Raw genomic sequence first — 72,089 nt, 5'->3', positions numbered from 1 at the left:
GCAGGAATGCTGCTTCTGCTGCTTTATTCATGACTGAACCCCCAAAAGCTTGGTCGGTTAGCCAAAGACGGGTAAGACTCCCCACGGGGAGAACGACCTAAGCCAGGCACGATCACTTTGGGAGGCCCCCCCCAAAAAGAAGGACTTGGGGGGGGGGCTGCAGCAAAAGGGGGGTGATGGACCCTCGCTCCTCGGCTTTGACATAGCCTGAGTTCTCAGCGTCTGGGAGAAAAATCTCCTTATCTCTTGGTTACCTAGTTCCCTTGCTCCACCTAAGCCTAAAACAATGACAGGGTGGTGCAGCTCGGTACTGAGAAGTGCGGATTCCCTGGGTGATCAGGCCTAAGAAAGAATATGTAAATTACTGTGAAACCTTCTTTGTTTAGAATGCTCTCAGTTGAATGAGAAGGGTCTTAGGAGGAAGTTAGTTTGTTCCTCAGTCTTACAGCTCTTTGACCCCCCAACTCAATAGACCGGCAGAGTTCTTTGTTTTCTATAGTTCCTTACTTCCCCTAATGAGTACTGTATTTTACCTGAATTATTATGCAAAATGAGCCTAATAAAAGCAGGTATGGACGGTAAATCAGCGCGCTCCCCACTGGGGGGGTGGCCATTCTGTCCCTACTTTCCCACAGAAACTAGTCTGTCTCTGTGCATGTGTTGTTATTTCTCGCGTGTTTATCGTCGAGCCATCCACAGCGTTCCGTGGTCACTGCTGGCCGGTGACCCACGCGCAACAGGCCCTGGCTGGCGTAGCTCCGTGGATTGAGTATGGGCTGTGAACTAAAGTGTCACAGGTTCAATTCCCAGTCAGGGTACATGCCTGGGTTGCAGACCATGACCCCCAGCAACTGCACATTGATGTCTCTCTCTCTCTCTCTCTCTCTCTCTCTCTCTCTCGATCTCTCTCTCTCTCTCCCTCCCTTCCCTCTCTAAAAATAAATAAATAAAATCTTAAAAAAAAAAGATTTTATTTAGAGAGAGAGGAGAAGGGAGGTTGAAAGAAAGGGAGAGAAATATGTGTGTGTTTGCCTCTTGCGTGTCCCCAACTGGGGACCTGGCCTGCAACCCAGGCATATGTCCTGACTGGTAATTGAACAAGCAACCCTTTGGTTTACAAGCCAACACTCAGTCCACTGAACCACACCAGCCAACCAGCCACACACACGGCTGGTTTCTTGAATTGAAAGGATGACAAACTCAAGAGACACTCAAGAAATGCTTCCAGTTTATTTCAAAAGCAGAAGAGAACATGATGCTGGTCTTTGAAGAACTTTTATTGTCTGCAGAAAAACAGTAGGATGTTATATGTCCAGTTCTTACTGTGTGCTAAGCACTTTGCATGTGTTTTCTCATTTAATCCTCATGGCATCTCTATAACACACATTCTATCATGAAGTTCATTTTATAGTTTCAGATACACACACACCAAGAAATTAACTTACCTAAGGTCAAAATCCACTAAGTGGCAGAGCTGATCTTCAGAACTCTTCCCACCATGAGCCAGGTTTACACACTTGCCACCTTTTTATGACTCTCAGGATTGCTTTGCAGCTGACCACCTTGAGAAATGAAGCAACATCTCTCCCTGAACAAGGGGCAGATTGGCTTAGTGTTTGCTATGAAAGCGGCAGATCCTTCAAGTTCAGAGTTGCTTATAATGCAGCCTCACTGAGTGAGCAGCACCCATTTGGGCCACATGTGTTTCTCTGGTAAGAGGTAACATATACTGTTTGCTATGCTGTCATTAATAGTCCTTTTTCTCTGATGCAACAGTCTTGTGCCTTCTGCCAGCATCTGGGAAAGGTAATGGGCTAACTTATTACCTTGTCTATATGGTAAAAATCAAACCCCAAACCAGCAGGATACAGGAGCAAAAACTGAATTAAAAAGTAAAAGTGGTCTGGTGTTTGAAAAAATCTCAGATGGAGCTCAGGTGAGTGCATGCACACATATGCTCACACTTCATTTACTTAATATAAACTCTCAAAAACAAATGGATTGCAAATAGCATCCTCCCCTCCATGGTATTGTTTGAACCACTATTATTTTACAAGTGTCTATGTGCATTTACAAAAAGCAAATCATGAGGTTTTGCTATATACCTGTCTATTCACATATATTTCCTATGTTGACTCTCTGTGTAAGTTGATTTCATGCCCCTAAATAAATACCCCAATTGCCAATGCATTGTGGAAATTCCACTATTAGTAATTCAGTCCTGGTGAGCAGCTGTATTGTAGGCACAGGGCCCTGGGAGCCAAAGGAGTCTGAAGAAGCTGAAGAGGAAAAACTGGAAACAGATCCGGCTGGTCAGTGGCCTGACAAGGCAGGAAAAGGAAAAGGAAATGGAAATGGAAGGAGGTAATAAAGCACAAATTTGGATGGAGAAAATACAAAAACTGTGAAAAGGAACAGGCTAGTGAAGTTAGGGAAGACACCAAATCAGAAGACAAGGAGGCTGACGAGAATAAGAAAGTCACCAATACTTGTAAAGAGAGAGAAAGTCATATGGGGAAGAAAAAAGTAGAACATGTCTTTCTGAAGGAAGTGGAGCCACAGCTGCACCAGCTGCTCTAGCCTCAACTGCAACCAAAACCTAGCACCTGCCTGCGCGGGGAAGAGAAAGAGCAAGTCTCTGGTCACTCTCCTGGTTGAGGCACAAATAAAGGAACTGGAAATCAAACTTTGACACTGTGAGGAGCTGGAAACTATGATGGAGAGAGACAGAGGCTTTAGAACAATTGAGGCAGTAGTTGCTTGCTGAACTCCAGAACTTCACATGGAACAGGTGAAATCCCTCAATGGTGAACCTCACAGCAAATGAATGGGAACAGCATGGGTAGAGCCCTTGCTAGGCACACCAGTACCTGGCATGGTGCCTCATCAGCAGACCCTCCCTACCCTCTGACGAGCCATGAGGGACTCCACCCCAGCCAGGCCCAGGCTCCGTGATGCCTGGACAGCCCATACCAGGCCGCATGACTCCCACCATTGCAGCCATTCTCCACCTTCTGGGAGTGGCCCTGCCTCTCCTGGCATGCTTCTAATTCCAGAAAACATCTCAGGACTCAAAGTAGCCCTCAAGGCATCTAACAGCATTACAGCTGACCTAGTCTCAGAGCCATGGAGCCTCCCAGGATTGTCCAACTTGTCAGCAGCTGCCTTGAGTGAAGCTCATTGGCCCTGGTGGATGAGGCTAATGAACAAGAAGTTACTGATCATCTGTTTTGTGCTCAGCTAGGCTAGGCTGTGAGAGAGAGGAAAAAAGACACAGAACTTGCTCAGGAAGGATCTTATTATTTAACTTAAAAAATAATAATAAAATTAATAAAGAGAACTATTATAATGCAAGAAAGTCAAAATATAATTCCTGAGAAAATTGAAAAGGTAAAAAGCAAATGTAACCTGGAGCTGGGTATACATTGAACCATATCAGTCATATGCCCTGGTGGGAGTTTGTAGGAGACTGAGCGGCATACCTGTGGTCCCCAGATAACTAGGGCATTAGGAAACCAACAGCCAGGCCAAAGTCGGCAGGGACTAAACCTGCTAAACCTTAAGGTCTGAAGCTGGCCTTCGGGAAGCAGCACTCGTATAAGATTCTCTTTCCAGGTCTACTGATGGACTGTAGTCTCCCTTACAAATTATGTGTTAGCTGCAGATTCCCTAGGCAGCTTCCCTCAGATCCCTGTATCTCTATACCATCCCAAAAGTTTCACTTTGCACAGAAACAGAGATGATGGCATCATTCAGAACACTCCTCTATAAGGGCCCTTATGATTGTGTTTCTCTGAAGTCCCCTGAGGAAGAGCAAAAATTTATCATTGTTTTATGTCTCCATGGCATCTCACTAATCTGTATTAAATCTTTTACTGCTTGACTAATGCAACAGATGTTTTTGGTACCCTGCCTACCATACCTGTGATGCTCTTCCTTAGTAGTATTTTTCTGGCCACAGTAGCCGTAAGCAGAACAAGCCAGAGATGATAAAAATTGAATGGTCCCAAAATTAGCCCTCCAGCAATGGCAGACGGAGTTGGGAAGCAAGTAACTCAACTTCCTTGGCTTTCCTTTGGAGTAACTCAGAACAGTGTCTCCTAGGGCTTCCCAACAGGATTAAGCTCCTGTCCCCCACTTCCACTTACATCTTTACCTCTGGGTATGCATCTGGGGGTATCTATTTCTTTTTTATATAAGATTTTATTTATTTATTTTTAGAGACATAAGGGGGGGAGAGAGAGAGAGAGAGAAAGAGAGAGAAAGAGAGAGAGAGGGAGAGAGACATCAATGTGCAGTTGCTGGGGGTCATGGCCTGCAACCTAGGCATGTGGCCTGACTGGGAATTGAACCTGTGATGCCTGGTTCACAGCCCACACTCAATCCACTGAGCTACACCAGCCAGGGCAAGGGGGTATCTAAATATACACAATTACTAAAATTAAATCCTAATACAATGCGAGGTGAACACTAGGAGACCTTAACTATACAAATCTATTATCAGGATTGAGTCTAACATGTTAGGTGTTTCTGCAGACATTTGTATTTTGGGGGTAGGGGGGCCAGGGAAGAATGAAAATTGTTTAAAACCAGGGGAAAAAGAATTATTAAACATAGTATATATAAAGCTTCTGCCTTTCTTCTGTATTCTCCCAACTTATCATGGTATTTTTAAAAATTTTGTTCCTTACTGTCATTCTAAGTAAAGAAAAAATAAAATTTTTAACTATTAACATGAATTTTACCATTCATCTTTATATTACTCAATGTCAGTTTTAAATGCAAATATAAAAGCATGTAACTCATGTACAGAGTTACTGAAATTACATAATTCATATTTTTTAGCTCCTGCATGCATATGTATTTTGTTCAGAACAGTGGGAATGATGAGCAAAACTCACTCAGCTGTTTTTATTCACTTCTTGATATAAGCACATTCTACCAATGGTCTCTACCTTTGGCTACTAATGAGTAAGGAAGGACTGCCCTATTTTTCTCCTTTCTCGTGTCTTCATTTTTAGCATAAATGTTTGGTGAACACAGAGATATAATAGGAGTAAGAAAAGACATGATAGGGATCCTTGGTCATCTATGTCTCTTAGAAAACCATTGCCTTTTTTCTGCATTCACAGCAAGCTCTGGTTCAAATGGAAAGTTGCCCTCCTGGGACTCAGTGCCCCTCCTCCCCCATCCACTTTACTTGGTCATAGGCAGGCTTACCTTGCTTTGAGTCTTCCTGGACTCCAATGCCTCGTGGGTTGTCTGGAATTCTGTGCTCATGGGGCGTCTGGAACACTACACGCAAATGGACATCCATATTGTGTGTAACTAAATATTCAGCTCATACACATGTGCCACTGTTCCGACAGACTTCAATTATAAAACACAAGTTCAAAGATAACATTAAGGATTTCAAGATGGCAATAGCACAGTGTTAAATCAGGTGTGAGTCCCTTCTGAGAGCAGGGTCCGTGCAACTGCGCAGGTCACCGCCCCTGACACTGGCCCTCATTACCAGGCCCAGGGAGAGGGGCACCGGCATGCTGAACCCCCTGAAATGGGAATCAGGACTCTGCATTATAACTGTGCTTTACCCCTTGGGATGACCAGGGGCAGGGCATGGAGCTCTTTGGTCATCAGAGTCCTTATGCAATGATTCTCTTGTATATAATATTTACAAGGCCTTGTTTCTAAAATTGTGCCATTCTACCAGAGTGAGAGTGCTCTTTAGAGTTCCTTATCATGTTCAAGTGGGTCTTATTTAAGTCCTAGAATGAATTTAAAGAACACACCTGCACCTTTCTCTGGGGTCTCCCTGCTTTCACTGGTGTCACTGAGAAGGAAAAAAAAAATGCCTAATAGCTTTAGGACTTTAGAACTTATTTGGCAAGGACAAAATTCTTTCTGGATGTTAAAATGAATTTCATGGTTATTTTTCTCTTAAGCACTGAGAGAGAGCTTTACAGGCTTTCCATTGGGTAGTTTTTAAGTCTGAGTGTACTCACAGACACATACACACAGATGCGCGCATGTCCTTGGCTTTGTCTCAGTGCCCACGTCCGCCTGGCTGATCACGAAGGCTGCTGGCCTGTGGACATGACGTTTGTTGTGTTCTCTGGTTTCCAGCTGTGTTTCCTGCACCTGTCTTCACCTCTGTTCTGTACATTGCTGGAATGTCTGCTAGTGTTCCGTATCAGGCCTGTGGAGCAACACAAACATTTCATTTTTTCTGAACAAGACTTCCAGTGTGTGTGTGTGTGTGTGTGTGTGTGTGTGTGTGTGTGTGTATCTAACTTCCTAGAAACCAGGGCTGTTTTCTCTTGCCAGGCGCCACAGCGGACAGCGGACCTTCCTGTGCAAGAGATCATTTCAATAAGGACTCAGAGCTTAGTAAGTGAAGAAAAGAAGGTCATTCTCAGACAGGATGTTGGGAAGACGCCTTGAATGAGCCTTGCTGGGCAAGAGACGCCAACAGGACCAAGAATGTGGGCCAGTCCCCCAGGAAGTTATTCATGAGCCTGCACTGTATGATAAACAGGCAACCAAAGCCTTTTCTATACAATGAAAATCACAATGTTTCAAATTCCAGAAAGTCCTTAAACAATGACTGGACATTCCTAATACCCCATTTGCTTATTTGTGTACCAAGTACTTTCAAAGAAATGAGAGACTGGACTTCTGACTTGGTTTTCTGAGCAGGAAAACAATGTACAAACATGTACAAATGAAAACATGTACAAACTGATGCGTTGTGATGGCTGTGCTCCCCAATGCCATTCTTTCTCCAAGGGCAGCATGAGCCTCCTCTCGCTGTGTCCTGAGTCCCTTTTGCTCTGGATAGCAGCATTGCGTGGAAGGCCAGCATGAAGTAGCTTTAAGCATGATCAGTAGGACAGAGTCAAAAGGCAAGAAGACACTTCTGTGGTTCATGTTACTAAGAGATGTAAACCGGTCAAATTAGAATGTTCTTCCGAGTAAACAAAAAGGTTATTTGGGGAACTTAGAAATTATCTTTATGTCTACCTGACTTAACAGGTATCTAAGCTCTTTTAGGGCACATATTATTCTTAAATTATGTTATATATTATTATGTCTATATATGCATACATATATAATGTATATATAATTATAAAATAATATTCTGAACATTGTTTTATAAATAAATATAAATGTCTGAAGACTATAAAGTTTAATTCTGCAGATAGTGGTATGTGTCTCACTATCCCAATACTTGTTTCTTGGTGAGATCAATTAAGAAGGAATAGAAATTCACATTTTCCAGTTTTCTCACTTGTTCAATAAAGTTGCACTTGAAAAATTTATTACAATTTTCCCTTCCCCACTCTACCTGCACACCAAAATTCTTCTTTCCCTACTCAATTTTTCTATAGCAATTTTAATGTCTAATGTGTCACGTATTTTATTGACTATTTAGTATTTATCATCTCTCACACTCCTCCTGCTCCCTTACAACATGAGTTTTCAAAGCAGCAATTGTTTGTCATTCCTTTATATATCCCAGTACACAGAGCAGTGACTGACATGCACTACACACTCAAAATTAATTTTTGAATAAGTGAATGAATGAATGAATGAATGAAGGTGTCTACCTCATTTCCAAAATTCAGAAGGGCCAGCTATTTACATGGCATCAATGACCCATCTGGTCACTGTGCATCTAAATGGAAGGCTAGGTTGGTATCGAGGGTGGGGGCTACTTTCTGGAGAAGAGACGCTCAAACTCAAAAACCCATAATTAAGATTTGACAGAAGAGGTGTCAGGGTGGGTGTGGAACAAATAGGACAGATTTCAATAGGGCCAATGGAAGAACCTAGCCCACCTGGAACGAAACACAGATGAGCCCCTGAGGACACCTCTGGGTGGTCTCCACTCTCAGACATCTTTAAAGCTAGTTATCTGGAGGAAACAGTTTCCATTTGCCCATTTGTAGGACACAGGCCACACAGAAAGACTCTTTTCAAGCTTCCCAGGCTCTCTTCCAAAGAGATTCTGTGAATTTCTCAGTCCATTTTGTGGAGCAGGAATTCACCCCACATCAAACCTCCTGACAATGCAAGCAGCACTGGCTGGCGTGAAAAGGGCTCTTTGGATTGAGGAGAGATGGCAAGGGTGAGGTGGAGGTCAAAAACCAAGCTTCACGGCCTGGGCAAAAGGGCTGGAGTGGGGTGGGCTGGCTCTGCTCTGCTCACTTGCACTGGTTTCTACCAAATGCACTTTAATTCTTGAAGAGCTGTAGCACCTTTTCCTGGCAACATTCGGATTATTTCTCAAATCAGCACAGCTCATTTTGTAGCTTTTTCTGTGGACTGTGATATAGGGATGAAGACCTTTGTGGAGCCACGACACACAAGAGCTGGAGCCAGGCTATGAGACGGCGTCTGTGGGGAGCATGGCAGGATGCCTTTGGGGCCGAGACTTTAAATGCCATCCTATTGACTAAATCCCTATTCCACTTGACCGCCTGCCCAGCCCATAGCTGATGCAAACTAGTGTTCCTTCTCCCCACTCCTCATATTGTCTGTTTGTCTGTTTCAATAAAGGTAGTGAGATCCTTAAAGTACTTTTGGGTTCGCTGAATAAGATGTTCCTCCATGGAATTGTGAGTGTGGATTTCTTTTTGTCACAAAGACACATGGGAGGGTCTCTTCTGATATTGGTGGGTAGGGCAAAACATCCTGTATATTTCACATCTTTAAGACAGTAATCTTAAGAAGAAGGACCACTCTTAATTAAATAATAAATCCCCATCCCCACCAATGACAACAAAAGTCTATACAAATCTATTTATAGTCAGAGATAGCTTGGAATTAAATTTGGAATCAAATTCGAAAAGGAAGGTCATTTCTGGCTTTCAAAGGCAAACTCAGAATAAGGCACACTTCTTGTTGGGGGCACTTTCCACCTTGAAAATACACATTAGCAGAGGTAGGCAGAAAACAGGTGTCCAAAATTTAAACCATTTTGCTCCAGCAGAGGAACCAATCCTGGCATTCAACTCTGGCACACTGATGAAGAGGTACTGGGCTTGAATCTAGCAGAGGCCTTTTTTGGGGGGTAAGTTAACAGCAAACCCAAAGATACTCCTACTAAGCATAATGGCTGTGTATTACTTTAATCAGAAGGCTGAGGTTTCTTAAAGGGCAGCTTCCTTTCCTTAATTTTTTTCTTCGACCTCTGCACTCACAGCGACTGCTCTGAACACAGTACAGTAGGCGATTGCTGTCATTAGAGGGCAAGCAGCCAATTGGATCTTAAACCAGCCCCTGGCCTGTAAACAAGATGTACCCTGTTGCAGGAGGGTAAGCAAGAGCTTCTGTCGAGGGGGAGGAAGCTGAATGTGGGAACAAACTTGGTCGACTCAAAGGTTAACTACCCATTGAAACCAATTCTAAAACAAGAAATGACCTTTCTTCAGTAAGTTTTACATAGCTGCTTATCTGCCAAGAAATAAAGACCCTGCACAAGATAAGGGCTAGACAGCCTTGACTTGGTTCACTGGATTCTAGCAAGCTTGCCAAAAAACTGAAGCGGGTTGGGGAGAGCATCTGCTTTTTAAAGAGTCTTAAATGTAAAATGAATGTACCATCCCTCATTTTAGAAACATGCACTCCACAGCAGCTCTACTGCCATCTTTCTCTTTGACCTGCTGGCATGGCTCATTTCAAACACCCACCCCACTCTCCCACCTGCTCCAGCTACACTGCATTAAACCCTGGGCAGCATCTAATTAAGCCCTTTGCCCAAGGCCAGGGTGCCTTGCTCAGAGCAAACACAGGAAGGCAGGGCTTCCCCGCGGCTGTGCAATAGCATTGACTCAATGTGGGTTTTCAAGTTTCAGTTTCACCCCACCCGACCCAGGGCTTGTGTTCCTGGGGAGGAGGACAGTGAGGGTTTCTTTGCAGATTGTTCTCCAGTAGGCCTCCATTATTTCCCCAGTCCTGAAAGCTTTATGCAATATTTTCAGCATCTGCATATGATAACCCTTTTGTTCTCTTCAGAGCCCTCATGCTGACAGGTCATCCTTCCTCCTTTCTAACCTGTCTGTCTTTCTGTATATTTATCTTCGCAGGAATGTAGCACCAGAGAAAGAAAAGGCAGCTACAGGTTTCTTCCCTGCAACCTTGTTCTCTGTTTATGTCTATAGAAAGCATCCCCCCCAGAAAGGAACATGTACAGCTCTAGGCATCCCAGAAAACAAACCATCCCAGCATCAGGACTCAAGTCAGGCACTCAGGGAACTCACAACAGAGCTGTTTTTTCCTTTGTATGAGAACAAATGGTGCCCTTGAGTGCACAACCTCGAGTGGGAAAAGAGGAGGGTGTTAGGAGAAACAAGTGGTATTGCAATCCTATTTTCTTCCTTTCCCAGGGCTCCATGCACCCCACCCTCCCGGCAGCCAGGCCAAGGAAAGGAGCTGATTCTTTGCTGGAGGGCTCTACATGAGACCCCTAGAGGTCAGCCCCAGGGTCCTAGGGAGGAGTGGGGGCTTTATGTATCTTCCCCAATGACCAAGAAGTCCTATCAGATGAGTCCTTTGTAGTTATATTATTCATTCCAAGTTTCTAAAATAAAGATGATCAACAGATTATTCAAAAAGGAAGCTTCTAGAAGCTGGTAAAAAATTATTTTAAGTTCAGAGGCAGCATGGGTTTTTATTCTCATATTCTTCTTCTACTCAGCATTCTAAAGAGACATAACAACAGTTTTAAAGGCAGGACAAGGTCTAGGGATTGTGATAGTGAGAGATGCTGGGGCTCTCCTGCCTTGAGCCATCCCTAACCATGACAAAAATCAAATGAATCACCAAAGCACAGAATCTGGGCCATATGTCCTCTCCCTTTCCATATCTCCTTTCCCTCTTTCCCCCTTTCCCAGCTAGCTTAAGTCATCCTGCTATTACTGCTTTCTTTAGGGGCTAAATTTTTCCCTTCAAATAAAAGCTTTTTCTCTCATGGCTGCCCTGTGGACAAGGCTGATCTCAACTGCATGCTCAGTTCCCTACAAACTGGGTAACATCCTGAAGCTGAGCCACCAGCTATCTTATGCAGGCAGTCTATCCAACCCCATATAGAGTATCAGATGTATTCAGCTCTACCACAATGTATTACAGGTCATTTGTCTGGCAGCTGCCTCCATTCAGTATGGTGAATTCTGGATTATTTTGTTACTTTTCTTCTGTCACTCGATGCTCTGCAATCCTAATTAGCTCATATATGCTCAGGCCCAGCTCTCCAGAGTAGGAATCTTACCTGTGTGTCTCTCAGACAACTTCCTGCCTGGATGGGGAGCCCAAGATTTGAGGAATTCAGGCCTGGACACTCATAACCCATATGTGACTGTGGCTTGTGATCATAAGCCGGAAACGCCGGGCTTTGAGTTCCAACCAGGATTGCTGGGCTTCACCCTCAGGGATGCCTTGAGGATGGGACTTGATGGGAATAATCTCAGAAAAAAAACAGATTCCTCATCACTGTGTCCTTCCCTGACACATAGTTTCTCCTCCTGGGCTCCCTCTGCAGGAAGGCCCAGTCCCAGAAAGTGACTCTGGTGACAGACACCAAGAAGGAGCCCTCGGTGTCATTTCTCAATTTCAAGTCAGATGCAGGGTCGCAGTCAGACTCTTCTACACTGAGAAAGTGCTAGAACTCGCACAGGCGCCCCAGAATAGCTCAACACTGCACATGTGCTCATTCAAGTGCAGGCAGCAATGCAATCACCAGTGCCTCCCATAGCAGTGTCTCAGTGCAGTTGGATTTGCTAACATTTACATATATCTTATGGCTGTTACATGCAAAGTATCTTGGCTGTCACCAAAGACAGGGAACACCCAACATTTTCAAAGATGCAGATAAATATATGCACATAAATATAATAAAAGTGAGAGTATTTAATAATGACAAAAACATTTTATTTCATACTCAAAGTGCTTTGGGAGCACAAAGAAAGAAGTGATTTACTTGGGTGGGGAAGTAGGAAGAGAGTGGGGAGCTCAGCTTCTTTCACCTGGGCCTTGTGGGCAGGGCCGTGCTGGGATTAGCACTGAGTGAGCCAAGTGAAAAGTCCATCAGGGTGGTCTTCCCCTGGCTCATGGTTGCTGCCCTAGAACTTCTCCTCTCTTGCACTGTTGTGAGGTTTCCAGGAGGGCGGAAGCCCAGGCAGGACTGATATTCTAAATATTAAAAAAATCAGTAAGATGCAAGCAATAACCAGTGGGAATGAACACACTGTAAACGACCAGGCTGGCACATGTCCATTTACATCATCCCCACTTCCAGGGGTGCAGCTGGTGGGGAAGAGGAGAGCAAGCATCAAAGGAGTTTGGGGGAAGGGAGAGGTTTGTGGGAAGAGTCCATGGTAATGTTATAACCACTCTTGCGCCCAGTTGTTTTCCTTCCTTTTTGTTTTAAAGGAAACTTATAATTAGTTTTCATGAGTATGTCTTGTTTTTATCACTAAGTAATAAACATACCAACAAACCATTACTAATTTTAAAGGAATATAAATGTTTAAAAAGCAGACTGTGGAAGCACCTCACACTTAGTAGGATGGCTGCTATAAGAAAGAAAAGACAAAAGAAGTGTTGGTGAAGTTGTGGAGAAATTGGAACCACAGGGATGAGCCGTGAGGAAAAAAGTTGAAGAATTTGGTTGAATTAAAGGGTAGAAGTACACGACATCGGAATTGGGTACATTACTTTATAGTGAATTGGCAGTTTTTAAGGAAGAGGGTAATATGGTTCAAAATGGAAAATACCTGTATGTAGAATCATGTGGGTTCATTGAATAAGGAAGAGACTGGAGGTCTTCTCTAAGAAAGAAGGACTAGAAGAACAGGGGACTTTTTAATGGGACTGGCAGAGGAGAAGGATGGGAAAGACATTGCAGAGTTAAAACCAATGTGGAGGGTGAGCAAACAAGCAGAGTCAGGTATGACGTATGAACACGCGGAAAAGACGCTGATGTGACTTCCTGAGACGGCAGCATGGAAGGAGTTGAAAGGAATAATAACTGCATTTTGAAACCTGTCCCAGTGTCTATCACCTAAATAAGATGAAAATCTGATTACAAGAACAAATAAGAGGTGACATGGTGGCAGAAATGCTCCATAGCCTTGGTCCTCTAGATCTGAGAACATCTTCCCTACGTTGCAGTTCTCTAACAACTCCCCCTCCTCCCTCTCCTCCTCTTCCTCAGATCTGCTTCTAAATGCTACTTCCTTAGAGAAAAGCTTTCCTCACACTCTTCACCCCCATTCTGATCAGATGTTCCTGCTAGGTGCTCCCATAATATCCTGTGCCTCCTACATCATAGCACTTACCACCTTTTATTGTAGTTGCTATTGCAATTTTATGCTACAATAGTTTGCCCCTGGGAACCCTGTGGAGGGAGAAGTCAGAGTGAGAGTATGAGAGTGAGACCTATCAAGAGGACTGTGAGTGAAGATGCACCTGGGAGGGAAGAGAAAGATGTTGCTGGCAGCTAAATGAAGAATGGGGCTCAAACATTATTTTTTCACTCAAGGAGACTAGAGAGATGTGAGACTATTCATAACACAAAGGGAGAGAATCACAATACAAGCAAGAGAAGACACCACTGATGGCGTAGGTCAATGGAGTTTGTAGGTGGATGCAAAATCAAGGTCAGAGACAAAGGGCATTTGAGAAGAAGCAGAATACATGGTTCCTTAAAAGAGGAGGGAGGAAGGAGGAAAGGAGAGGTAAAGATAGCAAACAGGTGAGAGAAGTCGAGGGAACTCTGCCCTGGGATGAATCAAGGTCATTTGCTGAGGGAGAGCATCAGGTAGGAGGGGCAGTAGAGGTGGGACTTGGTCTTGGCAGAAGTGGAAAGATTTGGAAACCACTCACTGGTTAAATAGGAAAGAATGTTAATATTCACAGGAGGTCTGGAGCCTACAGAGCCCTTAAAATAACAGCATGCAGGCCCTGGAGGCACACTGCTTTCCAATAATCCAACTTTTCGTGTTCAGGGAAGAATGAGTCCAACAGGACTTTCCGAGAAAAGGAAAAGACTTTGTACAGATTCCAAGCATTGTTCCAAGCAGCAAAGTCAGGCTAATAAAGAGCTCTGACAACCAGATTGTTGCCTGCAGGGATGGCCTGCCCACTCCTCCACCTCTGCTTTGTGACCTGTCTGGCTTTCAACCCCGTAGCCTATTCCCCCATCCAACTGTGAATCTCTTGGGAGTCATGACCTTGGTCATGGCTGGAGCCCACATAACAGCAAGGAAGAGCAGGGAACTCCCTGTGTGACAGGTACAATTAAGTGTGTGGGTGAAGTTGGTTATTGCTTTGGAACTGCTACCTACTTCACTATTAGAGATGTGCCTTTTAAATCCAAATGCAAAGAGAAGCATAGTAAAGAGGGAGGCCACTCACTGTAGTCACCTGCAGATTGGCTTAGCCCTATGCTTATTCCTAAAAATTAGCCGATGTCAGCCATCCCAGTAAATGAGAGCAGTGGAAGGTCACAAGCCAGGACATTTTGGAAAATAAGGAAGAGGGTGGAACTGGACAGACTGCTGTATAAAGACTTCTAGACAAGACCTGTGGGTACTTGGGATTTTAGGGTAGGGGGCAGAGGGAGAAAAGGGAGATGAGAAACTTATGGAAAGAGGAGCTAGAGAGAAACAAAAAAATTACAAAAACAAAACCCTGCATGCTCTAAATTTTTCCTTGGAGTTGACTTCATGTGCGTGTATGCGGGGGCGGGGGGGGGGGGGAGGGCAGTAGTGAAGTATTTGCAGAAAGAACTTATTTTCAGAGAATTTTACAGAACACAGAGTGGGATTAACTCAGAGTGTTCTGGCAAAGCAATCCAACCAAGTACAGCAGAATAAAGTCAGGGAGTAGTAAAATGAAACCGGAAAGTATGAAAATCAAGGGAAATCTAGAGTGGGTGTCCTCACTAGCTGGCTTACCCTATAGTCAGCTCCTCTCAGGTAGATAGCAGGTTTCTCTGAGCTCCTCTCTTTCTCCTGATAATTCAGTTTTATTGAGCATGTTATAATGGTCTCTCATTTAATCATCCCAACCACCCTGTGAGGTGGGTACTATTATTCTTCCCATCTTACAGGTGAGGAAACTGAGGCCCAGAGAAATTACGTAATTTGTCCAAGGTCACTCACAGAGTATGTAGCAGAGTCCAGACTCAGATTCTGGCCAAGTGTGTGCTCTTCTCTCCCAGGCGCTGCTTTTTCCTGGGTGCAGTATGAAAAATGAGAAGAAAGAAAGGAGGAAAAAGGGAGGGAGCTGTGTGGGGACATCCTGAGACTCGAGAAATGGTTCTACAGATACATTCCAACCAACAAGGGATATAGTTATACCAGATGCAGAAGCAAAGTTCTGGTACCATCCAATTCAGAAAGATGAGCTGCTAGGGGCACCCAAGCCCCGAAAGTGTATACCACAAACTTGGCTTATCGCCCCTCTCCTGCTTCCCTTCCAAGTATTAGTATCATAACATTCTTTTGATAATGTTTCCTTTTAAAGGAGATACTACTCTCACTAAAAGGTCAACCAGCTAAAAATATTTTGCTGGGATTTTCCACACTCTTCCTGCATGATTTCTTTGCTTCTAGTCTTGCTCAGGAGAAAGGACTGAAACATTTTCCACCCACAGGGAGTCGTTTTCCAGGCATCGGTGCCAAGGTTTCTTTTCTTCTTCTTCTTTCCCTATTTCACTCCCTTTGGTCTTATCAGTAACTTTCAGAAGGACCAAAATAAATATTTTATTTGTAAAGATAGAAATATTCTTTTGCCATTTAATACCAAAAGGCCAATGTTCATTCGGTTTTAGAAAATCCTGTTACAATAGCAAAGGCAGGGCGCTGCCACATGTGAGTTACTGAAATGAGAGTTTTCCTTGGGACAGGAATTCCAGGTGCCCTGAAGTAACCAGATTGCCATCAGTAGACACAGCCATTGTGCACTACGTAGAGAGACTCAAGGGATACCTCAGTTACCTGGCAGTCCTTCTAGCACAATCACTAGTCTGGGGCAAGACATGGAGGGTCCCTATTTAAAGCTCTCCTCCTGGAGTGTTCTGTTTCTCTACCTGGTGAAATTCTACTCATTCTTTAACACACAGCTCAAATGTATATACTCAGGGTTGGTTGTTCTGACTCCTAATACCCTTGTCATTTATTTGTCTGCATGCCTTCTTTCCACAACCTACTCCCTCTCCCTTAGGTCTGTCAGCAGTTGAGTCCAGCCCAGGATCAGTCTTATTATCTCTACAAAAATAAGGCCTGGGACCTAATGGATACTGTTAAGAAAAAATGGTTCTGATCCTTGATAATGAAGACTTTATTCAGTACTGCTGCAGTAGGGGAGAGAGATTGGGCTTAACTCTGAATACAGCAAGGGCAAGTAGGGATTTATAGCCAAGAAGCAGAGTGAGGCGGGGTTCAGGAAATGGGCTATTACTAAGAGGGGACATCAAGAATAGAGGAATTCTTGCTAAATTTACTTCACAGGATTATTGCTAAGGATTGAGTTGGGCAGGCCAAAGACAGCATCATAGGCTTTTTGGGGGTCAATTTCAAGGCTTGTTTGAAAGGAGGGCTCAAAGAAGGCTGGCTGAAGTTTGATCAAGGAAGGAGTCTTCGTCATGACCAAAGAGCTGAGAGAATGAAAGGATTTAAGAAGTAACTTATCATTTATGTTTCTCCTTCTGTAAACAATCACTGGCCATTTAACAAAGGTTTTCTCTTTGACCAAACCCTGGTCAGGCCCCTCGGAACTTTCTTCCCAACAAGGCATTGACTCTTGGGCCTCTGGGCTTGTCTCTGCATTGTCCACCTTCAGCAGGAATCCTGTTAAGTCAGTTAAGCCAGAATCCTTCACGCTCTGCATCTGGTCGGGCTCCCTCATTCTCCGCTTCCTCCAGGTGATGTCTGATCATTCTGACCTGCCTTCAACAAGAATCCTGCTAGGTCAGTTTAGCCAGAACGTCCCTTACCCCTGGTGTTTTCACTCAGTAATTTTTCATCCACTGACCCCCCTCCAACGCTGCTATTTGGCTATAAATTCCCATCTTTTCTTGTTGTTTCCGAGTTGAGCCCAGTCTCTCTTCCCCCACTGCAAAACCCTATTCCAGTGTTCCCTACACACATGGGGAGAGCTCCTCCTGGAGGAAAGTCAGCTTTGCAGGTCTTATATTAGTGCCATGAATAATTTTCTTCATTTAACACATTTTTTTTTCAGCAAACATGGCTAGAGAGCCCACTGCACCCAAGGACACTGGCAGGGAACTGAGGGGTGGGCCTAGAAGGGGTGCTCTGCCCAGGCAGCCTGAAGTCCATGGTTCTCCAAGGGCCAGGGCACTGGGAGGAGGTAGGGGTCCCTAAAGAACAGTCTCACCTACATCACAACTGTGCCTGCAGCTAGCCCTTGCCCTGAAGATGTCAAATTCTTCTCATAACCAGTTAAACTTTCTAGTCAAGGAGAGTTGGGTTTGTTTGGTTGGTTGGTTTTCATTTTGCTTTGCTTTGCTTTTGCCATTTAAATTATTCCAATTTAAATACAGGCTGGGCAAAAGTTGGTTTACAGGTGTGAGTATGCAAAACATGGGGTTTATTGCTGCATTATTATTTATTGTTGTATTATTTTCCATACAGACAACTGTAAACCTACTTTGCCAACTCCTGCACGAAAAGAAACCTGCCCTTTTTCTTTCAAGGTCTTTGGTGTTTTGAGAATATCTTTCAGTCCCTAAGCAGATCCCATGGGAATCTCCTTTAAGACTATGAAACTTGAGAGAGCAGGAGCACATGGTAGAAAGTGAAGGTGCCCAGGGCACAGTGAAAGTAAAGGATGAGTTCTGTTGGTTTTCCACCTGATTCCCTCAGGATCATCTCCTCCCATAAGGAGCTTCCTGTTAGCACACTAGTCTCCTCTGAGCTTTTAGAACTGGGTAAAATTAGTAATATAGTCCCAACATGTCAGAGCTTCACCAGAAAAAAGGCCACAGAGGCTGAGATAAAGGTGAAGGTATTTGTTAAAGGTCTCAACCATTTGGAAGAACAGAATCAGGACAGGAATCTCCACATCTTACTCTTACCCTACCGCACCCACAAAACCACTATCCTGATCCCTCAGAACAGAGGCTCCTGAACAGGAGCTGTTCACTTGTCAAAGTACTTTTACATCAGTTCACTGCCCTGGCCAGTGTGGCTCAGTTGCTTGGGCATCATGTCACAAAGTGAAGGGTTGCTGGTTAGATTCCTGGTCAGGGCACATGCCTAGGTTGTGCTTACATCAGTTCACTAATTTGAATCTGGAAGGTTCTGAAGACTTGTTTACACAGGAGTCTTTGTATAGAAATAACCTAGTAGTTGTCCTTGACAATTTGCAAATCAGCTCCCTAGGCTTGCATTCTGCAATCAGTGCCTAGAGCAGGAGCCCGTGCATGCTCTCTCTCTGTGATAAGCAGGTAGCTCAATAAACAAGGAAACCAAACTCCAGCTCCCAGTCAGAAACTCAGGTTATCATTCTCAAGGCTGCAGCATGCACTAGCATGCCTTGTGGGAAAGTAGCCACCCCAACACAACACAGAGTGCAGATTTCAAATGGTCCTGAAACTAGGATCAGCCAACTCAGCTTTTTTCACAGAAATGTCAGGCAGAGCTATCTCAATCTAAGGTTAAATTCAAAACATGGATGTGTCATATGTGTGTATTATATGTCACATGTGGCCATAATGTAGATATATATATTATAAATACATAGTTTAAACTTCTATTTGAGATCATTTCAGTTTCAGAAAAGTTGCTAAAAATACATAGAACTGTCGTATACTTTTTGCCCAGTTAAATCAGATTTTAATGTTGGTCCACGTTTATTTTTATCATATCATATCATCTCTCTCTATAGATGTATATTTGCCCCTAAATTATTTGAAAGTAGGTTATACTCAGTTATTCCCCCTTACCCCTGAATACACCAGTGTTTTCCTGAGAACAAAGATACCCTCTTACATAACCACAGTAGTTATCAAATTCAAGAAATTTAACAATCACGTGATGCTGTTGTCTAACCTACAGTTCACTAAATGTGGCTATAATGTATCCCAAAAGTTTCAGTGCAGCTTCCAGCTATTTAATGTTCTTAATAAAACTTAAAAAAAATGTTTTATTCACTGCAGTGATAATTCATGAGAACCTTCCCACCAGTTTCTGTAAAGAACAAATTATTTGCTCCACAAATTATTTATTGATCCAGGTCTTTTCAGGTTGCTTATTGCCAGCACTCAAAGCCTCTGAAGACCCATTTGTAAATCTAGGCAGATAGTCTGGAGATCTTGCTGGTTTCATGTTGATTTGAAAGATCTGATATTTCATTATAAATGCAATTAATCAGCAGGAAATTTGAAAAGGTAAAATACAGCCTTTAGAATTGTAACAGGACTTGGGCTTCTGGGACATACAAGATTTAACATGTGGATGAGAAATGAAAATTACCCCAGTCTCCTTAAGACCAGGTTCCACATAATCGATAGTCAGTCACACCAGATGCAAGAGTCACTACACCAAGCACAGAACCATCCTGGCTCCATGCTTTTATTTCTTAAAGGGAAGGGGAGGAAAGGAGGTAATTGCTAAGTAATATAGAGATTGTATCAATACCACCTACTTACCCTTAGCCACACTCAATCTTACCCTCAACCACCAAGGACAATTAGAAGAGATGTCCTTCTAATTCCCCCTCCCACACTGTGCATGACCTTCTCAAGCCTATTTTCTCTTCTCTCCTTTGAAACGTTGCCATCATACAGAATCAGTCTCTCTCTCTTCTTCCCTCTCCTTCTTTGTCTCTCTCCTTTGCCTCCCTCTCCAGGGGCTCTTTCCCTATGACCGGGAGCCTATTCAAGCCTTTCCCAAGGAACCATATCCAGGTGCAGCCTCACCTGGAGCAGACTGTGATGCTGGGGGCATACCTGTGGGGAGGCAGGTGTGTGGCAGTAGGGTCAGAGACAGAAAACCAAATGGACATGTGATGAAGGAGCTACCAATGAGGAGAAAGTGAGAGGAATTCTTCAGTCCAGAGAGTCTGGGTTGAGGGGAGGAGGTTAAAATTAAAGATCCCAACAGATAGCAACAGGGTAAGAGAGAAACAAAATCAAAAGACATAAATAAATTTTTGGCTAGTAATAACTATTTGTTAAGCATCTTATAGTTAAAAATAAATGTTCACATACAAGAATTTACTTTTAGTTATTTGCCAGGACTTGAGCCCAAGTAGTGTCCAGATAAGAGATATTCGTGTGAATTCACAAAAGGCATTCCCTCCTCCAATTAACTAACTTTAAAAAGAAGAAAGGGAGAAGCTACAAAGGGAATTTTAGTTTTCCAGCTCTAGGCAAAAGTGGCCAGGTTGGGGTCAATTGGTTTCACTTCCCCCTGACTGGCTTCTTTGCTTGGGCAGTAATTGGGCAGATTGGGTTTCAAGTGGTCATTCTCTCAGAGCCAGCCCAGGTGGCTGCTCCTGTCTGCTGACAGCTAACACTACCCTAATGAAGAAAACGGAGAGATAAGCCCTCAAAAGCAACAAAGGCAGCAACTCAAGAAGAAAAAAATACATTAGCAGTGTGATTCTCTCTGTTGTGGGCAATTAGGGCTGTGGGGTCTCAGGGATGCTTCCAAGGGCAAACAGAGGACCAGGCAGCATGCCTATCAATGCCGCTGGGAAATGGGGGTGCTTGTATTGCAGGTCGGAATGATCCCCAAGTGCAAGGCTTTAGGAAGTATGTCTGTAGCTGTGTTTTATTCCCATAGCATGGGCACTTTACATGTTTAAGCCTCACAACAACCTGATGAGATAGCAAACCATTTCATACACGAGGAAACTGAGCTCTGTGAGATTAAGATACTTTCTCAACATCATAAAGAAAGTGGCAATAATAAGTGGCCAAGGCAGGTTATCCAGAGGATTCTTTCTCAGAAGCTCTTGTTCTCTCCCACTAGCACCAGGAAGCAAACACTAAAACGATGTGCAAGAGGGGGACAACACCCCATCACTTGTTTTTCCTCTAATTCCAGATGGAAGTGGACTTCTCTTTCGATGGTTTCCTCTGCCTAGAGAATAAAATTCAGGTGCATATGTCCAGTTCAAGGCTCTCACATCTGGTGTCTCACACCTAACGTACCGTGTAGTTCTACTTTTCACGGTTGCCCACTTCAGCCTCGCTGTCTGTAACTCACTTCGCATATCCCCATCCCCAACATGGGTTGCTGTGGTTCTCCAGCCTGAAGCATCCACATCTATTCCTTTCCTCTTCCATGTAGGCCCCACTTCTGCCTTTAAGAAGAAACGTTAAGGCTTGTCCTATTGCCAAGTCATCTGTGCATCTGTCACTGACCTAGCCAGCACCTAGGGGCCTCTCCCTTTGCTAAAATGTTGTGACATTTAGTCTGCAGTTCTCATATGATATTTGCCAAATGCAACCTTGGATTTTATATGAGGGTCCCATTGAATAGGACTGACTTGAGCCTGGGCCATGAATAGTGCATACCAGCCGGGGGTGGGGCTCGGGAAGCCCCAGAAGGACATGCAAGTTAGGAAGTGCCTGTCACAAATCTGCCAAACATGACATCACAGGGCAGGAGAAGGTCAGCAAAAACTGGAGGCTAGAGAGGAATTAAAAACTTAAGTTAAAACTTAGACATTAAAACCTTGTTTCAGGTTACGTGTGAGAGGCCAGCGATCTTTGGGATGGGACACAAGGTAGAACTTGAAAAATATCCTTGGAAATGCTTTTCCAGAGACCACAGGGGTCAGCTATCAAGATTTCTTGTATTACCAGATATACATTTTCTGAGAATTCATGGCCCTTGGACATTAGGGTTCCTAACTCAAAGCTTTTCAAAGTCTTCAATATGGTAATGTGAATTGTGACTCTCTAAGACAGAAATATAGAAGGCAAGTTTTTTCAAAATTATTTGTCCAGAGAATTTTTTTCCTCAAGAGCCTCTACCACTTAGCGATCTTCAGAATACACTTAGTAAGTGCTATTTTCATTTTTGCTGTTTTGTTGTGGCTTAAAAAGTGCTAAGACTGGGAAATTTTACAGAGATTGGGCCTTACTTTTATTTAGAAAATTTATCTCTGTATTAAAAGCCAGAGTTATTGGAAGATTTGGACCAAAGAATGAGTCCAGTCTGGATTAGTAACAGCCAAGATAACCATAGAATTCTTTGAAGTATACATTATAAAACTAGAACCTGATCAAATGATTTTATATATTTCTCAAATCGACAGCTGTTATTTTCCAATATTAAAAACACTTCATGGATATTTAAGAAAAAACAATTTTCAGTTATTTTTAGCTTGATGTCCTCCTATTATCTTATGGAAAAAGCCCTTCTTTTGTGACAAAGCCTATTTTAAGGGCTTATTTTATTAACTTATGGAATTGTTCTTTTAAAAAAAAATCTTATCTACTTGACCCATCCTAATTCTTTATCTGCATGCAAAAAAAAAAAAACAACAAAAAACCCTTTGACACTTGAGCACCTCTGCCCACTTCCAGATACAGTGAGTGAAGACAAAACTTCTATAGATTTCAGAAAGAAATGTTTTCAAATATAAAGCCAATTTACAAGGTGGTACAAATTTCAATGTCAGGCAAAAATTCTTCGAAGATTATTCACCAACTTATTATCTCTGCCTTTGTCTCTTCCACAGTGGAGGGCTGACACAATGTGGACCTGCTCTCTATTTATGGCACCACTGTCTTCTAAATTTCGGCTCAAACTTTGAATAGTTTTTCCAATACAGTTTCAAACCCCACAAACAGATTTCTGATGTCATGGGTGGGCGTGTTTCTGCTTGATCCTGATTCTTAGGTTAATCAGCATGGTGTTCATTTTTTCTACCACAGCCAACAAACCTGCTGCTGACGTACTGCAGGCCTGAGCCCGCAGATGTCTTCGACACACTGCTTCCCATTTCTGTGACACCAAAATTATGCTTTTCATCTTTCATCTGCTTTGGACTCAAAATGTCCAGGAACACTTAAATGTCTTCTTTGACTCGGCAACTTTTTCTGTCCAGATAATTAGTGTGTGCATTGAACCACTCAAGGTGAAACAAGAGTCTCTGAAAATCATGCTGGTTTATCTAGGAAAGAAATAATCTGCTTGGAAAGCCTTAATTAAATATGGTGGCATTTGTATCAATACAAGAATTCTATCAATGCTAGCGTGTAACTCTTAGGTCCATCATAAGCAAAAATATTTCTGATACGATAAAACAGGGCAAGTCCCAAATGTGATCTCCTGTGAGTGCATTTGGGCCTACCCGTGTCCTTTCATGGAAAGGCTGGAGTCAAAGCATTACAGCAGGAGAACCAGCTAGTTACCAGTTCCCCAGGAACTGACTGGTCTCCAGGGCGATCTCTTCATACTCCTGGAGATTACCTGAGTCCAGGCAACTAGGCTACAGTGGCTTTTTAGGTCTGTTTTTAACTATTAGCATTTGTCCAAACAGCTGTCCAAGTCTCATAAAAGACTTGTGTTTGGACAGATAAGCAGTTTTGATTTAAAAGGAAAAGGCATTTTTCCTCTTCCCCTAAAAAGTACAAACTGTGAGGATAAAATGAGACTATATATGGGAAAATAGTTTGAGAGTAAAAGTTGAGTATCAACATTATTATAAGGATTACCTTATCAATAATACAAGCTTTACATATTTCCTGAAGATACTAATTTTTAAAACCCACAAGTCATAGTTTAGATTTGAAATTTTCATCCCTTTTCCTTCATCTTTCAAAAAGCCATTAAGTTAAACAATCTTCAAGTAAGAAATCCCAAAGATGGGCTAAAATTGAGAACTATAATGGATATGGCAAATGTCAAGTCAATAATGTCAAATGGGTCCTGATCTAGGAAAGTCCAAGAATAACAGACCTAGACTGATGTTGTCTGCCCCATTAAAAGTTTCAACCTACATTTAAAAGACTACCAAGCAGCTAGTCCATTTCCATGCTCATTATAGAAAAAAAATTGACATACGAGGCCTCCTGTGCAGGAGGGGTCAGAACCAGGGAGAAGACCCAGGTTTGATCCTTTCCCCGCTCAGTGAGCAAGCGCACGGCTTTCACACATCTACAGTTGCTCGTAATTGTTCCTCCAGCCCTGCAATGTCTCCCACCCTTCTCTGTACCTTCTCCTACTTTCCACATGAAAGATAACACAAGTGTCTTCTTGTATCACATCTTAGGGTTGACCACCAACTCCTACTCCTGCAAAAAAGTAAGCAAAAGGAGCAGGAGAAGTGTTGTTCTATGAAAATCTGTTCCTCTTCTCTGATCTCTTAAGTGCAGTCCTGATTTCTTTAAGACCTTGAGTTCTGGGGCATATTTGTCTCCACCGCTGTGTGATGAGGCCTGCGCTTTGAAGATCAGAGGCTCTGGAGCTGAAAAGAGCGACACTTCTCTGAGTTTGAACTAAAAGTCTGTCTTTGCATAACAATAAACAAAGTTGAGAAGCCCACTTGCAACAGGATCTGAGCTGGCTGATGACAATGCACAGCTGACAGGTGAGTCATGACCATCTTTGGGGGATTTAGTGTTGGTTGCTTTGGCTTCCTCATTTTGTGCATATTAGGTTTGGAGAATGCAAGGAATTTGCTAGCTGAGCAAGTTTATTCATTCTGTTTTCTAACCAGGCTCTTTTCCACTGAGGTAAAAAATTTCCTCAGCAGGCTTTGCTGCCAAAGCAGCACACAGTTCAATGGGACAGTTTAAACCTGAAACAAATACTCTGAAAAGGCACTGTGCACTATACAGTAATAGAATCTAGCTGACTTTGAAATAAAGGAATCTAAACCTACTACCAAAACGTGGGGCTAACCTAGAACTACGTCATCCTTCCATGTGCACACACTGAACGAGAGGAGGCCAGTGGGACAGAGTGGAGGCTTTGCTCTGCACCCACTACATAGAACAAGAGACATTTTCCCCATTGACTGATGGGGAAAAGCGGGAATCCCAGTAGTGAAATAACCTGGCCAAGGTCAAATACGAAATTGCAAAGCAAGAATTTAAAACCATCTCACAACTCAGCAAGGTTGATTGTGTCATGATGGCATTTTCCTTTTTATTCCAAGTTGACCGAGAATGTAACTAAATGTCACTAAAGTATAAACTACTATGCGTATTTACTAGATAAAAACCACTATGCATTGAGTCAGAATGACAGATTTAAGGAAAACATATAAATCAAGGTCCAGGTTAATGAATGGCTTATCAAAACCACACAATTAATGTCATTTTCCGATTTGTAACAAACCTTGAACACTGCATTTTAACATCCTTTGGAGGGTTAAATTTGTTAGTGACAACATGTAGAAACTCTTGACTTTAATTTCCTAGTGTGTATTTTTATCAGGAGAAAAGGTAGCATTAGATATATCCTATGGAAATAAAGTACAAACTGAGTTAATTAAGGTTCTTGGGTAAGAATGGCCAAAAGTACAGACTAAGTTAACTTGATTTCTTAGGTAAGAACGGCCAAGACCAAAGAGGGGAAGTAAAATGAAACCACTGCACCATCTAGTGATGAAACTGTTGCTTTGCAATAAAACCACCTGATGAAATTCTATTTTGCAAGTCAGTGTGAGCTTGAAGAATGTTCGTAAAATTGGCCAAAAGAAAAATGTCTGATGACAATGAACAACAGAAAATTAAGGGCATATGAACAGTAACAGTGGAATGGGATAAATTCTTCAGTTAAGTTTCCATGAGAAGCTGGAGGCGAACCTAAATTTTACTCCTCACAGATCTGCCATAGGTCCTGTTTACTATTCTGTATGTCCTAAAACTTTAGGTACCCTTTTAGAATTAACGGTTCAACCCTAAAACAGAGATGACATAAGAACCTATTCAGTAAGTCTAAGACTTATTCTCCACCATAAAGTTCAGTGCAGGACCTGAGCCTCTTTCTTCTAGATTGCTTTTCCCTCTGGCCCTGTTCTACAGAGATGGCAACAAATCAGGAATCCAGTGCTTCACATCAGTGCTCGGCAAATATAATACCCAGAGAGATTACCTCTTTAAAATATTACAAAAACATTAATTCAAGAGTCAAAGGTAATAGAATCATAATAGAAATTTTATTTTTAATCTGAAGATTTATATTTTGTTCAGGAACTTTTTCAGACTCGTGGTCAGGAAGAAAATGTTTAATAATTTTATAATTCTATGATTGAAAGTTACCTAGAAAAAAGGAAATACATTTCAATTTAGTAATTACATAAAATAAAATGTCAATATACAGGGTCTGGCAGAAGTAATTCCTGCTTGAGTGTGGTTGATAGGGTAATAATATGGGTGTAATAATTTATAGTTTTAATTCAAACATTTCACCTAAAATGCCACATGATATGCTTGAGTGTAATATTGTTATGTTACAGAACTACATGCTTATGATTTTGTAGTAAACGAGTTTGTAATTAAAAAGGGGTGTTATTTGTACCGGACCCTGTGGGGGGGGGGGGGGGGGAAACATTTACTTCCATTTTGTTTGCACAGGTTTCAAAGTTAAGCTGGTCTTTACCCCAGCAGGGCTGTGACACTTCGAGTGGCTTATTCTGTCGGCCCCAACCTTTTCTCAGACAGCATAGTTAAGCCTAGCTGGGTAGCAAGTACCATTCCTTGGAAATCCCTAACAAATATTAAAAACAAGCGTAAATTTGAAAATACAAGTCCAGAGGTGATCATTTTTCAAATCCCAATAATTTCTTTCCATCTTCAATAATGAGGTTTTATCCTGTCACAGGTAAGGTCTCCCAGAATGCTCTGTAGAAACCAACACAGCACAGTGGGGGTCGGAGGAACACAAGAAAGAGTAAGAAAACCCTAATTTAGAATTATTAGCTATGTGACCTTGAGAAGTTTTTCACCTTATGTGACCCTACAATTCCTCATCTGTAATGTAGGATAGAACTCTTAACTTGAAGCATTAATTATTGTAAGTATTAGGGAACACATGTGAAGTGTGTAACAATGAGCACTCAATAAATGGTAGTCATTTATTATTAAAAGCAATAGGCTGCTTTTTAAAACAATAACTCTTAGAAGCAGATGCTTATGTTGCCTAGGACTGGTCTGAGACCCAGTTTAACTATAACCAGACCAAGTTTGTCTTTCAGATTTCATAAATACCTTTCAGCACTGCCTCTAAAACCTGTATGTAAAACTGCCCCAGAGAAACTGATGAAAGGGTGAGAGAAAGCATTTGAGTTTACAAAGAATGAATTGAAAAGATATGTCATCGAGAATCAAATACCCCATAAAACTTTTAAATACAGGTTTATTTATATATAAGTGCATGAAATTGAATACAGAAACTTTATTAAAATACTGTATATTACAAATTTTAATCCAATAAATTCTGTGTTATGACATTGAAGTGCTGGATTCACTTTTAACAGTTGTTGTGTGTGTATCAGTAGAATCACCCTGTATGTTACAAAGAGGAACACCAACTATGGACCTCAGAAATGGTCCTGTGATTAGACAGTGGATGATATTAATTGTGCATCATTTTTTTAAGCAATGAACTGGAACCTAGAGCTTGTCTTTGCAGACCAACTTTCTATAATCAAAAATGACCTGCATAAGTTTATTGCTGCCCTTTGAAGAGATGAGTGGTAAAAATAATTTAAAACAAAGATCAACATCTCTAAGGCTAACCTGATGCTTACCACAGTTAAAATAATTAAAATTCACTGCAAAATTTGAGTTATCCAGGAAACTATGCTATATACACAATGAGATTTACACATGAATTGGGAAATTAAAAAATTGCTTATATAAAATTAAAAATCAATAGTGTACAATATTTACAGTTTGTTAAGTATTATACATAAACATAGTTTTTTAAAAAATAATCCTTCAAAATTAAACTATATTATGTAAACATGCAGTACATATTTTCATACAGTGTAGTTTATCATCTTAACAGAAGGGAAGCCGTGCTCACCTAACGTGGGCCGTGGCCAGACCCACCTCCATATCTGTGCGCCGCCCCGCCGACACTGACTCCTCCCGTCGCTAAGCTTCACAGTACATTAAGTAGTTGGATAGCAAAAATAAATCCCTGATGGTAAACATATTTCTAAAGGTTACATAAAGTATCTGTCCTTGTACTACAAAACAAAACTAATGCTGTTTTTACTAGCTTCTCTAGTTCACAATAAAATTAAATTTTAAAATCCCACTTTTAATTGTTTTGACTACATTTTTCTCCATTTCAAAGTTACTTAAAAAAAAAAGAGAAAAGGAGACAAATACAACATGAAAGTAGTTGTCATCTGTCATTGCCAATAGCAAAGTAATTGATCTTTATGAAACTATAAGGAGTTATTTCACTTGTACCCTTCCTTTAACTCTGCGTCCTCATTAACAGGCCAATCCTGAATCTTACTAGGTTCACTCTGGAAAAATATCTTAACTTCCAAGGTACTGAGACATCATTAAGCTTTTAAAAACGGGTTACTAAATGATTCATCAGTGGTCTGAGAGTTAACACAATTTGAAAGTCTTTTAATTTCTATCAGGTAAGGTATATTTTTGCTATTTAAATAAATACATTTTAGTTGGTTAACTTCAAAGTAAAATTGATTCCCTCATCCCAGAATGGCTGGAGTCAGGAATAAACACTTTATGGTAGAATCATATGAATTTTACCAAGTTGTGTGGCTACAGTGAAAAAACACTGTGGATTTCACATGTTCATCTAAATGTGCAGAGCTCATGTGTGTGCAGAGCACCAGAATTTTTAAAGATTCCTCCATCATAAATGTATCCAATATCACAAATAGTAAGAAAGTATCAATAATTAGACTATCAACTCATCCATTATTAAAAGTAAACCATTTTTATTACTATTCAAACAGGTGCTTCTATTTTGCTTTCTGTGGAAAAAATTTTAAAATGTTCCTTCCCAGAGACACTTAGTGATGATATGCAAATACATTAATTTAAAAACAAAGGAAACCTTTCTCATTTGTAATACCATCAAGTTAACATTCACTTACACAGCGCTCTAAAAATGTGATGCTCTTTAGAAATTGCCAATACATATAATATTTAGGAGAACAGGGTTACTGTTATGGTAGTTATGCATTACAGTTCCTCTCTCTGTATGTTTACACTACCCCACGTTCCAGTTTCAGTTATGTGTCTCAGTGCACCCCCCAAAGGGGGGCAGTTGTGTTTCCAGTGGGGGGGATACCTATGGATGGGTGCAGCATGGGGTCTAAAAAAATATGTAAGAGGTTCATGCTCTCTTGACTTGCCTATAGTCTCTTGACTCAAGTCTCTTGACTTGACTTTTCAGTAAGATTACAGTTGCATAACCATAAGGTGTTAAGCACATTCTCTTCAAAACCAGCACTTCTGACACTATCAACAAGCTGTACATATGTTTAAACCATAACATATGACACCTGTATGGAAAGGGGAGGGAGATTTTTAAGAAATTGCTAAAGTAGTCCTTAAAATCAAGAAAGGGTTATTATAAATTACTTCAATATATGTGCCATGAATGTAAAGAATGTGCAAATGAGTCTTCTAAATGCAGGGAAGAGGTGGTTACAGTTTACAGTTCAGTTCACTCAGAAATCTGGATGTGTCCACTAATTTAATAAAGTATTAACTGATACATTTCCACATTTACTGAAAATACTGTATATGTTAAGCACTACTTCCTCCAAGCAAATTCAGATACATTTTTAGATAACTGATTCGGCAACATGCTCAAAAACATTGTATTGCCTACAGTGAACAGAGATCCTTAACTTAGAAGGGCAAACCTACCACCACCACACACCAAAAAAAAGGAATAATGATTTCAAAATACTTTGTGGAAAGTTGGCTCACAGAGAAAGAAACAGCATTCTGGACTCACACAGTACACATACTCATACAATGTAGTTTATATTCTTAATGCAAGGGGGGAAACTGTCCACATAATGCAGGGGACTTCATCAGGTACGCCTTTGTTTCATGTGTTACCCCTCCAATGTGCATCCCTATCTTTAAGCTTCCCTCTGCTAGAAAATGCTACCACATGTTTGAAAATTTTTATCATTTTTAATCAAATAATGTCCTTTTTATCCTGGAGAGTTTCCCCCTCAGATGTTATAAAAAGGACCAACAGTTAGCAGAGGTATCAAACTCATTTTCACCGGGGGCCACATCAGCCTTGCAGTTGCCTTCAAAGGGCCAAATGTAATTTTAGGGCTGTATAAATGTAACTACTCCTTAACTAGGGGCAAGAAGCTCAGCACTGCTGCCAGGTAGAAACAAGGTGCTAGGCTGGATTTGGCCCTTGGGACTTGTGTTTGCCACCAGTGAGTTAAGAGAAATTATGAGATCATTGATTACTAGTCAATTTTAACCACTGAGATTCTCACCCTGACTATTAAAAGAAAGGGCAATTTAACCAGTTACTCAAGTGCTGCCTAACTTCTCTGCAATCTAGGCCTTACCAGAGTTCCATCAGCGACTTTCCACACTCTCTACTCCTTAAAAACAAGTAACAACTCCTTGAAGAGATTCCCATTAAAATTTTCTGAGAGGAAAAATTTGTGTAACTATTGTAATAGTTACTTGTTGAATTATTAAATGAACATAAATTAAAAATAACAGTATTTTTTAGGTTAAAAAAATACAAGGAAACAAACAACTAGTAGAGCTTAAGCACCTTGGCCCACAGAGTGAAGGACTCGGCAGACACTGAAGCCAGTTCTCTTTCCCTACAGCATGTACAATATGCTTCGAAGCCAGCACCCAGGGTGCGGAAGGCGGGCGGGCAGGCGACAGAGGAGACACTTCTGCATCCCTTAAACAAGGCAGTAAGCTGCAAGTAGTAGAGACTCAGTGAATGTTTGCTGAATGAATCCAAAGGAAGAAGCAGGGTAAGATAAAAGAGGAAACACTGGCTGCCTCTACCCTTTTCCTACTTTAACCCGTGGTAAACACCACCTGTCATTTAGTCCTGCTTGTTCTGGCCATTTCCACCACCAGCAACTCCTAAAAGTGCTCTTAGGTAAGTACCTGCTGGTTTGAAAAATAAAGAGGAGGTAACAGAAAGCAAGATTGTAAGAGAAATAATTTTAATTTTTTCCTTCTTAAAATATATATAGGGAAAATAAATGAAGTAGATGAATTTTTCAAAACATACTTAATTACTATTGCAAAATGTAATTTAAAAAATTCTACTGACTGTCAATCACTTACTGTCAAACCTTCACTGTTTTGCCATTCACAAACAAAAGTCAACAAGTAACAGGGCCTGGATTCAAATCTACATCTTTGGTTTAGATTCTAGTGTGCTCCTCCCACTGTCGCAGCAATGCTCTCTCCATTACCAAAACTCCATTTAGTGGGTAGACTGGAAATATCAGAATTTGGGGTGAGGGGGAGGACCTGAACTCTTAAATAGAATTAGGAAGCAAAAATGTTGTTCCAATCTTTTCAGGATTTGAAACCACCTTGCTGGCTCTTGGTGAACTCAGGGCTGGAATCCTTTCTTAGCCATCCTTGTATTTCCTATAGAAAACTCTCAGTATCGCACTTTGTACTTAGTAGATCTAAAGTATTTTCAAAATTGAATTTGTTGGTCTGTAAGTGTCAGCTTGGGCATATTAACATGTCAACTACACACTCTTCATCTTAATTCAAGTACTCTAGGAACTTTTCCAGTATGTTCTTTGACTTTAAATTACCTCTGTTTGTTACATCACAGATACATGATATACAAGGCAGCTCATTTCTTTATTTCTCACTTAAAGTACAAATAAAATCCTTACACTTTTTAGGGCAGTGGATATACTAAATGCCACAAATACTAAGACAGTACATTGGGTAACAAACTGTAACACTGTTTGGTAAACATTAAGCTCTAAAATAAGAATAATTAAGCTGTAAGCACTGAATACAGCCATCCTTTAGGACTTTGCTTATTCTAGACTATTGGCTAATGGAATCATCCCATGGGGGCAATTACTTGCACCTTCTCCATTTAGCATCATTTGTGGTTAGATAAGGCCCCCTGACTAAACTCTAGTCTACAGATATTTCTAACCAGTACATTAAAAAATAATTAGTTTGGGCATATAGGAGTCTCTTCTTTGGGGAACTGATTTCACTGTCACCAATATTTTACTAAACATTTTCTAAAAATAAAGAAGTGTAAACTACAGAGGATTTCCTCTGTCCTTCCTGCATTTATCACACAAGAAAAATCACAGGTTTTAAGAAGGTATAACACAAATACATCAATAAGGGCTTTTGTCATATCAAAAACAAGCATCTCTGGCACTATTAACGCCCTCCCAAAACTCCCCAAATTAAAAAATCTCAAACATCTTCATACCTATTTAGAAGATCATTCAACTGAACAAATTCTTCACTAGAACCTGAACATGTTCACCGAACAAAAGCTTTCCAATTCAACTGTATTCGCATAGCAGCTTTATATATATGTATATAACGATATATATGTGTGTGTAAATATATATCATTAAACACTCTTGTCTCTATAAGAAAACCACTAACTTAAAAAAATCTCAGCATAGAAATAACTATTAAGATAATGTCTTCAATTCACACTATTCAACTGTATTTCAAAACATCGAGAGTGCCAGTTACAAAAAATCCCAACAGAAATAGCTGAAAACAGCAAAGAAACCGAAAAATTCCCCCACAGGTTAAAAGTACACATACATACACAATTCATAATGTAAAGCAACTTCATAATGAGATTAAGACACTCTACAGATTAATTATTAGCCATCCAATTATATTTCCATTTTAGAGTAAAAACAGGAGTTTAAATCTCTTTGGTCCATGCATTCATACATTTATGTACCCAAGTTACTTTCTGGTTGATTGTGGATTCTGAACCATATGCTCCATATTACCTCACCATGACAACTTTCTTAAATTGTAACATAACCATATGTTTAAATATTCATTTGTATATCTCTAATATGTTATTGGTAATTCCCCTCAAAGAATGCAAACACTTTAAATTATTGACAGAATAGCCACAGTAAAGAAAGAACACTGAATTCAAGTCTAACAGAAAAGGAGAAATCAAATTGATTTGGAAAATGTATGCCTAAATTTAATTTGGAAAACATAAAAAATATAAAGAACACATGAAAGTAATTTCAGGGTTATACATAACTTAAAATCAATTTTAAGATCAAAGATCTCTAGGAATGCATAGCTGCTAATTTTTTTTAATCAAGTTTCTAAGTCACAGCATTAGAAAATCCCCCAAATTGGCTTCCCTACTGATGAAAGTGCCCACCCCCCGCCCCCACCAATTCTTCACTGTTAAGTTGTTGGTTTTTCTGGTTTGTTTTTTTTTTTTGTTTTTTGTTTGTTCATTTGTTTTGTTTGGTAAAGGGAAAGTGGTATGGGTAACAAAGGTCTTAAATTTGAATGGGACCCAATAGAAACCTACTTTTTACCATATCAGGTTATAGAACAGCAAGGCTAGAGTGTGCAGATTATTTTTTTGGATTGTCCTTAACTCATATTCTCTGCAATGGCTACTCCTTTGAGTTAGCACACTTTAATTATACTTGGTACTAAAAAAGTGTCAGTAGAAGTTAAACCAGGTTTTCTTTTCCTTACTTCATGTACTCTTAAAAATAAGGATAGGCTGCCAAAACCTCTTAAAATATTTTATACTAAGGGCTTTTTCATTTCTAATAAATGTCATCACATTCTAATAAACTTAAATAACAGCATAAATCAAGAACTGAACAACTGAAATGAAACATTCAAATATATTTCAGTACTGTTTTTATATACTGAGAATAACTGCCAAATTTTAAAATTATTTACTAAATTCTCCAATTCTTAGTGAAAGCGTGCTACCACATATCCAAAGTAAGATACTTTATTAATATCCCTATATAACTTACTGTTACTTATCTACAGATGAGGCTTTTTGTTTTCACAGCCTAATTTAGGCCACTCTTAAATACAGTTAATACTCCAAAATGAAAGACTGTTTACATTTTGTCAAAAATCAATACATATGCAACAAGTAATATAATCCCACTGTGATACTAATTATAAAGATGTTTTCTCCACGAGACACAAGGCAAACACTTTCTTTAGAAGGGTCAAAGAACATGCATTTCAGACTTCTAACAAAATTCATAAGAAATTTTTAAATTATATTTTTATGACACACAAACACAATCAGTGTGTGTTATTCATAAAGGTTTGAATTTATATCAACAGAACATTTATATATGAGGGAAACTATTAAAAGACTGTTATTTAAGTGACTGAAAAGGATGCACCCTATATTTCTACTTTGAGTCCTTAAATTTGAGTTCAGCTAGTTTTCCATTAAGTATTATTTTCCATATAAACTGAATAACAATAATGCCTAAACATATTAAAGCCCTAAATCCCAGAAACGTTCAACAATGAAAATCAAATAATTTATCTCATAGTAAATGATTCAGTATTCAGCACTCATACAGGACTTAGCATTACAAAATAAAAATCTCACTACATTACCTGAATTCATGTCAAACATGTTCACAGCACTCATCTACATCTACACTTGCAAATTGTCACATGATCAATGTATAAAAAAAGAGTTTGGCACATATATCAATTCTTCAAAATGTCCCTGTAACTTAAACACAACACTGTTAAAAATGATGATTCAACACCAATGTTAACCTGATTGGCAGCTAAACAAGGTGCTTTTTCTTGTAGCTTCTCATAGTGTAATTCGCCTTGCCTGGGATGGAGGCACGTAAGGTGCAGTGCGGTAGTGCAATCACTTGAACACCAGAGGGCAATCTTTCCACACAGCTCAAGGCCTTACTTTCTGACCTGCTCCTTCCAAGATTCTTGTGTGATTTCATTTCCACTGGCTAACAGTGCCATTTTCAGAGAATCTGTACATCTGTTTCTTTATGTGAAGTAAGTCATTTCTATGGAAACCTCAAAGTGTGGCGAGGATCCTTGAAAAGGAGATGATCAATGTCAGTACCGTCTGTCCAACGCCCCACACCAGCGCTTCCAAGGGGGCCATGTTCTTCCCTGCCACCCGGTAAATACCTGCTACTGCTGCACCTGCATGAGACACAGGCAAAGAAACAACAGTTACTCACTTCACAGCACACTGCAGGGTTTTAACTTAAGATCTCTTTTCATTTTATAAAAACAGTCACTGATCATTCTCATTTTATAAATTTTCTCTGACAGAGTTTCCATTTGGTGAAAGTTAACCATACTACACTTACATAATTGAGAAACATCTTTTTCTGCTTCTTGGCCTTTTGGCTAAGATCAAGTGAAAAACATGATTTTCTATTCAAGCACAAAATACATATTTATGCTACATGTTACTTGCTTGACACCAAATATGTTCATAAGAAATAACTCATTATTGTATATAACCTTTCCCCTGGGCATCGAATTAGACATAATTCATTAGCACTTTATAAATACATGTATATAACACAATATATTGATAATTGTAAATGATAATACAAAATCTACACAATATAATAATGTAACTTCTAAATTATTTGATAAAATTTTAGTATCACTTTATTTCTTTAAGTGAATTATTAAATGTCATATAAAATAACAATATTTGACAAATTCAATTCACAATCATCACACAGAGTTTTTTATTCAGCTCTTTAATAAAGCGTGTGGCTGTAAGGTTATTTGGAGACCACTATGCTGACATTTAATAAAAATGGAAGATTAACTTGACATGTTTTAGGAAAAAGTTTTTAGATAAGGTGTACTTCCAAAACTGAGGGGATCAGTTACAAGGCCCCACCTGACTCAAAACTTTACCTTATTAATATAGCATATGTAATGATGTGACATCTAAGTGGCTGATTTTAAAAGGGCATTTGGAAATCATAAAGGAAGAAACATCTAAGTTGTAGTATGCCATCTCACAGATTGAGAGGGCCTTAACACTTTTTTTCTAGAAAAAACTGTCTACATCTCCTAGAATGGTCAAATGTAGAAATAAGAACAGAGGTAAATTATTTGAAGACACTGGATTTACAGTTATTTGACAGAGAAATCTATTTATAACATTTAGCTAAGAAATTCTTTAGTTCATTTAAAATATCCCAAATTAAAATTATTGTATTTGTCTATTAGAGATATACAGGATCCAGCAGAGGTAAGGCTTGCTGAGTGTGGTTGGTAGGGTAATAATAAGAGTGTAATGATTTACAGTATTAATTTGAACATTTCACCTAAAATATCATATGGTGTATGATATTATGTTATAGAACTACCTTATGATATTATAATAAAATATTTTGTAAAAAAATGGAGCATTATTTGTGCCAGTTTATGTATATGGGAAAAGCAAATTATTAATCTAAAAGCATATTATTAATATGAAAGGGCTTTCATGTGTATTTTTAAGAAGGAAATTCAATGTATAGAGTATTTACTGCATACTATATATCTTGATAGGAACTTCACAAATATTACATTATTTAAGTTATCATACCACCCCTAAGTATTATTACCTAATTTGAAGATGATAAAAAGGAAGTTGAGAGAGGTTCGATTGCTAGCTGAAGGAATTATGTATAGCACATACAAAAGCTGGAATTCCAGTCCAGGTTAGTCTGGCCACAAATCCCCTAATTATTCTGTCATTGCATATTTATACTAAATGAAAAAGAATACAAGAAATTCTGAAAATAATAAAGTAGCTGATAATCATTTCAGTATTAAAGCTCCTAATGGCACCAATATTTTACTCAATGATATAAGACATTTCACTTGTATAATTGGTCACATCCTGCAATTTTAGAGTTGGATGCCATTCATAAAAAATTTTAAAGATCCCATAACTTCTCTGTTATCAGATATTATGCTAAAATAAACCCAAGAAAATATTCTGTTTTTATAGGGATTTATCCTAAATTTCCATGACTGTCTTCAATTTTTAAAACTACAATTTCGTCTCTATATTTCCAGCCCTAAGTTTTCAAAAATGATCCTAGAAGTAAAAAATCTAAGCAATTATTATCCCAGGCTGCCTGGGAAATAGCAAACCAATCTGTCACTTCAAAGTTGCAGGCTTATGTTTGGTTAAGAGCAAGGGTTCTGGAGCTAGACTCACAGATTAACATCCAAGTTCCACTACCCAGCAGCTGTGTTATATGAGGCAGCCATTTAACCAGTCTCTTTGTGCATCACTTCCTCAACTGTGAAATAGGTGGATGTGAAGATTAGAGATAGTTCTCAGAGAGTATGTAGAATAATGTCTGGTCCTAGCATGTACTCCAGTTTTGATTAGCAGTCATTGTGGTAGTAAATGATAAAGACTTTTCCTATCAGTGATTCACCATTCAATAAGCAGTGTTAGAACAACTGGGAAGAAGTAAATTTAGGTCCCTACTTCATACCATTCCCAAGAATAAGTTTCAGATAGATTAAAGAAATAAATGTTAAAAACAAAACTACAAATGTAAATTTTATAAGAAACTATGTTTATGATCCTAAGAGGTCAGTTTAAGACCACACATAAAAAAATAGCATAAACCATAACCAGATTTAGATTAAGAGAGAGACTAAAACAATACTTGCTATATATGTAACAAACTGATGATCGGTATCCAGAACACACACACACTACACATGCACACACATATAACAACTGATGCAGCATTTTCTGTAATAGCAGAAGAAACAAAAAAGCAAAAATCCCAATATCCATCAAAAAATATACAGATGTACATGAACTGACAAAAAAATCATTATACAATAGATAAAACATAAAACATATATTCTCTACTAGTACATGCATACACATGTAATGCATGTAAATACACATATATGTATGTGTGTATGAATACAATGTAGAAACAAAAGTCTGAGGACATATAACCAAACTGGAAATAGGGTTACGTCTGAGAAGAGCACTGGTTCAGGAGTGCTAGTCAAAAGAGACCCCTGCCTTACCCATGGTTTAAATTTAATATAAAGAAAAGAGTTATGTACAATATATAGATAAATCCTTCATCTACAGCTTCAGTTTCTGTGATTTCAGTTACCTGCAGCCATCTGTGGTGTGAAAATATTAAGTTGAAAACTCCAGAAACAAACAATTCATAGGTGTTCTACTGCATGCCCTTCTGATGAGATCTTACACCATCCCACCTTGGACGGGAATCAGGCGCGAGTCCGAGTAGCATTCTAGATGGTCAGACCCACGGCTGTGGTATCATGATGCCTGTATCTGAGTAACCCTTATATTATTTAATAATGGCCCCAAAACACAAGGGTAGTGATGCTGCAATTTGAAAACACCGAAGAGAAGATATAATGTGCTTTCTTTAAGTAAAAAGGTTTGTATGTACAGAAAAAAACATAGTATATTTTAGGTTTGGTACTATCCTCAGTTTTAGGCATCCACTGAGGGTCTTGGAACATATGATCCATGAATAAAAGGGGTGAACCAATGCATTACTTATGTAATTAAAATTTTAAAACTTTAACTTAATTTCCACACCAACTTGCCTAAACTTACCTACAATTGTAAGAAACTGTCATTTTAAAAGGCCAGAATATCTTTCAATCCTATTTTCCAAACAAAAATACTTGTATACAGTAACAAAGTTCACTAAACTCTTGATTTAAAATAGTGGGGAATAAGTATACTGTAATCAGCAAATGTTTGTGGAAAAAGAAAAATTGTGTTAAAAGTCGAATGTTTTTTATGTGATTAAAAGACGTGTTTATATTTATTATTTTTATTCCTTTGAAGTTTCAGGATTGGGACTTAAATACTTTTGCCTTAAGACGGAGGGCCCACGAAATCAGTTGTGGGACATCTTCCACGCAGGCGTGGAATTTAACTGGAGGTCAGGAGCCATGGAAAAGCACCCTGTGCAATGTGAGATGGGAATAAGAGAAGGGCCTCAAGGAGCAGAAGAGTGAGTACAGAAAACATTTCTTCCTCGCTGTCATCTTCTTTTCCAAATAAGCTGATTCCTTTATTTAGTATTAACTATTCTGGTGAGGAGAAAATGGATTTCACTTTGGAAAGCTCTGCTTTTTGAGGAAAAACAAACACACACAACTACTAAACATCCCGCTTTTCTTTCAAGGAACAGAGGACAAAAATATAGAGCCTATAAGGATGAGAGAACAAGAATCTAAAACAAGAGGAAAAACCACTGTAAAACTGCAGAATTTTCACAATCAAGGAAAACATTTAATAGTGTTACGCAGAAGATAAAACCAATTTCCATTTACCTCCCAGTGGATAATCAGTTAGAAACCAAATTTTGACTTACAACATCCCTCCAGAAGAAGAAGGTTTAAGAAAGTTCCCATTGCATCCTAACATTTCACAACTGAGAAGCACTAGTCAGAAAACACTGTTCCAGTGCAATTCTTAATCTAAAAACAGTAATAATTTGTGTGCCTATTAAGTGATTTTGAAAACAATGCTATTAAATATTGAGCAGATATGAAAGAGTATTTATAAAAATCTACATAGATTATTATTTTTAAAAACCTCCCAAGTATCCAACATCCAATTGAAGAAAAGAACATTACTATTTCCTTTGAAGATCCACAATCGTATCCCATTCCCTCTCTGAACTTGTTTTTTATCATTCCTTTGCTTTTCTTCCGTTTTACCACCTGTTTATATTAATAAAATATATTTAGTTTTTTAAATAAATAAAGTTTTATATACATTGATGCTCTATCCTAGAATGTTGGGCTCCATATTAATGTCTGAGGTATCCATGTTTTTGTATGTAGCTATAATTTATGCATTTTCATTGTTGAATAGAACTCCAACTATGGATATACTACAACTTATTTATCCAGTCTACCACCAATGACACTTGTTTCCAGTCCTCAACAATGACAAGCACTGCTTCTGTAAACATCCTTGTACATGACACCTGGCACACATATGCAGTCAAGAGTTTCTCTGCATCACGTGGGTAGAGGCAGACTGCCTAGTTCTATGTTAGAGGCATTTTCAACTTTACTAGAAAACGCCAAATTGTTTCTCAAAGTAGTTGTACCAATTTATATTCCAGTTACTAATCTATATCCTTATCTTTTGGGTTTTTTATTTTTTAATTATTTTATTGTTGTTCAATTACAGTTTTCTGTATTTTCTCCCCATCCCTATCCCCCACCCACTCCAAACCCACTTCCCTCCCTTGCTTCCACCCTCCCCCTTGGTTTTGTCCATGTGGCCTTTATAGTAGTTCCTGAAAACCCTTCTCCCCACTGTCCCTTCTCTCTTCCCCTCTGGCTATTGTTAGATTGTTCTTAATTTTTAAATTTTTGTCAATCTGGTGGGTGAGAGGTGTTATTTCTGTCATTAATTTGCATTTCATTAAGGTTTCTACTTTTATAGAATGCTTGTCAAATCTTTTGTCCCTTTTTCAATTGGATTGTCTTTTTCTTATTTAATCCATAGGGTTTAAAAAATAATTTTGGATATAAATCTTTTACATTTATATGTATTAACAAATATTTTGTGCTTTATTTTTCACTCACTTTAAAGTGTATTTTGTTGCACAATAGTCAGCTGAAAAATTGCAAACATTATGGTCATCATTTTCCTGGTGAAATATGAAGCTAAGCTGGGTGGGGAATGAGCAAGACAGAAGTGGGATAGAGTGCTTGAGATAAATGGCACATGTTAGGAACTTCTGATAATTAGGAATAAAGAAAGATCCCAAAAGTATTAAGAGCTAGAGAAGACTGGTGCTGTGAAGATACAGGGGAGAAAGCAATACTGCTGAGTTGAACTGAAGGTGAGTAAAAGATAAACCTGTAAGGACAGGGGAAATGAAATGAAAAGTTGCCAGTGGATGGAAGATGTCAATATTCAGCAATGGAAAGTGCCTGTAGGAAGTACACTAATGAAAAGGGATTTGATTTCCCTTCATATTTCTTCAGAGAAAAAAAATATAAAGGTGAAGGCAGGTTTAGTTTTAGTAGTGTGGTGATTGCTACCAGTTTGTGAAGTTAGATCAGGGGTTTGGCAAACTATAATCTGTAAGTCAAATCTGGCCCACCACCTGTTTTGTACAGCATAAAAGCTATGGATGCTTTTTACATTTTTAAAGAGCTGGGAAAAATCAAAAGAAGAATACTATTTCATTATAAATGAAAATTATATAAAATTCAATTTTTAGCATCCATAAATGATGTTTTATTGGCACACAGCCATACTCATTTCTGATACTGAGCTATTTTTGCACACCTAAAACAACATGTATGAGGTAAATGAGCCTACACTTCTCTGTTCTTGTGTAGTCTTTATCTTGTTTGGCAACCAGATAACTGTGGCCTTTGTAAATAAGCTGTGCCCCCAGCTCTTACTCTTCCCATTTTCTGCAATAATTTGGATAAAACAGGAACTATTTCTTGGTAGAAACTTGGTAGATATCATCTGTAAACCCATTTGGCCCTGGAGTTCTTTTGGGAAAAGCAGTCTTCAATGTTTTAATTGTTTAAAAATAGTTACTGTCCCACTCATATTTCCTATTTCTTCTTATGTTAACTTTGCTTTTTTATATTTAGGAATATATAGCTGTTACAAAACTATGCTACTTTAATAATTCTTTATCCTATCTTTATTATTGGATATGCGCTTATTTCTTCTATTTTGCTTTATATTTTACTTTTCTGTCTTCATTTTTAATTAGCAATCTATGCATCTTATTAACTTTGCAAAGAACCAGTGTTTCTGCTTTCTAATCTTTTATAAACTCAACATACAAAACTTAACTGCATCTCTCTACACGGATAAAACTAAACAATATAATCAAAAGAGATACAGTCTATGCACAGCAACCACAACACAATGAGTTTAGGAAATAACTTAATCAAAATATGCAACCCTCCTTTGGAGAAAAACATTTTTAAACTCCAACAAAACACACAATTTGATCTGAAGAGGGATATATTTCATGTTCTTAGGTGGATGAATTAAATATGCCATTCTTCTCATATTAACCTCTAAATTGAATTAAATCTCAATAAAAATCAATGTTATACTTTTTGAGAAACTCAATAGACATTTTTAAAAATTTACCTGACAGAATCGAAATCCATGAACAGCTATGTTACCTTTGAGAAATGAGGGGGAACTAGCCCTATCAGATACTAAAAAATACAGGCATGCCCTCGCCGGGTGGCTCGGTTGCAGCATCATCCTTTGCATCAAAGGGCTGCAGGTTCTATTCCCAGTCAGAGCCCATACCTGGCTGGGTTGCAGGTTCAATCCCTGGTCAAGTTGTGTTAAGGAGGGAAGGGTGTGGGGGGAAGCAACCAGTCAATGTTTCTCTCTCTGTCTCTCTTCCTTCCAGACTCTCTAAAATCAATAAACATATCCTTGGGTGAGGATTAAAAAAGAAAGAAATACAGGCATACCTCAGAGATATTGTGGGTTTGGTTCCAGTCTAGTCCAATAGAGCAAATACTGCAATAAAGCAAGTCATGATCTTTTTGCTGGGGGAGGCTTTACCTACAATTGGTAAAATAATGCAACATCTGTGGAGTGCAATAAAGTAAAGTGTAATAAAATGAGATCTGCCTGTATTACAAAACCATGAGGATGAAAAAATGTGGCCTTGCTGCAAGAACAGATAAAAAGATCAACAAACTAGAACAGAGTTCAAAGACATATATGTACCTTGAGAACATAATACACAAAAAGGTGGTGCCACAAATCAATGAAGAAATGTATATTTTAGTAGCCGGTATGGTAAAAATTTACTTCCTCTATGGGAGAAAAAAAAAGGCACCTGGAATTCTATCTAATACCAAATACAAAGTTAGACTCTGGACCAGGGGGGAAATTAGGACCTGAATACCAGACATCAGTTTTTGTATATAAAGTTTTATTTGAAAAAGCCATGCCTACTCATTTACTTATGTCTATGACAAGTTTCATACTAAATGGCGAACTTGAATAGTTATGACAGAGACCATCTGGCCTGCAAAATTTAAAATATCTACTATTTGGCCCTTCAAGAAAATACTTGCTGATCCATGCTCTCAGTGAAGTAAAGACTTTAATATAAAAGGCAAAACTATAAAATTAATGGAAGAAAATATATCAAAAATCTTTTGACCTTATTGTGGGGGAAAATTATTAAATAAAACTCTAAATTACAAACCAAAAGGCAAAAAATCTTTTAGCTGACTGTGAAGAAATTAAGGATTTCTGCCCAATAAATAACATCATGGATAAAGGTGACAGGTAAAAGACTGGAAGTTTTTGCAGAGTCCAATGCCAATAAGAGAACAACATCTCCAACATTTAAGAACACCTGTAATTTCATAAGAAGGAAACAGAACCCCAAAAGAAAAGTAGGCACATACTTTAAAGAAGCAATTTGCATAAAAGGAAATCCAAATATATAATAAGTATAGAAAGAGATGTTCTAATTAATTCAGTAATCAGAGAAATGCAAATTAAACCAGCAAGGTGTCACTTTATGCCTCGTCAAAATTAGATATACAGGGTGGGGCAAAAGTAGCTTCACAGTTGTGATTATGTGAAACAGAGTTTATTCTTGTGTCATTATTTATTAATTACTGTATTATTTCCATACAAACTGCAAACCTACCTTTGCCCCACCTTGTAAAATGTCATGAGGGCACTGCAGAGAAACCCAGTTTCTCCTATTGGTGGTACTAATTATCTATACTAACGAAAATGGGAAAATCACTCTATTTTGGCAATAAAATCTAAGAAATAGCTAAATACAAAGTCTAGCAGAAGTGACACCTGCTTGAGTGTGGTTGGTAGGGAAACAATATGTGTGTAATAATTATAGTTTTAATTTGAACATTTCACCTAAAATATCATATGGTATGCTTGAGTGTGATATTGTTATGTTACAGAATTATGTGCTTATGATTTTGTAATAAAAAGGGGACATCATTTGTGCTGGACCCAGTATAATAGACATATATCGATATTCTATCTTATTCACCAAAGATATACGAGAATCATTTGCTGCACTGAATAAAAAGCTATGAGTGCTCTGACACTCACAAATTACATTAAGAAAATTTAGTTAAATATTTACATTAGTTAGTTTTCTTAATTTAAGTGTTTGCAGGTCAGAAATTAGCCAGAATAAATTTAAATGTTTTATTACTAACCTGGATACATACTATTTACTTGAAATTGTGTCAGACTTGTATTTTCAAGAATTTTAAACTATAACACTACAGTTTCTAAAATCATTGGCTGATTTTATTCTTGACTGAATTGAAAGTAGGTAGCATATGTACATTTATCGCTGAAATAAATGGAAGTAGAATGACATTTCCTTAAAATGTTTTAAAAATTGTACCAATAAATACACATGCTACTTCCCTTCTTCCCTCCCTGGTCCACTGTCCTATGACCACCACAGCGGTCCCCATCAAAACCACTGGCAGTCCCCTTCATGTCTCTCTGCACTCCACCAAAGTAAATAAGTAATCACTAATTTGGATTTCCCCCCCTTGGCCATAGTCCTAAAATTAAGTCCTTTTCCAATCCACTGCCACCACTCTAGTTCAAATCCCAGCCTCATGGTTAAATTATAGTTATTGCCTCTTAATTCCTCTTCTTCCCCTTTTGCTTCCCCTCTTCTCTATCCTTTCTTTCTTCCTTTCCTCTGCTCTTCCTCCCTCACTACATCCATCCATCCAACCAGTATTTTTTGAGTATCTCTTATATTCCAAATAGTGTTTTATTGTGGGGATGTAGCAGCAATGAAAATAGATAAGGTCCCTGCTCTTCCAGAGTTTTCTCTTGGTTCCTCACATATATTCTATATTCAGCTATAAAACACATTTTCCCATTGAACTGCTTTGCCCCTTGCCAACCCTATGCAAAAATATCTATTTGTTTTCCACAGCCTACAGCACTTTCCAGCTGGCTTTCCAAGATCCTCTAGGATTTGGCTCCATTCTATCTTTCCAGCGGAATCTCCTACTATGTCACTATGCATATGCTATGCTTCAGCTAAACCTGGACAGTTGTTTTAAACGTATCTATGGCAAAATGGATTGGGAACCATATGATAAAGCCACAGGATGAATGCAGCAACAACAACAAAAACCTAATACCAGATAACACACACACACACACAATCGTAAATGAAGAAGGGAAACAACCAGCTACTTCCCACAACCATTTTATGATTGTCTTATTAGTACCACAGACATACCCAGAGACATGGGAACAGGGCTTTCCTCTCAAGACAAGTCATGCCAACCCCTCTGGGAAACTGTGAGTGTGGAACACAGAAGGAGAGGCCTTAGAGCTATAGAAGAAAAGGACCTCCTCTGATCTCTGGGGCTAGAAGCCAACTAGAAAGTAAAAAGTCCTTTTTGAGTCTGAAAACAGACCCAGTGGTGGCAGTGGGGCTGCCCCAGACATTTGGAAGCAGGCCAGGAGCAAAGGCCAACATAAGTCTCTGTTACTCAGCAGCACTGACAGAATCAGCAGCAGCATGGACAAGTAGCCAGTTTCCGGCAGGACTGCTTAAGGAAGCAGTTGTGGCACCCTCCAGTCTCAAGGTGGGTGGAGAAGTTTTAGCTCCACTAGCACAGCAGAAACCAGAAATATTCTTTGAACTTAAGGCTAGAGTTGGAGCCTAAAGACAGTGTGAAGAGGAGAGGGCCAGAGGGAATGAACCTGAGGCCTGGCACGAAATACACGAGGCAGCACAGGAGAAACCTTGCAAATAGCTAGAAGGCATCTAAAGTGATGAATTTCTAGTAGGCCTGGGGAGATTTGTGTCATAAATTGGTATATAAGAAGGAAGTGCAATTTCATTTTGTAGTTATAGGCAGATGACATCAATGACCAAGGGGCTGTATTTTCACTCTTTTTAAGGACAGTTATCACCATCATATTTGTGTGACTATCTTTCTCCCTTATGAGATAGTGAGCTCCTTTAGGCAGAAACCACACACATTATAAGATAATTTTTCCCATGAAATGCTTTGCCCCCCGTCAACTCTTACAAGTTTTTGCATTTCCCACAAAACATGAGTCTTCACATAGAAGTACACAAACCATTTCAATGAATAAATAAGCTGATCTTTACCTTCTAGGTGAAGTGTGATTAGTGCTGAAAAGATGACATGTTACAGTTACAATAAGAATAACATTACCAAAACCATAAATGCATATAAAATTCTGTCCTTAAACAAAACAAAATCAACTTACTAGTAATCATTGCTCCAGTTACAGAAGCCAGAAATCCAATGCTGACTGCAATGACAGAGATTACTCTCCCCTGCCTATGCCTCTGCAGCATCACAAACATCAACACTCCTGCAGCACCATGGACAAACAGAGAGGAGAAGAGAGCCCAGAGAAAGATCCAATACCACATCTCTGAAAGGAAAAGCACAGTGTTAATAATTCTCCTGGAAAACATCTTAGAAAACTCAATTTAACAAACTGTGAGCACCCATGGTTTAGAAAAGGTTAAATGAGATAACAGATAAAAAAAATGCCTAGTACAGTGCCTGACACATAGTAGTACTACATAAATTTTAATGATTATTATCATTGCTAATGCTTGATGGGAAAGTAATTTCCTCCATGACTTCAAAGATTAAGGCTACACATTAATTTCCTCTAAATGTCTCCCTCATGTAGCCATAATACATCAATTTGTCTGATACTATACTTACAAATATACTCATATACCCATTATATATATGTATATACTCATCATATACCCATAATATATCTATATATATTAAGTATATGGGTATACCCATATATTACTCATATACCCCTATGCCCATATATATATCCATAATATACTTACAAATCTTCAAAGTAAATTATATAAGTTAATTTATTGCTCTTTGATATGTAATTTTCTATTTTCTATACTAAATAACAGTGTTAAGACATTTAAAAATCCATCTCTTAATTTACATCATTCCAGACATTAGTCAATTAATTTATCGCTTATAATTTTAAGAATTTCAGTTAATTTCTCTCTTGGCTCTCAACTTTTTATATACTACTAAACAGTCATAATTTTAAAATTTTATTAAGAAGTCTTTGCCTCAGGTCATTTTAATAGTCCTTACCCAAAACTTTTCAAGTTCCATTATTCTTCAATATATCTTCAATTACTATTCATTGAAGTTTAGTTTATAAAGAGTTCATGAGTACAGCTTTCATTAGGTCTCTCTTGCATTCACTCCCTTTCTTTCTGACAACTGGTGGCCTCCCAGTCAACCCACCTAGCTCCATAGATATGCTGGGTCCTTGCTTTGGCTCCATTCTCCTGGCCATGTTTGTGGTCAGGTGTATCAGAGCAGGCAATTGGCCCCAGCCCCGCCAGTCATCCCCTTCCCCTAGGAGTTCTGTGTTGGGACCAACTGAGCACCTCAATCTTTGGAAGGCTGAAACTGAAGGGCGCAGGATTTGTAAACTGCCATTTCATCACCATGTGATACACAATGAAAGAAAAATAGATCCATCAAAGATAAGAGACAATCAAGTCCCATTTTAGTGATTTCTAAGGCCCTGCCACATTACCATCCTTAGATTCAGTCCCAGTTTCCTTGTATAAAATCCCTCTTTTTGTTTAAACTAGTTCAGTAAGGTTGCTATTATCTACAATTTAAAGAGCTGACTCTCAAGTGTTTACACATCACCTTGAGACTCATCCTTGGTATACAAACATTCTCTAATGCAAAATATTTCATCTGCTATTTGCGCTAGTATTCACTCTATCGAGTGTAAAAGTGAATAAAATCAGAAAATAAAACAAAAATTGATTAATTAAATCTTATTTATTCAAATGTCATTAAAGTACAATGATACTCTGCTAATAAGAATGTAAAATGATACAGCCACTATTGAAAATCGTGTGGTGTTTCCTCAAAAGAATAAAACTAGAACTACATATGATGCAGCAATTCCCCTTCCAGGTATATATACAAAAATTTTGATAGCAGGATTATGAAGAGATAATTTGTACATGTATGTTCATACCAATATTATTCACAATAGCCAAGAGGTGGAAGTAACCCAAGTATACACAGATAATGAATCAATAAACAAAATATGGTATACACATACAATGGAATATCATTTAGCTTTAAAAAGGAAGCAATCCTGTCACATGCTACAACATGGATGAACCTTGAGGACTTTAGGTTAAATAAAATGAGCCAACCACAAGGACAAATACTGTTTGATTCCACTTATATGAAGTATTTAAAGTAGTCAAATTCACAGAAACAGAAAATAGAATGGTGGTTGCCAGGGCACTGAGAAAGATGGAAAAGGGGAGGTGTTGCTTTAGTTTCGCACGATGAAAAAGATGTGGAGAGCCACTGCACAGCAGTATGAATGGAAGTAACATTATTGAATTGCAATCTTAAAAATGGATGAGATGACAAATTTTATGTTGGATATTTTTACCACACTTAAAAAATTAAATAAAAATTTTAAAATATATGTATAGAATTTTTTTAAAAAATTGTTTTAAGTCAAGACTAAAAATGACTAGGCATTTAAAAACAAAACAAACAAAAATCTCTCTTGAGAAAGGAAGGAGGTGTGGTTATAAAAGGGTAACACTAGGGATTTCTGTGGCAATATAACTTTTCTGTATTTTGACTGTGATGGTGGATACATATAAAGGTGATAAACTGTATACAACTAAATACATACACACAAATGAGTACGAGTGTACAATACTGGTGAAATTTGAAAAAGTTTGGTGGATTGCATCAATGTTAATATCCCAGTTTTGATATTATACTGTGCTTTTCCAAGATGTTCCAAGAGGGTGAAGAGTACATAGGATCTCTCTGTTATTTCTTACAATTGCATGTAAATCTACAATTATCTTCAAAAAAGTAAATTTTGTTTAAGAAAAAGAAGGAAGATACCAAATTCTTAAGAACTGACACTTAGAATGAACTCACATCATTCAAAATCATTTCATGGGAGACACCTGATACATCTTTCTATGTACAATAAAGCACCATGCATGCTTCTCAATGGTGTAAGAGATAGATGCTGGTGATTAAGGAAAAATAGACAAAGCTTGCCTTTTAAAAGTTTTTTTCTCTTCTAGTTTTCAGGGAAATAGTGCTTTAGTGCTATTACTCTCAATCAAATGGCTTCAACTTATAATAAATGCATTAAAGACAAAAAGGCTTACCTTGCTCAGAAGATAAAATTTGTATTAAAAAGATATAATTTTCCAAAGTGAACCTAATAGAGAACATAAGGGAGTAATCATTTGCTGTGGAGGGAGGTGATGCTCTAAGAAAAGGAAAGGCTCTGCAACAGAATGTAATCCTAATAAGTCAACAATTTGCCTTGTATCCTAAGACCACTTCTAACAGCTTATCAGGCCAAACCCCCAGAAGCAGTTTTCTTTGTTGTTCTTGTAATACTAGTAGAATATAAATTTCTTGACTTATATTTCACACTATACTCTCACACTGTGAGATTATTTGACACTATCAAGTAATACTCTTTGCTTACTGACTATATAGCTATTGACCTCAACAATAAATTTACCTATCATAATAATTAGAAGTAAATTTTAAAATTAATGTTTTATAAAACCCTAAGATATCAAAGAATTATACAACTAAAATGGAATCTTAAATGGTCTTCTAATGACCAGTCCAGGATTATCTCTAAACTTGACTGAGTACAAAGTACCTAAACTCAAATTTACTTTTATGTTTCTTTCTCTTTTCTAAAAAAATCATGCTATTTATCAAGAAAAAAATTAAACTCCATTGAAAATATGTGCAATGAATTTAGGTTTCATGTTATTACTATTATTTACAATTACCTGATATTTTAACACAACCCTGTCGATGAACAGAGCCTCCGAATATCTTGATCTACTCTGGATAAACAAGTCAGTCCAAATTCTACTCACTATTGGCAAACTCAGGAAACCTACTGTGTTAGTTCAGGTGAAAAGAATGCAGGATCCTTAGAGCCAAAAGAGAGGCTCAAAAACCTTAGAGGAAGAATAAGTACTAAGAGGATAGGAGTTAAATATCACAACCTTTCCTTTAACTATCTAGATCCTACAGCTAACTTGAACATACAGAGAGAGGCCCACAGGTTTTTCTTTCCATCTATACCACTCCTAATCCAAGCTTCTGGCAATAAAGCAACAAGGAAAGGAGGAAGCTAGAGGGAGCCTTTGCTGGTGCTAAACAAATACAAAGCAAAATTTTAAAAACACAATGCAAAGAATGGAAATCCTGAAGCATGCCATCCATACAATTGCTTTAATTACATGGAAGAAATATCCTTTCTGCCTGGGCATATCTTATGACGCCCTGGTTATTTTTCCCTATTCAAGGCTGTCCATAATCTTCATCTTAAACTAGTTTTGCCTGGATTTTTGCAGTGTGTTTGTTTACTTTTTACAGGGATAAGAGGTAGGAGAGGTAATTTGTTCCAGCCTCCAAACAATACCAGAAATAGTCCTGCTTGTAATCTGCATCTGTCATCAGCCCTGGTTGCCAACTCACTCAGAAATTATATTCTGTGCTTTTGATTTTAATCCTTGGAAAAGTTATTATGTATGACAAATGAACTTTCCTAGATGTCTAGAATATATTAACTAAGTTAAAACAAGTCAAAATGGTACATATTGTTTGATCCTATTTGTTTAAAAAACTATGTTTATGTATGTACATAAAATGTATAAATAAACAAAAGATTTAACAATGGTTATCTTTTAAAGATAAGATAGGAGATGAATAATATTGTGTGTATATATATATATATATTTTAAGATTTTATTTATTTTTAGACAGGGAAGAGAGGGAGAAAGAGAGAGGGAAACATCAATGTGTGGTTGCCTCTCATGCACCCCCTGCAGGAGAGCCAGCCCGCAACCCAGGCATGTGCCCTGATCTGGGAATTGAACCTGCAACCCTTTGGTTCACAGATTGGTGCTCAATCCACTAAGTCACGTCAGCCAGAGCTATATTCCTTATTATTTATTTTTACCAACCTGCCTTAAATGCTTTTTACTGCAAATATACTGTCTTTAAAAAATAGTTTTTCATTCTATAATTCATCAAAGCCAAAGGTTTTTCAACCCAGACAGCTCATGTAAATTACCCATAAAGCAACTAAAACTCTCTGGAGGTAGGACCTAAAATACCATGTTTTTAATCAACTCTAACAAATAATCATGACATGCAATAGAGACAGAAATCACTACTTTATGCTACAGGTTCATAGAGGTTTTTATTTTTAAAAAATCTAAAAGTCATAAAACAAGGAAACAGAACTTCTGGTCAAGATGGTGGCATAGACACACGTGACTCCCCACTTTGCACAACCACAACAAAATTACAACTAAAATATAGAAAAGACATCATTTAGAACCACCAGAAGTTAAGTTGAATGGGATTCTGACAACTACAGAATTAAAGAAACCACATTCATCGAGACTGAGCCGGCAGGTTAGTACCGTATCTGAGACTCCTAATGAACCTGGCTAACAGTGTTTGACCTGCCTCAGAGATTCCCAGGGACTCCACCCCACCCAAGCTGCTTTTCCATATGAATCACTAGTCTTGGCTCATGCTTTGCAACTTCCTAAATCCTATCAAACAAGTGACAGCTGGCCTCAGTGAGCCCCAGGCACTGCACTGATTCACAGCTTGGCTTGCCTGGGAATCTACAAGCCCAGCACAAGTAGCAGCCATCTCAGATTGCTTTATAGCTCAGGAAGGGTGGCCCAGGCAAACACCAGTGGGGGCTAACCTTGGCCTGCATCACCTGGGAAAAACCAGGACCGACATACCCAGTGGACAGCTACAGACCACCTGGGAGCACCACAACCCTGCCCCACACAGATGATCCTCTACAGAGGGCAAAGGTTGGTGGTAAGTGGTCACAGCCAACCCTTGCAACTGACTGGCCTGGGGAAATCCCTCCCATTGATCTGCCAACAGCAACCAAGGCTCAACTACAAGAGGAGGGAATACTCAGCCCACACAAAGCACCTAGCTTGGATAACAGAGGAGGATGTGCCACAGGATCCTATACAACACCTACTACATTAGGTCACACTACCAAGACACAGAGTCAAAGCACTTCTACCTAATACATAGAAACAAACACAGGGAGGCTGCCAAAACAAGGAAACAAAGAAACATGGCCCAAATGAAAGAGCAGATCAAAACTCTAGAAAAAGAACTAAATGAAATGGAAATAAGCAATTTATCAGATGTAGAGTTCAAAACACTAGTTATGAGGATGCTCAAGGAACTTTGTGAGGACTTCAGCAGCATAGAAAAGATTCAGTCAAAAATGAAAGACACACTTTTTGAAATAAAGAACAATTTACAGGGAAACAACAGTAAAGCGGATGAAACTGAGATTCACATCAATGATATGAAACATAAGCAAAAAACAACCAATCAGGGCATCAAGAAGAACGAAGAATCTAAAAAAAATGAGGATAGAATAAGCAGCCTAAGGGACAACTTCAAGAGGTCCAATATTTGCATCATAGGGGTGCCAGAAGGAGAAAAGAAGAGCAAGAAATTGGAAAACTATTTGAAAAATAATTAAACAAAATGTCCCTAATTTGGTGAAGGAAATAAGATATGCAAGTTCAGGAAGCACAGAGAGTCCCAAAGAAGATGGATGCAAAGAGTCCCATTCCAAAACACATCATAATTAAAAGCCAAAGAATAAAGATAAAAACAGGATCTTAAAAGCAACAAAAGAAAAGAAGTTAGTTGCATACAGGAGAGTTCCCATAGAGACTGTCAGCTGATTTCTCAAAAGAAACTTTGCAGGCTAGATGGGATTGGTAAGCAATATTCAAAGTCATGAAAAGCAGGGACCTACAGCCAGCATAGATATCATTTAGAATAGAAGGGCAGATAAAGAGCTTCCCAGACAAGAAAAAGCTAAATGAGTTCAGCATCACCAAACCATTATTATATGAAATGTTAAAGGGATTTATTTAAGAAAAAGATCAGAACTGTGAACAATAAAATGGCAATAAATACATATCTATCAACAATTGGATCTAAAAAAACAACCTAAGCAAACAGGAAGAACAGAGACAGAATCATGGATACAAAGAGTGTTTTGTTGGTTGCCATATGGGAGGGGATGTGGAGGAATAGGGGGAGTGGTGAGGGGATTAAGTGTTGGGAACCACCCTGCCTGCTTTCAGGAGCTGTAACCCCCCGTGGCTAAGGCTGAGTGGGAGATCTCCAGACCAGGAGACACTAAGGAAACAAGCTTATCTCCCTGGCAGGAACACTGTCTGGTCCTTGCCTGGTCCCCATTGCTTGGTCGGTTAGCCAATGATGGGGAACATTCCTCAGAGGAGAATGGATCTAAGCCAGGCATGATCACATGGGAAGGCCCTCAGGGAAAGATTCAGGGGGCTGTGGAAAAGAGGGGGTGATCAACCCCCACCCCCCGGCTTTGACAAAGCCTAGTCATCATTCTGCCTGCGAGACAACCAAATCTCCCGGTTGCCTTTGTCTCCTTTGCCCAACTCAAGCCTATAACAATAACAAGGGGTGGTGCAATCCACACTGGGGACTGAGGGCTTCCCAGCATGATCAGACCTGAAAAAGGAATATGCAAGATCCTGTGAAACCTGCTTGCTGAGGATGCTCTTAATTAGATTATGAAGGCCTGGGCAGGAAATGAATTTAGCCTCTTAAGTTCTGTAGTTTTTTAGGTGATAAGACCCCAACTCAGTGGGGGCCCTTTTTAGCCCTTTGAATGTTATCTATCTATTTGATCTTCACCATTAGACTATGGTTAATAAGCTGTATCCATGTTCCTACCCAATACTACCTAATAAAATCCTACTCAGGCAGTGGCTCGGGGCGATCTCCCATCTTTAGAGAGAGTGGCCGTGCTGTCCCCATTCCTCCACAGGACTCAGTAGTCCGTGTGTATTTCTCTCGTATCTCTCTCTGGAGCATTCTCAGCAGCCGCAGATACTGCTGGCCAGTATCTGCCACAATTAAGAAGTACAAATAGGTAGTTACAGAATAACCATGTGGGTGTAAAGTTTGACAGGCAATAGAGTAGCCAAAGAACTTACATGCAAGACCCATGGACATGCACACTGGTGGGGGGACTGCCTGAGGGAGTAAGGGGTGCTGGGCAGAGGGGGGACAAAAGGTGAAAAATTTGGACAACTGTAATAGCATAGTCAATAAAATACAATTTAAAAAAAATAAGGAGTGTATCTTATTAAACAAACACTAAATATATTTTTAATCCTCTGTAGAGTATCTAACCCTTTGGTATTGTTAGCAAGTAGATACTAAAAACTTACTATGTATTCAACATTCTCTAGGCCTCAAGCTGAAGATACCATACTAGTAAGACTATTTGGGGGCTGTTCATAATTTTTTATCTTCCTTACAGAAGTGGTCCACATTACATATTTAAGTAATCCATGTTCAAATTAGGTTATATCAATATCTCAAACTTTTTTTTCATTCTAGAAAATCTTAAGGTGTGCAACTTGCTCTCCTTCATTTCAAACAGCAGTCTGACTTCTCAATTTGACTTCTCAATTTGGGGCTATATCTCACAGAGTTGGCTTATTAGATTCTCAGGAAGATAATGCAGTTATGTCTGAAAAAGTCCCCAGATCAGGGTTCAGCCGCAGATAGGGCCCACAAGCTATACCTGGCTCACAACCTGTTTCTGTACAGTCTGTAAGCTAAAAATGTTTTTCACATTTTGAAATGGTTGAAAAAACTGAAAAACAGTATTTCAAAGCACGTTAATTCATGTTTTCTATGGCTTTTTTCATGCTACAGTGGCAAAGTTGAGTAGTTTTGGCAGAGACCATATGGCCAGCAAAGCCAAAAATATTTACTGCAATTACTATATGTTAAATATGTTGAATACTAGTCCTTTACAAAAAGTTGCTGATTTCTGATCTAGATGATTTTGATATATGTCCCAGGGGGGCTGAGTTGTCCCACACCCTATTGAAAATTACTATTATGGAACTTTCATATATTATCAGGAGCTGACACTTGGGGTGTTTAATTAATGATACCTTAATGGTATATATTCTAATACCTCAGGTTCTTCAGACCACAGTATGCAGCTGATATTATGGGATACTGTGGGAGTCCCGAGCCAGGAGGAGGAATATCAAGGAATCATTGCAAGAGAATACACTGTTACACCAGAATTTTAAAAAATAAACAAGATTAACCAAATTATAAATGTATTGGAGATGGAATGAGGGTGAGAAATGGGGAGTGGATGCTCTCAGCTAATGGCTCTCGGCCTTGGCTATGTGTTGGAATGACTTGGCAGAGCTAAATAAAATACCACCCCCAGAAATTCCGATGTACTTGGGCATGAGAAGTTTTTCAAGTTCCCCAGGTGACTCTTGTGCATAGCCAAGAGTGAGAAATAACTGCTCTAAGACATACTGACCAAATCATGGAATTATATGGGATGGAGAATATGAAACTGTAAACGCTCTGGTCATCCTGAGGCTGCCCTCACCTGATAGCTTAAGTCTTTTGCTTTGAATAAGAGAAGATGACAAGAAGCAGACAAGGCTTCAGATACAGGGAACAGTGTGGCTACCATGGTTCTGAAAGGCAAAAATACTGATAGTCCAATTCTCAAGACCCTAATACACTGAGCTTGCCATAGACTAAAATTGGATCAGGACAGCGGAGAAATCCTCTTGCCCCCATCATGAGCCTAACACTAAGTAACAAGTAACAGGAGTAGTCTGCCACTGAAGGAAGGGAAGTGCATGGACAGACAGCCCTTCTGTGCAGAGACAGGCATGCAGAGATAGCTAAAACCTGACATGAAGCATTACCACTGAGAATTACCCTGCAGCACCTAGTTCCTACCCTAAAGACAAGGCAACAACAATTTCTAAAGGATTTAAAGCATGTGGTACGCTGAAGGTAACCATAACAACAGCAAAACTCAAATTCAGATTACTCCTGAGTAGATTAAATCAACACTTCACACTTCTGGTCTAACAGAAGAAGCAGCCCATTTGCTGGCATAAATACTACATACCTCAGTCTCTACTGTTTGCATACAAAGTCCCACGTTTAATAAAAATTATGAAACATACTAAAAAATGGGAAAAACAATCCACTGTTAAGAAGTAAAGTGATCAACAAAACTGGACCCAGAGATGACCCAGATTTTAGAACAACCAAAGACTTTAAAATAACTATAATTACATGGGCAACTCATGTGAACAGATAAGATATTCCAGTAGAGAGAGAGAAATTCCAAGAAAAAGACAAATGGAAATAGTAAAAATTTTTAAAAAATACAACAAAAAATATTATCTGAGATGAAGAATTCCTTTAATGAGCTCTCCAGTAGACTTGACACAGCTAAGCAATAACTGGTGAACTTACAGATGCATCAACAGAAATTATTCAAACTGAAATGCAACAGGAGAGGAAAGAAGAGGAACCATCCAAGATCTATGGAACAATTTCAAATGGTTTAACATAACTGGAGTCCCAAATGGAGAAGGAAAATATGTGAAGAAAGTGGCTGAAAATTTTCTAAAAATAACAAAAGATAACAAACCACAACTAAGACTGAAGGAATCCAAGCAAGGTAAAGGCCTCCCAAAGAATCAAAAACAATGAAACAAAAATAAACCACACACACACACCCCTAGATGTACCACAGCAAAATAACTGGAAATCAAAGATAAAGAAAGAATATTGAAGGCTAGAGGAAAAGAGACATAATAGACACAGAGGAACAAAGATAAAAAGTACAGCAAACTTCTCATCAGAAACTATTAAACCAGAACACAGTAGAGTGGCATTTTTAAAACATACTGAAAGGAAAAAAAAACTGTAGAGCCAGAAATCTATATTCAAGAGAAATACCTTTCAAAACTGAAAGTGAAATAAAGACTTTTTATCCAAAAAGAGAAAAGTTGGGAGAATTAACTGCCAACTGGCCTGTGCAACAAAAGATATTAAATGAAGTTCTCCAGACAGAAGAAATATACTACTACATGGAATCCTGAGTAACAAAGAAGTAACAAACAATGAATAACAAAGAAGGTAAACATAAAAAACATGTTTTCTTATTTTTAATCATTCTAACATTTTAATCACATTTCAAAATAAGTTGCTGTCTTTGCACTTAAAACTTCATTTAATAAAAAGTTAAGCTGTTTTCAATATGTAATAGTGGTCTTCTTGTGCTTCTTTAAAAAAGTGCAAAAACACTACGCTTTAAATTTAATTGTGACCTCTTCAAGAGGTCACAATATATTATCTCTCTATTTTAATATATTATCTCTCTTAAAGCTAATTATGTAATTTCAAACTATAAATTGCAGTACTCATCATTGAATAATAAGACTCTTACAAAAACAAGTTTTTAATTTAAAACTATCTAAATATTAATTTTTATGGAAATAAGGTTAATTTATTTAAAATAGTTCAAAAATTTCTCCATATTTAAGCCATAGCAACTATCTTCCTAAAGATGCCATTCAGTTTGTTTTTCCTCATAACTGATTACTCAGTTACAAAAGTATAAGGTTTTAAAGTCAGAATATGAATCTACTATAAAATTATACCACAGTTTTAATTGTTATTACTTGTATGCTCTCAAGCATCTTAAATTATACATTTTACAACACATTTTAGTCACTGACCTAAAAAAAAACTCAGCAAATGATAATGTTTTACAATTTCATGGCACAAGATTTCTAAAAGATATTTACACTGAATACTGAAAAATGAACTTTTACACCAATGAACAGAACTTATAATGAAACTCCCAATATAACAAATTCCTAAAATTAAATCCACCTAAGAGACCAAATGAATGGCAGATCTGAAAATAAAAGCACAACCAGAAAAACTAAGCAAGTAATGCACAAGCACTGTGAAGAACAGTCACCTCTTAGGTGTTATTGACAGTAATCCTGAGTGAGCAGTTTTATTTTTTAACCCCACACTGGGATTAAAAAATAACATAACTTCAGAACTGGAAGGGATCTTCAAATACTGAATCCAGTCTCCTAAACCAAATTTTAAGAAGGCCTAATTCTAAGAAATATTCTATGGTACTGGAAAACAAAGGTTTTCTAGGTCCTAAACCTCAACCTATGAATTCCCATATTAAAGATATGAATAAATCCCCAATAAAAAGTTTATTTTTAAAGATTAAACAAGTTTATATGCAAATATAAATGTTTTTCTTAGCTCATAGTAAAATCTCTAAACTTTTTCTCAATTCTTTAAAATGTCCAAATCAGCTTTCAACATGAAACTTGCTGGAATTGGGTTGTATTATGGATGAGAAAACCCAGGCCTTGGAAATAGGTGGTTTGTCTGGAGTACAAAAGCTAATTAGGAGCATTCAAAAATAAAACTCAGGTTCTTGACTTACAAGCTCAAGGATCCTAGTGCTTATTTAGACTCTTTATTTGCATAGAGAAATGTAGCAGAACCCATATTACACTATGGGGGAAATTCCAATAGCTGCTCATATGTAAATATTTGCATAAATAGTGTTATAATCCTCCCATAAACTTCAGGCTTAATATAAGCTGTCTAGAGTTTTTTTCAAAGATTTTATTTATTTATTTTTAGAGAGAGGGGAAGGGCGGGAGAAAGAGAGGGAGAGAAACATCAATGTGTGGTTGCCTCTCATGTGGCACCCATTAGAGACCAGGCCCCCAACCCAGGCATGTGCCCTGACTGGGAATCAAACCGGTGACCCTTTGGTTCACAGCCTGCACTCAATCCACTGAGCTACACCAGCCGGGGCTGTCTAGAATTTTTTAAATACAATTATTTAAAGAGAATTATTATCTATAGCTAATAGTTTATAGAAATAAACATGTTTAAAAGATATAACCCTAACGTTAAAAGACAGTCGCTTAAAAAAAACTGGTATAGCATTGACTTGGAAATATATGAATCATTTAAAATGAAATTTTAATAAGTTTTTAACTATACTAAATACTCCATATTAACATGCATTATATATTCTACATAGCTACCAATTGATCACAAAAAGCTTATTTTTAAAAATCAGGTGTTCCCAAGCCTTGAACCCTCAATAACAAAATCACCTGAAAAGCTAGTTAAAATGGTATTGAGTTGGCTGATGTTTGTTTAGTTTTTTCCTTATGATGGCTCTAGTAGTGCTTAGTTGTTTTTAACTTCATTTGAAACAATTTTGTTAGATTGTACTGTGACAGCTGTCATATCAGCATGCATTAAAAAAACTTATCAGAATTGTTGACTTTTGTGCAGCTATTTTAATATTGAACATGGAAGAAGATATGCAACATTTTCAACATATTATACCTTTTCATTTCAAGGAAGGTTAAAAACACAACTGAAAAGCAAAAAAAAAAAAGAAAAAGATTTATACAGTGAATGGAAAAGATGCTGCGACTGATCAAACATGCCAAAAGTAGTTTGTGAAGTTTCTTGGTTACTATTGACATTTTGGCCAAATATGCATTGGAAGATGTTCAGCAGCACTCCTGGCCTCTACCCACCAGAAGCCAATAGCAGGAGATAGTCAACATACTCAAAATATTTAAATCAATAAAGTTATCGGTGAAAATGAAAAACGTGTTTTTTATTTTACAGAGAAAACTAACAGACTTTTTGACCAACCCAATAGTTTCTAGCTTCTGTTCTCAAAGATCGTAATTCCATAGACATGGGCTGAGACCCTAGATCTGTGCCTTTAACCATCCCCAGGTGATTCCAATATGTAGCAAAGCTTAGAAATCATGTCGGAGCCTCTAAAGCACAGGTGGCAATCACAAGCCCCGAATCTAGCCGTACACCTGGTTGCATCCGCCCGGCACCTTGTTTCTACCTGGCGGCAGTGCCCAGCTCTCCCTTAACTGTCAAGGAGTAGTTACGTTTATACAGTCTTAAAATTACATTTGGCCCTTTGAAGGCAACTGCGAGCCTGATGTGGCCCCCAGTGAGAATGAGTTTGACACTCCCACTCTAAAGTAATACATGGTAGGGGGTGGAAAGGGAGAGAATTTTATAATGAAAATCCAGTTTCAGATTACTGATAAAAACATCTTAGCTGGACATAATTATTCAAGTAATACTTTTAACCATCCTTTGAGCAGTTCACCTCCCCTTTCTCTCCATCATCCAATAAACAGGTTCTTTCTCTACTCTCTACCTCTTCTGTTGCCTTCAAAATCCCTCTACCTGGTCCTCTCTGAACTCAACAAGCCACAAAAGTATTATTTAACCTGATGGTTAGTCAGTGTCTCTAGACCATGAGCTGCTTACGGGCAACAATAGATATTTTCATCTTTGCTTATCAGTATTTACCAGAGACTGACACATGACTTAAGATCAAGAAATAGCCAACAAGATTAACCCTTGAAAATGCTAGAACACTGACTGCTTTTTAGTATAATTCTTCAATTTATCAAGATGGTTTTTGTTTTTTTCTAGATACCTGTTTCTCTTACAGATGCTTCATAGTCTCGCCCACTATGTTACCTCCAGTCTCCCCTTTCAGGGCCTCATTCCCTTCTCCCTGCTTCTACCTTTAAGGCTGTGGTAGCCAGGCTCTAGGAGGCCCCAGTGACCCTCATCCAATATTCACATCCTGGTAGAGTCCCCTGGGCACCACACCAGAGCTGGTCTGGGTGACCAAGAGAGTACAGAAGTGATGGTATATGACTCCCAAAAGACACTTCCAAGATTAGATTACGAGAGACCCTGTGACTTCCGTTCTAGTTTCTCTCCCTGATCATCTGCTATGGCAAAAGCTATGTTATGAGCAGCTCTGTGAAGAGGCCCACATGGTGAGGACTCACAGCTCTTGCCAACAGCACATGAATGTGCCTGGAGGCCAGCTGGGCCTGCAGCACTAGTCAAGTGTGCAGAAACTGCAGTCTAGACTGACAGCTTGACTGTTAACACTGTAAGATGCTGAGCCAGAACCAGCAAAACCATTCCCAGATTCCTAAGCATCAAAAACTGTGAAAAAATGAATGTCTTGTTTTAAGCTTCTACATTCTGGGGTAAATTGTTACCCAAGAATAAATAATATAAAGACTTGTAAATTCATATTCACTAGATAATAAGTCTCCTAGAAAAGTCATGATGTATTATTTATCGTATCTCTGACAGCACCATGTCCACTGTAGTTACTCAAATGTTTGCTGAATTGGAGTGACTGATAATTTTTTCAAGTCCTGCATGATACTCTCTGTAAACAGGGGCAAGAAAATTGTCTATGACAGTTTCTTTACTTTACAAAATGGATTCAATAATGGTCCTCACTCACAGGATTATCACAAGGATCAAATAAAATAACACATGCAACAGTCTCATAACAATGCCTACCACACTAAAAAGTGTTCAATGTTGTTAACTACTAACAGTAAAAATTTCTAAAAAAGGAATGTGTCACTCTCTTCCCTCAGTACTGAAACCCTGAAAATGAGTTTTTTAATGTAAGAATTATTTACAAAGCTATGTCAGGATTATAAAATAAACTTAGAAAACTGATTTACCTTCAAACATTGAGACTGCATATCAAGTGAAAAGAGATACTGGGTATGTTACAAGGTCATGTTAATTGATCCAGCCATCTATATATATATCCCTCAGAAAACTATTTTCATTCTTCCCAGTCTTATTACAATAAGCACATAACATGCTCCTAGGTTATCCTCCAAGATTTATATTATAAGAACAAAAGCAATTGGATCCAGGTAAAAGACTGGTTCTTCCTACTTGCATGAAATTTGGCGAAAAACCTGTTTCAAGCTTCATCTACTTTGCTTAGGTCACTGGAGTTTGAGAGTCTAATAAGAACTCTCAACTGTGTTGTGGCTGCCTCTGTCCACTCTATGATTTCTATTGTTAAAATATTTCAATCATTAAAAATAAATAATTAGCCTATCACACCTCAACAAAGCAAAGATAAATTTATTTTCTGATAGTTAACTATTAATTATTAAAACATCAAAATCATAGCTTAGACAATCCTAAGACTTATCCAGAAATTGCTTTAGATTTAAAACATGTCATTGGGGCCTTAGACTTAGTATTGCCAGAGGATATGGATGTATGATTCAAAGATAATGAAATGAGAACTTTAAAAATCTGAAGATGAAAATTCTAATTTTTAAAAAATTACAGTAGCTTCATTCTCAATAAGATATACAACCTTCCAGAAAGCAAACTTCTATAAAGTACAAATCATACCAGTACTTATTAACTGGCTCTGTACCACAAAAGAATACAGGACTTTTTCACATGTATTTCAGAAACAGTAAATTTTGGGGTCCAGTACAATATTGAAAAGTAGTACTTGTTTTTAAAGCTACATTTACAAAACATAAATACCTATAAGTGGCCATTTGAAATAATTTTATCTACATAAACTCACCTCCAATAATAAAGCATTTAGGAAGAGGAATTTAACATAACTGTGAATAAGAAGCAAACCTGCTTGGAAGCACTAGGAAAGGAAGGCACTGGCTTTCCTAGCATGTGTGAATAATTCCAAGTATGTATAGTAGATGCTATTTTTCTTCTTTCTCTTTTTTTGTTGACAATATTAACACTAAAGTGGCTTAGTAACTATAAATCTAAAAGGGAACTATAATAGTGTATATGTATGCATATTATAAACATAAACACACATATACATACACTGAGATGATTCCTTCCTTCCTGTTATAATTCTCAGCCTCCCAATGCTTATATTACTGATAAAAAGAGCGCAGCACCTGCCCCCACCTTTGCTACTGCCACTGAGAGAGGAGATGAGCCTAAAGTCGGCCTTTGTCTTTTTTTTCTCAGGGACCAATTATCCCTTTCCCGACACCAGCCTGGACCTGTGTTTATCCAGGGGTTTAAGAATCCTGCCTATTTCTAAGTAAAAAAAATTCTTCTCTAAACCAAGTTTTGGTCAGAACACAAAGTTGGGAAAATAAAGGTAGAGCAAAACAAAGGAAAAGCAAAAGAATACATTCTACTGTAGATCACTTTTTTTAAAAACAAGGAAATCAAGTAACCCATGAAACTGAAAGAGTATACACATACTGACTCTAATTTTAGATTGAGGGGGCAGGGTATTTAGAGTAATTCAGAGAAAGAAAAACTATTTGAGAAAGAAAGCCAATATTTATGTCTATCGTGAGTTAAAGACACATTTGACCTATACCCAGTTAACAATTTAGGAATCCTATGAAGCATACACTTTGGAAAGTGATGGATTCAGAAGAGAACTTTGTCAGTGGTGACAGAGAGGAGGTCTCTGAATATTAATCTGCTCTATACAGAGTGCCAATCCTAGTGTCTTCTATGAGGAAGAAAAAATAAATAGCAGCCTGAACTTCGTAAGATTTCTAAAACTGAATATATAATAAATATGGATCACTAACTTTCAATACGCAAAAGCAACTTAAAAATTTAGAAAGCATTATTATTCAACAATTCTTGCATTTTCTAGTATCTTTTATTAAGCTAGACAGAAATTATTGGGTTGGCCCAAAAGTCCGTTTGTTTTTTTCCATAAGGTGGCTCTAGTAGCACTTAGGTGTCTTTTAACTTCATTTGAAACAATTTTGTTAAGATTGTATTGTGACAGCTGTCATATCAGCATGCATTTTTAAAAAAACTTATCAAAATTGGCAAATTTTTGTGTAGCCATTTAAATAGTGAAGGTGGAAGAAAACATGCAATATTTTTGGCATATTATGCTTTATTATTTCAAGAAAGGTAAAAACACAACTGAAATGCAAAAAAAAAAAGATTTATGCAGAGTATGGAGAAGGTATTGTGACTGATCATGTCAAAAGTGGTTTGAGAAGTTTCAGGCTGGATGGAGATTTCTCCCTGGATGATGCTGAACAGTCGGGTAGACCAATTGGAGTTGATAGTGATCAAATCAAGACATTGAGAACAATCAATGTTCTACCACAGGGGAAAGAACCAACATACCCAAAATATCTAAATCAATAAAGTTACTGATAAAAATGAAAACTGTGTCTTTGATTTTATGGAAAAAAAGAAATGGACTTTTTGACCAACCTAACAGTTCCGGTCACATCCTTGGGCTCACTGGGACAAACACTGCAATACTTACCAGGCTATTCTTAAATACATTAAGATTAATCATCCAACAGACCTTCCTGGAAAAAAAAAGCTACGTGGAACAAAAGGAAAAGGCACAGACCTAAGGGTCAGGGAAGGTTAGTTGCAGTCCAGCCTCTAACATTAAGTAACATTTTGATCCCTGCCACATCACTTGAGTGTGACATTTGATATTTCTAAAATGAAGCAGTTGAACTACATAACTTCTAGTTCTAAAATGTTAAGCTGGTTCTATTATCACTTTTTAAACATTTATTTCTATCAAAGTAATAGTCAAGACTGATTTCTAAAGGTTGGTTTCTAAGATTAAAAGGTCAATATAAAATTTTTCCTACTTCTCCTTCATCTATCAGATAGATGCCAAAAAGAAGAAAAAAATCACACCCATTAGTTTGTATAGGAAAATAAAGATGAGATCACATTCCTTTTTAATTAACTAGAATTCCTGTTAATCAGATTTCTATAAATTCATCAGTCATTTCTTGAATCCAAATCAGTCTGGTTCTCTACTATGTTCCTTTCTTTTTTTTAAGATTTTATTTACTTATTTTTAGAGAGGGAAGGGAGGGAGATAGAGAGAGAGAGAAACATCAATGTGCAGTTGCTGGGGGTCGTGGCCTGGAACCCAGGCATGTACCCTGACTGGGAATCGAACCTGCGACACTTTGGTTTGCAGCCTGCGCTCAATCCACTGAGCTACACCAGCCAGGGCTATGTTCCTTTCTAATACCTGTTTCTCTTACAAGTTTATTGTGAAGACAAAAAATAGCTTCTGACCTAATAATATATTATCATAATTTGAAAAATTGTAATAATTCTTAACTTACTAGCTATCAGACAAGCAAATTACTCTTCATTTCAAAATCCAAATGTATAAAATAAAGATAAATATTCTCTCAAGATTGTTGAAAAGATTAAATAAAATACATGAAAGTATGGTTAACTACACAAAAAGGCACATGTTTTAAAGGTATGACAATTATTTATAAAAGTTACTGAAACATCTCATCCCCTAGTTAACAGCATATTTCCTCCAAAAGATGTAGCTGAAAAATAATGCAACTAGAATGTTTTAATCATGCAACTGTTAGGTATTATTTTAAAAAATAATTAAGATATATTGAGCATTTACTATGTATCAGGAACTGTAATGCTAAGGTTCCAGAATGCAGTGATTAAGACATTGACTCCACACCCAAAAATCTCACAGTCTAGAAGAGATAAATAAAAATTATAATGTAATTGAAAGATATAATTAAAAAGCATATACAAGGAGAAGTAACAGAAGGAAGCAATTCATTGTCTGAGGAGGGTAAAGAAGAAGTAGCTATAGCATCCTGGAAAAAGGGAAAAAGTAATTCTGCAGGCAAAGACTGTTTTGAAAGCCTAGCTCAGCCATTTACTAGCTACATGATATGAGGCAACTTAATTTACCTCTCCGGGCTTCTTTGTAAATCTACTTTGGAGGGTTACTCTGAAGATTAGAAATAATATATGTAAAGTAACTGACATATAGCGGGAACTATGTTTTAGTTGTTTTTTTTTTTAATAATCCAAGTTCTAAATGGCATGGTAGGTAGCATATTTTCACTAACGATTAACCTACAGATGTCACCAGTATGGAGGCCATAATGAACCACATCAGAATACTACCACTTCTGAAGTCCATTTTTTAAGAAATGATGTGGTTCCTACCATGTGGTATACTTACCTTCTGGTGAAACATTTCTAATCTATTTCCTTCCCCATTTTTACTCTAAAAAATAAAATTTTGCATACTAACACTCTACTTATTTCCTAGAAGAGTTTTCATTTTCTCCTCAGTCCTAGTTTGGGATATTTTGCATACCCTCTATGAAATGGCAAAGTCCAATGAGCAACTGACAATTCTTAAGATCGTACTAGGAGATAATAAGAGCTAACTCTGGGAGAAACTACTATTACTAATCTAATGACTGACTTATGGAACTAGAAGTAACTAGATAAGTGATTAGAATCTTAAAGTAAATATTTTAAAATATTGTCAAATCTAGCCAAGAGGTAAGTTACATTTACATTTTCTGTCTCCCAAAGTTAACTTTTTTCTAAATGCTCATCAATGAGCTAAGTCAGTCATTAACATACACAAATCTACATGTATTCTTAACTCCTTATTCTCATTTCATTCAAAAACATAATTAATACATTTGAAGTATTAACAGTGAAAAAAAATATGAGCAAAGCCATAAGATAAGGCAGTCTATCCCTAAATTCAGTTGAGTCATGAAATGGTCTTTATGTCAATGTAGTTTTTCAAAACTCAGAATGTGTTCCCAACCTTAAACCATCATGTAAGTTCAGTTTTCTCCAAGTTAAATAACCATGTCTTAAAAGTGAGGACACCGTGAATCAATCAAGAATCTATGCTAATTTTATACTTTCTACATTCAAGGAGATGAGAGTCTCTAAGTCATCCTTACATACATACGTATGTGTCCTGTCAAGACAGGTTATATCTGTAGTATACCCTCCCTCATCTTTACCAGTTTGACATAATGCATTTTGAAATACCAGTATTCTACCAAAATCAGCTGCCTTACAGATTTTCAAGAATCAAATCCTGAGTATGTTTTTAAGTTTTTTCTCTGAGGATCAGGAACTGAGGAGTCACCAAATTGCAAACGAACCTCTTTCTTGAAACACTAATATTTGTAGGGTATTTTCTAAATTCAGAACTCAGATTATATCAATATAAGCATTTCCATATTAACAAAACTACAGTTTCTTCACACAGCAAACCTAGAAATTTGATAAAAATATGACTATTATTGCTCACTTTTACAACTAGAAGTTCCTGTTAATTACTTTAATGCAGTTAAGCCCAATTCCCTCATGAGAGCCTTGACAAAGGAAGGGAAATACACAAAATTATCAAATGTCACAGAGGCAGCAGCTTGAGGCCAGAGCGAGAGAGACAGACAAAAGGAAATAGCAGAAAGAGATATACATGGTAAAACTAAAATGCTTAGAATGCACTGGACCTTGGCCGAGCCCGACCCACAAATAATCAACTTGTCATCTATATGTTCCCCCAAAATAAAATTAACAGTTGAAACAAAATGATCGTGAGCAGGAAACTTAAGTTCTGCATTCATCTGATATTTGCCAGAAAGAAAAAGATCTAAACAGACAAAAGATCTAAACAGCAAAAAGCAGAGTGTGTGTGTATGAATGTGTGCGCGCGAGGGGGAAGGCAGGGATAAATAGAAGCTAACTGTCCTAAAGTCTCAGCACCAATGCTGTTCCGCGCTTATACAGAAGGCAGGGCCATGGGGCCCTCCGCCAGCAAGGGAGATGGCAGGGGTCGTGGATACTCATTCCCCCACCCACCCGAGATTTGGAAGTCTCTGAATATCAGGGAACGGATGGTGGGCATCGGCGCCCCCGGAACCCACGCGGAGTAGATCCAATTAACACCTTCCACGACAGGACTTAGGACCCCGAATTCGCAAAGGGGCGCACAAGGGGGTGGGGCGGCAAGGAGCGCTTCCTCTGCTCTACATGGAGCAAGGAGGCAAAAGGTGGCACCGCATCCCTGTTCCCACCCCGGGCGCATCAATTACCCGTGAGGCTCCTCAGCACCGTCCCGTGAGCCCAGAGGCTCAGGACCTGCTGCACCGACAGGTTGATCATGGAGTGGTCACCCGCCTCCGTCTTCATCTTCCCCGGGGGACGCCCGCCGCCCTCTCCTCGGGCGCCGTGTGGCGGCGGCGGCTGTGAGGCTCCGGGAGCGGCGGCCGGTGCGCTGCTCCTCCAGGCCGCCGCCGCCGCGGGATAAGGCTGCGGGGCGACGGGCTGGGCGCTGCTCCTGCGGCCGATGGGCCTCCGGGGGGTGCCGCTCAGCGCGTCTCCCAGGCAGCCCCCTCCCCGCCGGGGAGACATTGAGGACAGCAGACGGGGGAGGGGAGGGAGCCGGGCGCTCTTCCCGCACGGCCCCCCAGTGACCACTCGGGGTGGAGGAGGCCGCTCTTGCTCCCTCTCAGGGGCTGCCCCGCGACGCCGAGATCGGAGATCGGGCGCGGTAGGAGGCCGAGGTCACGCCGGGAGGCTCGGAGTGATGGGCAGCCGGCAGGTGCAGCCCCCGACGGAGTCCAGCTCATCACCACCGGAGGACTAGGAGACCCAGGATCCGGAGGTGGCTGCGGCAGTGGCCTTGGCGGCACCTGCCGCCAGCCTGCCCACCCTCCGGCGGCCGACACTCGAGGAACCGCCCCCTCAACCCACGGCCGCAGGCGGCCCGCTCTTGCGCGCGCGCACGGGTCCCCCCTCCCCTCAGCAGAACGGGCTGCGCATGCTCTCTCTCCCCCTTCCCGCGACCCGCCGCCCTCCAACACCCCGCCGGTCTAGAAGTCCCCCTACTCCCACTCCCCGGGCTCGGAGCTCGCAAGCCGGCCTGAGCCGAACAACCCTCCCGCAGTAGGGCGGATGGAAGCGCAGCCTGCGTCACTAGCGCCACCGCCGGGCCTCGCTGATGATTGGGTGCTCCAAGGGAACCACCTCCACAGCCCCCGCCCCCAGACTCGGGGCGGGTGCCCTGGGAGAGCTGGAGCTGAGCCGCCCTAGGCGCGTTAAGACCGCAGCGGTGCAGAAGCCCGGTCCTGCGTGGTAGCTACCCGAACTATGGGGGAAGCAAGGGGTGCTAAATCTCTTGAGATGGATTCTGTTAGTTCAGATCTTTGGCTTTGAATGAAATACTTTTGATACTGATGTTTGCATCTTTATTTGAAACGCGTATCTAAACATTTTAGATTTACGAATGTGAGGGGATTTTTTTTCTGAGCCAGGTGACTTAGGGGACTACCTGCAGAAAGTATTTTAAAGATACTGAAACAGAAATAAAACCCTTTTTCATTCTTCCAGTTCTTCCTGCAATAAGAACTTGGGGCTCGTGGTTCCATGTTCCTAAAAACCTATTGGTGTAGGGTTCACCTATATCCTATTCAGCGCTTTGCCTAATTTAGTTTATGCTTTTTTCATTGCAGTATTCTTTTTATCTAAATTGTGAAAAAAAAGAAAAAATAAATAAAAAGAAAGAGAAAAGAAAAAGGGAAGGGAGGGAGGGAGGGAGGAAAGAAGGAAAGAGAAAGGAAAAAAATGTTTGTTATTTCTTCCCCCCAGGACTTAAACTTTCTTCCCACTGTTTTCTCCGTTTCTTCATATGCAACGTTATCTGGAGGAGCTATCTAAAATCCAACAATAACAAACTAATCTCCTTGATGTTTGAAACCTTTTAACTTTAAAAATTAAGTTGTGGCCATAGTATAAGTATGCACTAGTCACCCCCACCCCCAATTCAATCCTTATTCAACCGCTGTGCTGTCTGTACATTTGTAAAGAAAATGTACAAAAGGAAATGAACTTCGTGCTGAAGCTAAATCAAGTATACCTGGCAAAAAGCAGGAGTGTTGAATCTCTTGTAAGACTGTACTTTTGGTGACCACCTTAAAAATGATAATCATATATACATATTTGTGTATATGTATATAGTCGATATACTGATGTCACAACACAGAAAAGGGAAATCTTTGCATCACTGATAGGAATTGAGTCCATACTGATAATGTAGAGCTCATTGTCCTCCTAGAATTTAGAATTAATTAGATTTTAATTAATTAATGATTGTAGAATATCAGACTTAAAAGAGGCTTCAGCATTTTTCTAATTTATTTTATTTTATAGTTAGGGAAGCTAATTCTGCAGAATTCAGTGATTTGACAGAGGTGGCATTTCAAAGGCCAATTTCTGAATTCCTGGACTATTCTTTCTAGCAACCATACTGTGTTTCTTAACTCACTATTACTCTGTAACTTCACAGTTCTGGATGGGGAGGCACAGGTTCATTAATGGTGTTATTAAGAGAGTTAACATTATTGATTATTGGTATTTTAAAAAAGACATAACCACATTTAGTTAAGTGTTCATAGCAAACTGAGCAAGGTCTCATTGAACTCTCACATCAGTGACTGTTAGTTTTGAATCATTTGAGGTTCTTAGTATTACACACTATTATTTAAAACATAGCATTCATCTAAAATATTCAAAACCTGGGACAGTGCCTAGCACGTGGTGTTCAATAAATATTTGCTGAATGAATACTTGAATGAACTTCATAGAAAGCAGTTTTCTTGTTTCACATACAATTTTTTAAAACATAATCTAAGTGTTGATTGCGGAGAAATGAGAAAGTGAGACAGCAATGAAGCCTCTATTCCAGCGATTTTCAACCTTTTTCATCTCATGGCACACATAAACTAATCACTAAAATTCTGTGGTACACCAAAAACTGTATTTTTGCCGACCTGACAAAAAATTAGGTATAATTTTGACTCATTCACATGAAACAGCTATTGTTGTGTTGGCTATTGTCATTTTTTTTATCTGACAATTTAAGAGAAAAGAGGTCAGTGCTCCTGGCTAGTCAGGCATTGAATGTTTTAAAAAGTCGTGTGGCACACCAATTGAAAATCACTGCTCTAGTTCATAATGTGCTTTGATAACCCAACAACCTTCTTCCTGCTTTTCAGTTATATTCAATTTAATAAATATATATTTGACATCTACCATTTATAATGTTCTATGCTAGGCATTATCTATAAGATTTGAAGATTAATAAGGTGTCTATCTCTAGGCTAAATTATTGCATTTAACTTCCATTTGCCTTGATAAGGCTAACGATATCTGCTGTGTTGGAAGCCTATATTCTTAAGCGAATTGAACATTTCCAACAGCCAGAGTTAGAGAACACAAAAGTGAGTTAATGGTAATGAAAGTTGTGTAATGTCTTCCCCTGCAGATTTCAGATGTTGTGTTAATACACCAAACAGGGAACAGGTTAGCCACATTCCTGCCAGAAATCAGGGAACAGCCCAAATGAATGCTAGAGGTCTTTTTTGACCCTATGCCCTTGAGAATAAAATAAACAATTCACAAACAGTTCCTGGTTTATTTCTTACACACAAGTGAAGAAACACTCGTATGTCTCAGGCATCCTATTAAATCTCTAGATAGGGCCCAGAGTAAAGCTTTTAAAATCAATTAGGTTATACAATGATATTGATCCTTTGAGAAAAACATTATCAAGGATATTTTTCTCTATTATCTTTCTTGCTGTACAGTACTATGTAATAAAGTCACATGGCATAGACAAGCTAATTTCATCTTGTTACACATTTCAGGAGCTCTAAATCCTCGGTGGTGGGGTAGGTTCAATAGATTCACTACATGGAAAATATGCTTTAAACACTGGCCCCAGCACTTACTAGCTCTAAAGTAGGAGAAATAATAGTATCTCCCCAGATAGTAATAATCAACAGAAAACTTATTCCTCACGCCAGGCGTTGTGCCAAGTACAATACTATATATTAGCTCATTTAACTTTTACAAGGATAGGTTGAAATTTTACAACACTTCAACTTCTTTTTTCAAATGTCATACATACAACCATACTTCTGCTGGAATCTTGCTTGTACATACACACACATACACACACACACACACACACACACACACAACAAAGAGAGAGAGAGAAAGAGGGAAAAATGAGAACAGTGTTGGTTGTTTTTGGAAGGAGAAAATAAAATTCAGTTGGAAGAAATGACAGAATTAAAAGGAAGAAAGAGCCATGTGTACCATTCTTAAATGTGCACTGCACTGAAATTTACATGTTGAAATGTTTCTCAGAATACCTATTAACATCAAGAGACATCTCCATCACAGTAAATCAGGGAAACAAGATAAAGAGGATTTTGCTTCTGTGAGAGCTCTAATTCTAAAAATAATGGTGTAAAATGACATT

At 38.7% G+C, this 72,089-nt stretch overlaps 1 protein-coding gene across 1 annotated transcript; it reads right to left on the bottom strand.

Annotated features, from left to right (window-relative positions):
* Window positions 1–27,354: 27,354 nt before the first annotated feature.
* Window positions 27,355–68,696, bottom strand: TMEM170B (transmembrane protein 170B). Its single transcript, XM_045847095.1, has 3 exons — window positions 67,858–68,696; window positions 46,308–46,478; window positions 27,355–35,167 (listed from the first exon to the last, which is right to left on the bottom strand). The coding sequence occupies exons 1-3, from the start codon at window positions 68,174–68,176 to the stop codon at window positions 35,037–35,039; spliced, it is 621 nt and encodes a 206-aa protein (XP_045703051.1). The 5' UTR covers window positions 68,177–68,696; the 3' UTR covers window positions 27,355–35,036.
* Between the last annotated feature and the right edge of the window lie 3,393 nt (window positions 68,697–72,089).

Source organism: Phyllostomus hastatus, unplaced genomic scaffold (genome assembly GCF_019186645.2).
Source record: "Phyllostomus hastatus isolate PE091 unplaced genomic scaffold, TTU_PhHast_1.1 phas_contig_524, whole genome shotgun sequence".
In the NCBI taxonomy this organism is placed as follows: Eukaryota; Metazoa; Chordata; class Mammalia; order Chiroptera; family Phyllostomidae; genus Phyllostomus; species Phyllostomus hastatus.
The sequence above is the reverse complement of the archived record's forward strand: the minus strand, read 5'-3'. Positions and strand labels throughout refer to the sequence as shown.

What these genes read in the sequence shown, in the direction of transcription:
- TMEM170B (XM_045847095.1), bottom strand. Translation starts at nt 68,176, where the DNA reads ATGTCTCCCCGGCGGGGAGGGGGCTGCCTGGGAGACGCGCTGAGCGGC. An exon ending in GGTGCTGAGGAGCCTCACGG is followed by an intron (nt 46,479 to 67,857) that starts GTAATTGATGCG and finishes TTTTCCTTTCAG; the next exon opens with AGATGTGGTATTGGATCTTT. An exon ending in AACTGGAGCAATGATTACTA is followed by an intron (nt 35,168 to 46,307) that starts GTAAGTTGATTT and finishes TGTCTCATGCAG; the next exon opens with GTGCAGCAGTAGCAGGTATT.